Raw genomic sequence first — 71,190 nt, 5'->3', positions numbered from 1 at the left:
GCTTAATCGCACTGCCCATGGACCTACACTGATCAGTCATAACTGATTGAGGTTGTCTGCCACCCATAGCTGTTAGAAACTGTCTGAACAACCATTCAAATGTATTTGCTTGTTCATTTATAATGAATGCACAAGCAAACAAATAAGTTTTTCCATGTGGTGATATGCCAACAAATGGAGCAAAGGGCAAGTTGTATTTGTTTGTCAAGAATGTGGTGTCAAAACATATGCAATCTCCATATAGATCATAGTACTGCCTCGCCCTTGCATCCGACCAGAAAATGTTTCTAACCTTATTCTCTCCATCTAGGTCGAGAGAGTAGTAAAAACCAGGTTCTTCAGCTTGTTTTTTGTTGAACCATGTCAGTACCTCCTGGAGATCATTGTGTTTTAGTTCCCTGGTCACACTTGATGCATAGTTACAGACTTTGCGCTTGTTGTATGGAAGCTGCTCCATTCCGCCTCTCATGTGTGCTAAGACTGAAACAATATTCCTTGTTGGAATGTTACATTGCTTCATATGTCTTATTCTTGATTTCTCCTCTTTTGTCATGTAGACATGTGACCGGAAGAACCTACCACCTGGTTCAAGAGGATGATTGTGATCAAGCTTGAGGTTAGTTATTATCCAAACCCCCTTTTTTCTCATTGATGACCATCTCCGCCTTGCAATCAGTCCTTATAAACACCGTTGTTTGTCTCTGTGCCACCACCTGTTCATTTTCAGCATCTGTGTTGTGTCCATGTTTACTGCACTTTACTGTGACCCTTGTTATCTCATTATTTCTCTTCTTGCTTGTTGTGCGATACACCGAGACCACAGCTATAGAAAATCCAGCAGCATAAGAATACATGTTCAAGAAATTGTGTGCCTCCTCCCTTGATTTGAATTCCAGCCCCTTCACTGGCATTAGGTCTTCTATTATTGTTGAACAACCTCTTTCAGTTTCTTTTTCATTATTTTGATCTGTTCCTTGCTCATCATTCTCTAGGAATCTCTCCACATCTTCCTCAGTGATGTTTTTGTTTTGTTCTTCTCCATTTTGACTTGATCTCTCTGAATCATGTATTTTTGCATCGTCACCTTCGCCATTGGTAGCCTTCTTTCCTTCGAGATTGCATGAATTGTCAAAGTCTTGTTTATTTGTCCCATCTTGTTCATTGACTTCATCGAAAACCTAGAAACGAAAGTATGTCCACAATGTTTATTTTTTGTTGTACCTATTTTAACTGATACTATATACTATTTTAAAGATATATTTGTACCTCATCGAGTTGCATGTCGTGAAAGAAGCTTGATTCCCATGGTTTGTCTTCAGTTTCGTCATGCTCATTGTTGTTTTGCATGCCTGGATTTGTTGCTCTCTCAGATGTTCCTTCATCATCCAAGAATGTGTGTCCCTGTAATAACATATTTAGTTAAGCAAGCAATTTTTTTGTCATTTTGGAACATGATTTATATACATAATAATGTTTTTTTTCCTTGTAGCACCTTTATTTTTGCCGTTTTTGATGAGTAGTTCACTTCAATATCGCCATTTAATAAAGACAAGTATGAGAATCCTTGCTGCAAGAATTTTGAAGGTTTAGTTTTTATGCATACATAATTCTCATGAAATAATATAATTTTTTTCTTTTTTTTTGTTGATTGTTTGTACCTGTAATGACATTGATTCATCAAATTGATAATGAGCGTCTGTCATCCCGCTGGCAGCATTGATTATCTGCAGAAAATTATGTAGAACAGATTATCAGTAAAGCAGACAATAAATTATAGTAAAGCACACAATATATTATATTCAGTTAAAGTTTGTCAGTAAGTCAGTTTAGTTTCAGCCTTTACTTTATAATTTCTTCAGTTAGTCAGTAAGTCAGTTTAATTTCCCAGTACCTCTGTTTAGATTTTCTTCAGTATCTCACTTATTTAGTCTTTCTTCATTCTCAGTTTTAGAATTTCTTCAGTTTTTAATTTAGTGGCTCAGTTACTTTCCTAAGTCTGCAGTTCTTCCTCAGTTTTTCAATTACCTCTGTCTCTTAGTAATTCTGTCTTCAGTTCTTAGTTTAGTTTCAGCCTTTAGTTCTTCAGTCTGTAGATTTCTTCTTTGTCTCTTACTTTCTCAGTTTTTCTTTATTCTGTCTTCATTATTTACATTTCTGTTTTCAGTATTTCAGTTTCTCAGTTTTAATCTCTCAGTTTGTATAATCTCATTGACATTTCTGTTTTCAGTATTTCAGTCTGTCAGTTTTAATCTCTCAGTTTGTATAATCTCTCAGTTAGTCAGTAAGTCAGTCTTTCTTCATTTTCAGTTTTAGAATTTCTTGAGTTTAGTTTCAGCCTTTAGTTTATAATTTCTTCAGTTTTCTCAGTTTTCTCCGTCTCAGTTTGTCATTAGGTGCTCGATTTCTCAGTCTCAGTTTTTCCTTAGTATCTCAGTATATATTCTAACTACTTTCTTCTTCGCAGTGGCAGAATGATTACTCCCAGGAAAATATTTTCTTCAGTTCCTCAGTTTTCGATCGTCTGCGTCAGGGCACCAGTTCAGCTGCTGCAAGCCTCCTCAAGGTAGCTCTTCAGTGCTCTATGTCTTCATTTAACTTTGTTCACTCTCTCATTCCTCATTCTCTTATTTTTCAGTTTCAGTCTTTATTTGTAAGTCTTCAGTTTTCAGATATTATTCCTTTGTTATCTCTGTAAATATTCTAACTACTTTCTTCTTTGCAGTGGCAGAAGGATTACTCCCAGGAAAATAAGAAGAAAGAAGTCAAAATGCCCCGCTCCTAGTCCAGCTAGTAGCCGTTGCTTGCCTTGCGGCGCGACGTGTCAGGTCATTCACTATTTCTCTGTCTAATTTTCTTAGTCATTGTTTCTCAATCTCAGTCTGCATTCCCGCAAACCCAGTTTCCTCACCGGCCTACAGGTGCAGTCGTTAGTCTCTGTCAGCCATTGCAATCCTCCTCAAGGTAGCTCTGTGTGTGTATGTCTCTTTCTATTTTATGTGGCACAATGGGGTGCAGCTGGCATATCGTAAAGTATTTTTACTTCATGCTTGCCTTGTGGTCAGGCAGGAAACCTGTAAGGGAGTACAAATCACTAAATCTTAAGAAGCAACTTGGCCCGTAACAAACTGTAGCAGCTTCCATTTGATTAGTGTTATTTTATTCATCAAGCTTTTAGTTTTCTTTTTTTCTGGAAGGAGTTGTCATGCAGTGTAAACTCCTCAAGAATACACTCTGAATTTCAGTTTGAGGAGTCCTAAAGGGATCAGTGATTCTCCTTTGAGTAGTCCTAATGGATATCCCACTCCAAACCAAATGCAGATATTATTGCTATACATTGTCTTTCATTATATCTAGCACTATGCATACATCCCAGAAGTAACTAGTTCACTTCATCAAGGTAGTGCTCAGTTTTTGGAGTTTGTTCAGAAAATTTATGTAGTATTTCACTATCTCAATATCTAAGTTCACTTCTCTGTTTGTCCGATTTCAATTGCTTTTTGAGCAATGGCATTGTATATTTTCTTTGTAAATTTCCCTAATTGATGCACCCCCGACCTACGCCTGCAGTTGCTTTTTTTTTGTCCGCCCGTGTGACACTCCAGATGTTGCACGAATAGGCGCCATCACGATCCCATTGTAGTCTTACTCAAGGTAGCTATCTCTCCGATTCAGTTAGTGATTCTCTCTTACTTTCTAAGTAAGGTCAGTATGTTCAGTTTCTCAGTTTATGATTCTCTCTTCTGTGCGTTAGTGTTCAGTTGTTGATTCACTCAATCACAGTTGCCATACGCTTAGGCATGCTAGGATTTTAGTTACCACATGTCTTATTAATTTATTTATTGATTTCTCGTTTTTTGGCTCAATGTTCAGTTTTCCCAACAGCATGTCAGTTAGCGGCAAACTGAGTACATGACACTTGGTTGATGAGTACTACACTAAGTTTGTCTAGTTCCTTGTGTTAGCATCTATTTGTTCCTGACCTTTGTTGATTGAGTGCAGGTGAATATGAAGTATGAAGGTGATCGCCGAGTGGTTTGAGAAGGCGTTGGAAGTAATCATCTCTGTCTATGCTATTTCCATTTCTACTACGTTGTCCTGATACAGTGTTTTATTCAGTCTTTACTACATCTTCTTGCTCATGTAACTTTCTTGGTTTTAGAACTGCTGCAAATTGAAGCCCAGGAAATGGGAGTCCTCCTGGAAGCATCATAGGCACATTTTAAGGTTGAGCTGTCCTTTGCAGCTAAAATTCCTATGAGCGCCATTTTTGCAATGGCACTGAAAGGTCAGGAATCAGAGCACACCCAGGAAGCAATTCGGGTTATTGATATCATTTTGAGACAGCACCCTGCCAAGCAGTAAGTTTCTTCAGATGTACTTTTGAAGGCCTATTTTCCAATTTGCATGGCTGCTCCCTATCTAATGCATGTATAACTTGTGTTTGCAGGGGCTGCCTGCTAGTTCGCCAATCATTTTTTCACAACAATCCGTCAAACTTTGTTGACTTGGGTGGTGGTGTGCTGGGGTGTAGAGGATTTCACTCCAGCTTCCGAGCCACACAGAGTGGGCTCCCTCTGAATATTGGTATGCTTGTTAGCTCAGTTACTTTGTTATCACATATGGAAGTAGGCGATTGTTGAGTATTTACAAGTACTGTTTTTGCTTGTGCAGATGTTTTCCACAACAATGATTGTGAAACCTGGCCCTCTTGTTGATTTCCTACTTGCCAACCAGAAGGTTGATCACCCGAACAAAATTGATTGGGGCAAGGTAAAATTATTCTTCAACTTGCTCATGAAACATGTCGATCATGCTTTGTATTGATCTATAGCTGTACCATGCTTGACTTTGTAGGCCAAGCGTGCACTCAAGAATTTAAGGATAAAAACAAGCCCAGCAAACACCGAGTACAAGATTGTTGGCTTCAGTGACCGCAAGTGTCATGAACAGATGTGAGTGAGCATATGGGTATTTTTTTAAGTGATGCTTCTTTATTGATTGCATGGACTGGTTACATGGCATCTTTTGAGCAATTAGATGTTCAGTGTTCTGTGCAGTATTCAAAACGACTTAGGAACAGTTCAAACAGTTGTACATCTACTGCCCAAAACACTTAGGGACAAATCAAAACATGCTGCCCCATTTTTTGTTGACAATAATTTTCATTAAACATACCTCAGACTGAATAAGATCTTGATTTGGAAGTTGAGTTTCTTGCTGAAGTTCTTTTCCTTTGTTCTTCCGCAGTGATTGCTCCTCTTTTTCCTCCATCAGTTGCTGATCCTGCTTTTGGATCTAGATCCACGAAGGAGCATGGACTCCCTGGAAGGGGGGTTTGGTTGAAGTGGTTGGAGCACGTGAAGTCGTTTTCTTGCTGGAGAAGAAGATCGAAAAGGTGGGATTCACGTGCTGGGCTGGGAGTCCTTTACTGTACACTCGGATGAGTCCTTTTCATTGCTTGGGCTTTCTCTCATTTTTACTTGTTGGGCTTTTTGATTCTCACACAGAAAGTTCACTCATTGGCAAACGAACGAAAAGGACATCGTAATCAAGTCAGCCCAGAAACTAAAATGTGTCTGTTTAGTTGGACTGAAACAGACAGTTTTGCAAAAACTGATTCATGCTACTACAGTCCAGCTGTCAATCAATGATTGGTCCTCAAAAAGTGTCTGTTTATGAATTGAAAAACAGCTGCCTGTCGTATAGTCACTCCCAATATCTAAACACTATATTAACATTTACACTAGCCAACAGATAGTTACATCACTAACAAATTATCTAAATAAAATAAAATTGGGGAGAAGGCAACGTCGCGGCACTCACCAAACTTGGTGTTGCGGTCAGAAACCCACCGGCGAGCAACGACGGGCAACACAGTAGAGCCGGGAACAACTTAGGGCTGCGGCTGGCCCTGGTCCCTCCGAGCGACGGCCCGCAAAGCCTCCGGCACGCACGTCCGATGCTGGTGCAAGGGCGTGCCACCTGACCTATACCTGGTCAGGAAGGTGATAGAGATGCCTCGCTTAGTTTCCTGCATGGCATACACGTAAACATTAAATACGAGCCTCGATCGGCTCTCAGGTTATCCTGTGAATCGGCTCAAGGAGCCGATCCACCCATGATTCGTACGAGGTGTACGAATATATGGTGGTCCTGCTTGATCAAGATAAAGCTAAAACGATCTACGACGATTTAGGGTTTTCACCGCATAATCGGATCATCCTACTCACGATTGGGCCTCGCGGTCACGTACGGTGATCGTAAGCCGATCCTAGACAAGGCCTAAAAACCAACACGAGGTTGATCCCCGGAATATCCTGTCTAGGGCTAGCAAACTACACCCTACGCGTCGCTGGATCCTCCAACCCTTTGTAAGGCCTAACTATTGCAGATATTAAACTAATCCTTGAAGAACAAGGAGCAACCGTAACGGATCGGATCTACTAAATAAAGACCAAGCGGGGTGTCGCCCCTACACCTAAGATAGGTGTAAGGGCGGCTAGATGTATAAGGGTTGCACTACGACAGCATATGATACGAAGAACAATGCTAACCCTAACACATCTAAGATAACTACGTTGCTCGCCATCAAAAAGGCTTCAGTACGAGCAACGCATGGTAACGAATAAACTTGTACTGCCTAGATCGCAAGATGCGATCTAGGCAGCATGATGCTTACCCGGAAGAAACCCTCGAGACGAAGGAGTTGGCGATGCGCCTAGATTGATTTGTGTTGAACGATGGTTGTTGTTTATTTCATAAACCCTAGATACATATTTATAGTCCGTAGACTTTCTAACGTGGGAATAATCCCAACCGTGCACGAGGCAAACTCTAACTAACCGACACGTAATCTACTATATTACAGATACAAAGGCAACTAGCCCAAACTTTGCATATAAAGGCCGATTCACGTATTTCTTCCATGTAATATTCTTCAAGCCCATCTCGATCGCGGCCCACCTCTGACTCGGTCAAATTCTGGTGATAACACTTGGCTAGTGAGGCGAACGGTGGCGGCATGAGGCGGACATCAACGATATGGGGAGGACCAAGGCGGTGCACGGTGAGGATGGTGACGACACAGGGAGGATTGCGAAGGTGCGGGGAGGGCGTGGTGGGGCGATGGCGTGATGATGTCACGGGGCTGATCGGAGCACATGCAGCGGGGGCGCGAGGGTCGACTGATACGTGCATTTTGCATCATCATTATTGCTACATATATGTTTACTTTTCATTGTCATTTGTCATCATGCACCTTTATTTATGCATTTTTAGTTGATTTTTGGGACTTTCCTACAAAATCCCCTTCATTGGTATTTAGTACATGGGAGGCAGGAAACCTCCTTTTTTCGTATTTTATTTGTTTCAACAATTTCTGGATCACTAAAAATTGAGGCAAAAATACCTAATTAGTTTTTCACCCGGAGAAGGACCGTGAGCGAAAGAAGCACGTGAGGGAAGCCACGAGGGTTGGACGGCCCTGGTGGCGCGCCCAAACATGTTGGGCGTGCCACCCAGGTCCGTTCGCTTCTCGAGCGTCGCCTCGGGTCCCCCTTTATACCAGAGCTTCAGTTTCGTCCAAAAACCTCTGCCATATTTTCTTGAGATTTTTTGAGGTGGCGGCGGAGGCGAAAGTCCTCTCCAACTCCAGGAGAGGCCACCAAAGTTTGGGCGTGGATCGGGCCACCAGGGCCTAGTTTATCGGCGGCCAAAACAAACTTTGGCATGCCTCCGATACTGAAATACTGATGACATACTATAGTTATGTACGCCGCCAGTATTTTGTCCAAATACCAACGACGTGGAACTTTTGTGGTGCGTCACTCCTGTTTTTACTCCTATGGACTATGTCCTACTAGTGCTAGGAAATGTTGCGTATGAAAGGTTTCGCACCAAAGTGGTATGATCTAATTATGCAATTTGTTGAGGGATGGTCTGTTGGAATTAAGGTCAATAACAATATCGGTCATTATTTTCAAACTAGAAAGGGGTCGAGGCAAGGCGATCGCGAATCCCCGTACTTTTCAAAATCATCGTGAATATGTTTGTTATCTTAATAGTGAGGGCAAGAATAACAAGGGGTTCAGAACCGTGACCGCTCCCGCACCCCTGTAACCCTCCCGCACCCCAGCCCTAACCGCCGTCGCCGGTAGCGCCGCCGGGGCAAAGGCCCACGGGGCGTGGCGGCGGCGGGGGCTCCTCCTCGTCGACGCCTGGTGACGGCGGCCCGATCTCCCTCCTCGATGCATCGCGGGCGCGCGGATGAGTCGGGCGGCGGCGGCCTGCGCTGCGCCCCCTTCTCCCGTCAGCTCCCCTGGCGGACGGCGTGTGGGATGGGCGGCGACGGCCAGTGCTGCAGCCTCCCTCCTCCCGTCGGCTCCGCAGCACTCCGGTAGGGGTTGGTGGTGGGCGGCAGCCAGGCTCATGGCCTGCGCCAAATTCCCCCCCCCCCCCCGCCTCTTGTCGGTGAGTGGAGGCGATCTCGGGTTTCACCCGCGACACGAGGTCATCCGGGGCAGCAGCCTTGGGTACGACGGTGGAGGTGGCCCTCTTCTTCGTCGGAGAGGGTCGGCTTGCGGTTGGTGGTGGTGGATCTATCGATCTGTCACCGCGTTCCGGCTGTGAGATAGAGATGCTTGGAAGCCGGCGACGGATTCGCCGGTGGAGGGTTGGTATGGCCAGCCCGGGACGGTCGCCGATGTGGGGGTCCGACCTGAATAAAGGTGGTGGTCCTAGGGTCTCTCTTGCGTGAAGAGGAAGACCTACTGGAGGCCTGGACTCGTGATCTAGCCGCAGTGTTGAGTTCCGGAAGGCTCCGCCGGCGGATGTAACAGTGCTTTTTGCCTGGAGTTTGCTGGATCGGTGGTATTCGGTCGTGCGCACCCATGCTTTTATTCCGACCGATTGGTTCTGGAGGGAGAGGCGCGAAGCTCTTTTTCTGTGTTGACATCAAGTGACTATGGATCCATGATGAAAGTCGGAAGAAGGGAAGTTCATGAAGGCCGGAGGGGAGGACTAGCTCTTGGTGTTCCGGGCTTCACAGTAGTGGTATGAAAGTGGGGGCGACAACACATGTGAAGTTAAGAGTACTACCTTTCAGGGTGAAAATCCAATGTCTTGCCTTAACTGGTTGTGCCTGGCAATGACCTTGTTGGAGGCATTGTTTTGAGAGCGGGGACTATCTTCAGGGTGAAAACCTAAGATCTTTGATCGGACGACGATGGTGTTAGCGCACTGTTCCCTTCTTGGAGGCGTCGTTTTTGGAGAGTCTGTATTTCAGGTGTTGTTTTGGCGGTGGATGTATTGCTGTTGTTAGGCCCGAGATGCTGTAGCGGGACTTTTGTTTCTTAGTTTTCTTTTCCTTTTTTTGGCTGTGTGCATCCGTAGTGCCATTAGGGTGGTGCGTTGTTGCAGAGGCTGGGTGTAATTTGTATCGTTTTGATATCAATATATTCCCTTTATCGAAAAAAAATAGTGAGGGCAATAGAAGATGGTCAAGTAGGTGGAATCATACCCCATCTAGTTGAGGGTGGAGTGTCCATCCTACAGTATGCCGGTGGCATGATCTTATTTATGGAACATGATTTTCAGAATGATGTTAATATGAAATTAATTGTCTATCTTCTATCAACTTCTGGGGCTTAAGAATTAGTTTTCATAAGAGTGAGATGTTCAATTTCGGAAAGGCCAAAAAGATGGAGAATAAATACAAGCAATTTTTTTTGGATATGTTGTTGTCTCTCTTCATTTTCGATACATAGGTTTCCCTGTCCATCATAGAAGATTATCTTCTATCTCTAAATAGCAATCCCCCACTAGGAGGAATTCTCTGCAATTTCATGAAGCCACGTCACCCCTATTAGTTTGGCAGCCACCGATCGAGCAGTTTCCGTTCTCTGTTAGCAGCCCCATTCATTATCGATTTATCTTCTTCAAGTGCATGCACAAATTATGAGCCATTGTTGTCGTCTCCCATCCCCAATCCACACATTGATTATCATCCGTTTCACCTCCCATCATGCAGCATTTACCGTCCTGCCGTTTCCCCCTCTATCTCCTTCACACCCGTCCTCAATATGAGCGAGCGACCAACCTGCCGCGTTTTATTCGTGTCGTCCCTCGCTTCCTCGCTGCAGCTGATGAGGATGGGGAGACGGCGCAGTTGCATGACATTGTCCATGATCTCACTTCAGAACCACCAAGATGACGGGCGCAAGGCGCGGGCAGCTAGCATGGCGTTCATGCGGCGGGGGTCAGTGCTACGGCGGCCGGCAGAGGTGCTCATGGTATTCGCGGCGGCAAGGCACTGCTACCCCCCGGAGGTGGTCGTGCGGCTACGCAGGAGGAGTTGAAATCGGGCGAGACCGGGCTGGCGTCAAGAAGGCCAAGTTCATGTTTCTCACGTTTTCCATGACTGAATTTCACTCAAGCGTCTCCAGTCTGCAAAACTATTCCTCTCATAACATTCGTGTTGATAGTAAGTTTGAGTGGTGTTGGTCTCGATTTATTTTCTTGAATCGGCTTCGCTTCTTACTGTCTACGTGAGAATCTAACTTTTGTATTGTTACTACCACTGAATTGCTTGCAGGAGGTATCAGGTATAGGTTGCAGACAAGAGAAGCTAACATATGCGTGCGGTAGAAGTTTTCCTACCTTCGAAATCAGTTTTTTCTTTCAACACTGACCCAGAATTCTTTTCACATATTAGGTATGGGTTGCAGACAAGAGAAGCTAACATATGTATGCGGTAAAAGTTTTCCTATCTCTAAATCAGTTTTTTCTTTGAACACTGAACCAGAATTCTCTTCACATACTAGATCTTTCTTTTTTTTCTTTATTGTGAATCGGCTGCCTCACGTGATAACTTTATTTCAAATAATCTCCTAGGTAGTTTTGTAAATTTTATGAGTTGACTTCCATCTTCTTCCTTCTCATGGTCTAACTGGTGTCAACTTCTTTGATTCTTCAGATGTCCAAACTGGCCGCCATCGGAAGCAACCGGTATTCAGTTATATACCCATATCCCCACTCTCTTTTACATAAGCATCACAGACGTAGGATCTGCACATTGCTTACCACAGCCACTTGACAAATTTGGTACAACATGCATCGAGTTGCAGTCAATAGCATATGCGGATTGATGTAGTTCTTTTTTTGTGATCTGAGGTTGGATTTTCAGGTTCTTCAGGTATGTAGGAAGGAAGGCTTCTCTTGCGGGATCTGAGTAGCACCATTTCTGGTTTGCGCTGTTGTTATAGGCTGCATACCACAACCCTTTGTATTATAGTATTATTTTGTTTACCTCCTATTGTTTTATTTTGCTGATATTTTTTTATTTGCATAACTATATAAAAATGAGCATGAATAATGGCTGAGTTTGTCTGTGGGAAAAGAAGCACTTCAGAATTGTTGTACACTCCTATAAAAATATGTTGTACACTTTCGCTTCAAAGCACTCCAGCTATTGTTCAGAAGACAAATTATTGTTGTACCTCAGTTCATCTGTCACGGACGTTGGGCTTTTCAGCACTGACATATATCATGTCACATGTTCAGTTATTCTTCCCATAGCACCTGCGTTTGGCACAAGCACCAGCAAGAAGATCCGAAAATGACTACATAGAGCATTATCCAAAAGTGTAACGCATTTGCATACATATTTTAGTGTGCATCCATGAATTTACATGGTTCCACTGGTGGAAAAAGGGCCTTTGGTCGCGGTTGGCAACTGCCATTAGTCGCGGTTGCGCAACCGCGACCAAAATAGCGCGACTAAAGGCCCCCCCTTTAGTCGCGGTTCCTTACGAACCGCGACTAAAGGCCCGTCTACGTGGGCCGCAGGCGAGAGCCAGGGCGGAGGACCTTTAGTCGCGGTTCTTCTGGCCAACCGCGACTAAAGGCCTCCGCAGGGTTTAGGGTTTAGCCCCCCCTCCCCCTAAATCTGGTTTCTTTTTAATTTGTATTGTTTTATTTCTTTTGGGTTTTAATTTTGAAGGAGTTTCACATATTCTACGGTACTACATACATGCATATGAATGTACAATTTCAAACAAATTTGAAATTAGAACCAAAAAGAATTCAAGAGGAATATACAATATATATTCAATATCGGATGACCATATACAATATATATTCAATATCGGATGACCATATACAATTTTGAACAAGTTTCCATCCATAATTTAGTGCATATGAAGTTCTACGTCATCGTAATGGTGTTCTCCTCTAGGATCGATGACTTCCCTCGCCAACCATCCAGCTAGTTCCTCTTGAAGTGGTCGGAAGCGAGCTTCTGGACTAAGCGTCTTCCGGAGGTTATTCCTCATGATGTTGTTCTCACACTTCTGGTCCCGCTCATTGCAGTATCTCCGGATCCTCTCACAAACATAGTATCCACATAGATTGGTCCCCGGTGGCTGAATATCCCCAGTCGTCCGCACTGCCATTTTAAATTGTAGCTCTTTTTTGAATTCACCGACCTTTTTATCTACGAACCGTCTCCAAACCCTACGAGGCAAAGAAAATTAAATGAACAAGAGAGTTATTAATTAGTTACTTGATATTAGAAAATGATGAACGAAATAGGCCGATCGATATAGAGCGCAAATGAATGAAAATAATTACTTTTGCATCATTTTTCTCATGTCGGCCCAAAGCGCCGGATCCATATTCAGAGAGTCGTGGACGAGAACTGTGGAGGTGTGAAATTGAATTACCATAAGAATCCAGTGGAACCTGCGGACACGATACATGCACAATCATGCATAACTCATCGATTAGCCACATACCATGCATGGAGTAAACAAAAGAGAATGTGCTCAAGACAGAAACACTCACCCAAAATGGTAAGGAAATAGAATATCACTTTTGAGTTCCTGTTTTCTAAAAAACCGCCACAGGTCATCCTCCACGTCGTCGGGGTGGTGTTCTAACACATATGAATTAACGATTTGTGGGTCAATGAACCCAACATCATGGATGTTCCTTATTCGCATTTCCCGCTTCTTCATTCTGCATAATAGCGTACACAACAAGATAGTTAGGACAATATATATATATATATATATATATATATATATATATATATATATATATATATAGTGCAGGCAATGAACGAGATGGGGTAGAAATTAATAAATCACTTACAGAACGTAGCAACTGATGATAGATTTGTCGAGGTCGCGCAGATTGAACAGCTGGAACAATTCACTCCGATGAATTTGTATATAGTAATGTTTGAAGTGATGCTCATATCTAACTTCCGCATAAATATAGTCTTTGGCGTTTTTAAGTTTTATGTAACCCTTGTACCAATTTAGCAGACCTTTCATTTGTCGAGGTAGATCCTCTTCCTGCGCAGGCTCGACGAGAGGGCCATTCTTCACATATGTAAATACTACGTCCTTCATTGGCGCCTCATCAAGGCCTAACAGTGCACGAAGAGTGATACCTAAGTCGGCCGCTTGTTCTCTGGCACTCGTTACAGTCAATCCATGTGCTGCCGCAGCTGCTATGATATCGGGGGCATCCGGACCGGCGGCTTGCACTATGAGCAGGGCGATCGTTTGTTTACTTTGTTCCCCGAGCTGCGCAACTTCTTTCCCCCTTTCTAATTTTTTCTCGGCCTCCTCCAAGGCTTTCTTCTCCGCCAACTCTTGGTTCCTCTTGAACGCGAGTGCTTGCCTACGAAGTTCACGTAAATAGTCGTCAGACAGATTCTTCGCGGCTTGGGACGGTGTGTTCAAAAATGACTTAGCCCAGCTCTTTTCCTTGTCAGAAAATACTTGCTTGGGCTCGGGCTCTCTTTTCTTCTTGCAGTCCGCCTTCCATTTCTCATAATCAGCAGCCGCGTGTGCGTCGACTTCCTCGGCACTACGTTCCCAAGGCCTTGTGGGGAGAGGCTTCAGTGATGGCTCTGGTATCTTTGTGGTTCTAGGTACATAAGGGTCCGGGTTAATAACCCAGGACTGCTTCTGCTTCTTCGCCGGAGGTGGATTGGGGGGCAGTGTCTGATCACCCGCCGGACGAGGACTGGGGGGCGGCGTCTGCTTACCCGCCGGAGGTGAATTGGGGGGCGGCGTCGGCTGACGTGAAGGAGGTGTAGGTGAAGCACCACCACCACCACCGCCACCGCCACCGTCACCGCCACCGCCACCGCCACCGCCACCGCCACCACCACCACCGTAGGGGGGTGGACTTGTTGGCGCCTCGCCTGGAAACTTGATAAATTTCTTCTGCCATAGAATGAACTGGCGCTTGACATCTCCAAGTCTTTTCACCCCTTCAGGTGTAGTAATGTCAATGTCCAGGTCCTCAAACCCTTGGACTATCTCCTCCACCGTGACACGAGCATAGCCATCTTGAATGGGGTTGTTGTGGTGGAGTGCTCCAGGTGGTAAAGCACTGCCGATGGCTACCTTCATTGACATGTTCCCGATAGGATAATACAGATGACATGCTTTCATCTCCTTTATATCGTCCACGGGGTAGCGAGGAGGCTCCGGTGCAGTAATTTCGACCACCAGAGGCTCCGGTGCAGTAATTTCGATCGTCGGTGCACCCGCCGGTGTGGCGTCCGTGGTAGCCACGCTGCTACGTCTCCTCTGCTGGCTTCAGAGATCCCTTGGATGATCTTCATGCTTTGCGCCCGAGCTGCATCTCTTTCGGCTACTAGTACACTCACGGTTTTCTTCATCACATACATTTCCGTTACCAAGCTGCGCCACAACATCTGCATCCCGATCCATCTTTCTCTTACGGCTTCTCAGCAACCGTACGGGTCATCGTTCTGGGGGAACCCTACTTTCCACGGAATGGGCCCCATGCCTCGTACACGTCCTCCGTGTTCAGGATTCCCGAGGGCTTTTGTCAGGGCGTCGTTCTCTCTGTTGAACTTGATCCTCCCCTCTTGAGCATCCCTCATTGCCTCAATAAGCTTTTGGGTGGGTTTAATTATTTTGCCCTGATAAACACACTCCCCTGTCTCCGGGTTCAGCGATCCCCCATGCCCGTACCACCAGCTTTTGGCCCTTGGGTCCCATCCCTCCGTGCACAGACGGATTCCTCGCGCCCTCAGCTCGTTCTCCATCTTCTCCCACTTAGGCTGCCAAAAGCGATACCCTCCTGGCCCCATAATATGATTGTACTCCTTCTTGGCCGCATTCTCCTTATTTTTTTTCGATATTTCAAGGAACTGCTCCGATTTCTTTTGCTTCACAAATTCTGGCCAATCATGTTGCAGTTTCTCATATTGTCCTTTGAAATCCGGAGTCTTGCCCTGCTTGACAAAGTCATGGGCTAGATTTTGCTTGTATTTCCGGAATGCGTTGGACATCTTAGAAAGAGCGAACTGTTTGACTAGCTTGCACCTCTCCTTGTTTTCCTGAATCTTGTTACCCTTCTCATCGTATTTGCGGTATTCCGGAGGTAGAACGAAATGTTCCATAAGCTTGTTGAAGCAATCTTTTTTTGTTCTCTTATCGACAAAAGTGAAACCAAGACGTGCCTTCTTTGGCTCATTCCACTCCTGGACGGTGATCGAGACGTTGTCTCTAACAACGGCTCCGCATTGGCTGATAAACTTGGTGGCGTTCTTGCTGGGCTCCAGCGGCCTGCCGGTTTCTTCCTCGACAACCTCGATGGTGCATGTTTCGTTTGGTTTCATCGTCTTGGTTGCGCGCGGCGGTACTTCGTTCGGCAGTACTTCGGGCGTTGGTACCTTTGGCGGCGGCGGTACTTCGTTCGGCAGGCGAGGGCGGCGGCGAGGGTCGCCGGCGAGGGTCGACGGTGCGAGAAGAGGACGGCAGGGCGGGGCGGCGGCGTCGTTGGCGGCGGGGCGGGGCGGCGGCGTCGATCGTCTTGCAGAGAATTCGTGCGGAGAAGACGAGAATGGAGGCGACGGTTCGGGCGCGAGTATTTATAGCCCCCCCCCCCTTTAGTCGCGGTTGGGGAGGCGACCCGCGACTAAAGGGTACCCTTTAGTCGCGGTTGGCCAGACCAACCGCGACTAAAGGGTATTTCGGCGGGTTTTTCCGTTCCCGCGCGCAGAGACCTTTAGTCGCGGTTGGCGGTCTTTTTTCAAATTACTTTTCTTTTTCAAAATCATAAAATACAAATAATATATCAAAAAATTCAGAAAAATAAAACTAATTCAATTCAAAATATTAAAAATACAAATTATATATCAAAAAAATCAGAAAAATAAAACTAATTCATTTCAATATGTTAAAAATACAAATAATATATCAAAAAATTCAGAAAATTAAAACTAATTCAATTCAAAATATTAAAAATACAAATTATATATCAAAAAAATCAGAAAAATAAAACTAATTCAATTCAAAATTTTAAAAATACAAATTATATATAAAAAAAATCAGAAAAATAAAACTAATTCAATTCAAAATGTTTAAAATACATATAATATATCAAAAAATTCATAAAAATAAAACTAATTCAATTCAAAATCTTAAAAATACAAATAATATATCAAAAAATTCAGAAAAATAAAACTAATTCAATTCAAAATTTTAAAAATACAAATTATCAAAAATTCATAAAAATAAAACTAATTCAATTCAAAAGTTCGTTGGCCCCCTCTTCCCGCCTCTTTCCGCCGACCCCCTCTTCCCTCCTCGTCTTCCCGCCATTTCTTCCCTGTCTTCCCGCCTCTTTCTTCCCGCCAATTGTTTCCCGCCAATTTCTTCCGGCCTCTTTCTTCCCGCCAATTTTTTCCCGTCAATTTCTTCCCGCCACTTTCTCCCCGCCTCTTTCTTCCCGCTCCCATTTTTCCCGCCAATTGTCACTACATATAGGTAGCCCGGCTTGGCCAGCATTATCACATCTCTACAATCTCTCATCACTCTCTCATGGCTTCCACCGCACCCACTCTAACCTACCAGCAGGTGGAGGAGCTTTGCGCCTCGAACTACCCTTGCCCTCTGGGCTACCGCGTTCCTGTCGGCTGGAGCCTAAGCGCCGGCGGCGTGCCGGTCCCTCCCGTCCCTCAGGGTACTGCGCGCCGGGCGGCCATCACGAACCACTACTACCTCGACCTCACGCCGGAGCAGCGGATGAATCCCCGCTGGCATCCTGATAACCAGCATACTTGGGACGCCTTCTTCATCAATCGGCGTGAGAGGGCGCTCGCCAGGTATGAGGAGGACGGTCTGCCTCCTGGAAACTTCCACGAGGCCGGCCGTCGGCTATGGTGGTACGGCCGGACTCTGCAGAGCGTCATGGACTACATCACGGCCGGCGATATCCCCCGCCTGCGCTACCCTCAGTTCGAGCCACGAGCGCCGCCCGACGATAGCGACGACAGCAGCGACGACGACGCCGGCAACTTAGAAGGCGACGACTACCAGTACAACGGCGGCGGCTATGAAGACTACGAGTATGCATATTATACGCCTAGGCAGGAGTATGACTAAATCACTCCAAATTTCATGTATGCAGGAGTATGACTTAGTCACTCCAAATTTCCTGTATGCAGGAGTATGACTTAGTCACTCCAAATTTCATGTATGCAGGAGTATGACTTAGTCACTCCAAATTTCCTGTATGCAGGAGTATGACTGAATCACTCCAAATTTCATGTATCATCAGTGCTATCTCGAGTCAATTGAATCATTCGAAAATGGACACCAAACACATCACGGGTAATATAATTCACATGATTCATTCAACAAAGTTTGGTACAATAAATTATTACACATCATTTCTTCCCTTGTGTCCCTGCTTGCTTACGATTGTGCCGTATCCATGGAGCATCCTCATCATTTAACTTAATGCTTGGGTCGGTGTTCACTTTGAAGGGCGGAATTTCAGCAAACATATTATAATCTTCTGACATGTCTGTCTTGTCCTCCACTCCCACGATGTTTCTTTTCCCTGAAAGAACAATGTGGCGCTTTGGATCATCGCATGATGTACTGATCGTTTTCTTATCTTTCCGTTTCCTCGGTTTGCTACTCATGTCTTTCACATAGAAAACCTGAGCGACATTTTTCGCTAGGACGAATGGTTCGTCAAGGTAACCAAGATTGTTGAAATCCACCATTGTCATTCCGTATTGCTGGTCCACCTTTACCCCACCTCCTGTTAGCTTGAACCATTTGCACCGGAACAAAGGGACCCTAAAGGAGGGTCCATAGTCAAGTTCCCATATTTCCTCTATGTAACCATAATATGTGAACTTTTGCCCATTCTCGGTTGCTGCATCAAAGCGGACACCACTGTTTTGGTTGGTGCTCTTTTTATCTTGGGCGATCGTGTAAAATGTATTCTCATTTATCTCGTACCCTTGGAAAGTCGTTATAGTCGAAGATGGTGTCTTGGCCAACATGTACAGCTGATCTACAACATGATCGTCACTCATTAAATGTTTTCTCAACCAACTGCCGAAAGTTTCCATGTGGGCCTTCCTAATCCAGGATTCAGGCTTCCCAGGGTTGTCCGAGCGTAAAATATTCTTGTGTTTCTCAAAGTACGGAGCCACCAAGCTGGAATTGGTCAGAACTGTGTGGTGTGCTTCAGTCAGAGAATGGCCATCCATACATATCGTTGATTTCCTTCCGATCGTGCCTTTTCCACTTAGTCTCCCCTCGTGCCGCGATTGAGGAAGACCAATCGGCTTAAGGTCAGGAACAAAGTCAACACAAAACTCAATTACCTCCTCATTTCCATAGCCCTTGGCGATGCTTCCTTCTGGCCTAGCACGGTTACGAACATATTTCTTTAATATTCCCATGAACCTCTCGAAGGGGAACATATTGTGTAGAAATACAGGACCGAGAATGGAAATCTCATCGACTAGGTGAACCAGGAGGTGCGTCATAATATTGAAGAAGGATGGCGGGAACACCAACTCGAAACTGACAAGACATTGGATCACATCGTTCTGTAACCGTGGTAGAACTTCTGGATTGATTACCTTCTGAGAGATTGCATTGAGGAATGCACATAGCTTCACAATGGCTACTCGAACATTTTCCAGCAGGAGCCCCCTCAAAGCAATCGGAAGCAATTGCGTCATAATCACGTGGCAGTCGTGAGACTTCAGGTTTTGGAACTTTTTCTCCGCCATGTTTATTATTCCCTTTATATTGGACGAGAATCCTGACGGGACCTTCATACTGCTCAGGCATTCAAAAAGATGACCTTCTCTTCTTTGGTCGGAGCGTAGGCTGGCACGACCTTGAAACCGTTCCGGATGCCGGTCATCCGGGTCTTTCAAACTTTGCTGGTCCTGCCGTGCTTCCTTTGTATCATTTGACTTCCCATACACGCCCAAGAAGCTTAGGATGTTCACGCAAATATTCTTCGTAACGTGCATCACGTCGATTGCAGAGCGGACTTCTAGGACTTTCCAATATTCTAGCTCCCGGAATATAGATTTCTTCTTCCACATGGCTACGTGCCCGTCAGCTCCCTTCGGAACTGATTGTCCGCCAGGACCCTTTCCAAAGATGACTTTCAAATCCTTGACCATATCAAATACCTCAGCACCAGTGTGTTCCGCAGGCTTCGGCCGGTGATCAGCCTTGCCGTTGTAATGCTTGCCTTTCTTTCTTACTGGATGACCTTTCGGAAGAAATCGACGATGCCCAAGGTACACGTTCTTCTTACAATTTGGCAAATGTACACTTTCAGTCTCATGTAAGAAGTGCGTGCATGCATTGTATCCCTTATTTGACAGTCCCGAAAGGTTACTAAGAGCAGGCCAATCGTTGATGGTTACGAAAAGCAACGCTCGTAGGTCAAATTCCTCTTCTTTGTGCTCATCCCACACACGGACACCAGGTCTGCCCCACAGCTGTAAAAGTTCATCAACTAATGGCCTTAGGTACACATCGATGTCGTTGCCGGGTTGCTTCGGACCTTGGATGAGCACTGGCATCATAATGAACTTCCGCTTCATGCACAACCAAGGAGGAAGGTTGTAGATGCATAGAGTCACGGGCCAGGTACTATGGCTGGAGCTCTGCTCGCCAAAAGGATTCATGCCATCCGTACTTAGACCAAATCTTATGTTCCTTGCGTCAGCTGCAAAATCTTTGAACTCTCTGTCGATCTTTCTCCATTGCGTTCCATCTGCGGGGTGTCTCAACTCCCCGTCCGACTTACGGTCCTCTTTGTGCCATCGCAACAACTTGGCATGCTCTTTGTTCCTGAACAGATGTTTCAACCGTGGTATTATAGGAGCATATCACATCACCTTGGCGGGAACCCTCTTCCTGGGTTTCTGGCCCTCAACATCGTCACCAGGGTCATCGCCTCTAATCTTATAACGCAATGCAGTGCATACCGGGCATTCATTCAAATTCTCGTATTCACCGCGGTAGAGGATGCAGTCGTTGATGCATGCATGTATCTTCAGAACCTCTAAACCTAGAGGGCAGACAACCTTCTTTGCTTAAATGCGTACTGGCGGGCAACTCGTTATTCTTTGGAAACATATTCTTCAACATTTTCAGCAAGTTTTCAAATGCCGAGTCAGCTACACCTGCTTGTGCCTTCCATTTCAGCAAATCCAGTGTGCAGCCCAGCTTTTTCAGACCATCATCGCATCCGGGGTACAGCGCCTTCCTGTGATCCTCTAACATGCGATCCAAATTCTCCCTCTCTTTTTCAGTTTCGCAGCGTCTCCGTGCATCAGCAATGGTCCGACCAAGATCATCAACGGGATCATCACGTGCCTCTTCTTCACCTTCCCCTTCACCTTCCCCTTCACCTTCAGCATCCTCCATGAAAGTATCACCGAAATGAGCAAGATAGCTTTCATCGATGAAATCATCCCCTTCTTCATCTTCTTCCATTATAACCCCTCTTTCTCCATGCTTGGTCCAACAATTATAGCTTGGCATGAAACCGTGCCGAAGCAGGTGCATGTGAACATCTCTTGAGGAAGAGTAACCCTTCTGATTCTTACAGTTAACACATGGACAGATAACAAAACCCCCCTGCTTGTTCGCATTAGCCACTACGAGGAAATCTTTCAAACCCGTACTGAACTCGCCGGAGAGTCGGTTACCGTACATCCATTGTCGATTCATCTGCATTATTATAATATAAAATATATAATTAACCATCATGCATTTGTTAAACTAACTAGCTACAAACAATATAAATTAAACAATGAACTACACACACATGCATATTTTATCAACGACACATCAAAGGTTCAAGTTGCTAACCGCGATCGAGGAGGAAAAAATAAATGAGAAAGCTCAAGTGTGGCTCCAACACTTCATATCATGTTTGTTTCATGCTCTTGGGGCATTTCATCAAACACCTTATGTGCATAAGAGGAACCAAAAGCAAACCTAACACCCACTTGTGAAGTTTGTGAAGAGAATGGCTCCAAATGGCTAAGTGTTGGCTGCTGGATGGGTATATATAGGGGGGGCTTTAGTCCCGGTTGGCCTGGCCAACCGCGACTAAAGGCCTTCGGGCACCTTTAGTCGCGGTTGGCCTAAAGCCCCCCACGTGCACCGGCTGGCCACCGAGCGCTCTGGGCCCAGGCCTTTGGTCGCGGTTCGCCTCCCGAACCGCGACTAAAGGTCCCATTAGTCGCGGTTCCTATAGCTTCGTGACTTATGGGGCTCACCGGAAGCCTGTTTTTCTACCAGTGTTCCTTGAACTAGGCTCGAACTTAACTTTTCTTATGTGCTGTGAGTATCTTCTCTAAACATGTATTCTCGCAGCAACGCGCGGGGTTTCATCTAGTTAGACAAAGAATGGAACCCAGTGGATACCCGCTTTGAAAAGAAGGTGGGTTGCTAGCAAAGAAAGTTACTATTATATATACGGTGGTTTGTTTGTGCTTATTAATTATTTTCTAATAAAAAATTACCGATATTCATGTAATCTTCCTTAGAGATACCTAAAGGGGTTCGGAAAATATTTGATTTCTATTTATTTCTTTCGGTAAAGTGATCAACTGATCAACGTAAACGAACATATATAGTAACAAGATGGTGCATAATTTGCTGACCCAAAGACCAAGGTAGTCTTGGGATGGAGGTTCTCGACATTAAAAATAAATGTTTTCACAGTAAGTGGATTTACAAACTTTTAAATGAGGGAGGTGTGTGGCAAGAGTTGCTACATAATAAATACCTCTAAAACATTATCACAAGTGACTACCAAACCAACGGACGACTCTCAATTTTGGAAAGGGTTAATGGTAGTCAAAGATGAGTTCTTTAGGCTCATTTAGCGTAGGGAAACGACCACAGTTTTGGGAGGATACTTGGTTAGGGGATGCGTCGTTGGCCAACCCTTCTAAGTATTGTATCAAATTTAGACGAGCCTGAAAATAATAATCACTGAAGACAGCTCCTCGCGTCGCCTCCTCCGGGTGACCGGGGAGCCCAAACCCAAATCCCCGCCGCCACCCCGCCCCCTCCCTGGCTCCCTCCCCTCGTCGCTCCCCGAGGTGCCCCTCGACAAAGCCGGGCGGCGCCTGTGAAGGGGGCGGCGGGGTTTTATGCCCTCTCGGCTCTCGCGCTGTGGCTAGGGAGGAGGGCCGCCACGTTGGGGGCCGGAGGCCGGCGAGTTGGCGCAGCAGCGGGTGAGGCTTGGCCGGGTGTGCGGCGTGCGGCGACGGAGGAGCCTTCGACGCGGCGACGGCTGGACCTGTGGCGGCGGCGCGGGCGTCAGGGCCTGCCCCGGGCCCGATCTGGACCTCATGGGCCGCTGCGCGGGCTGCTCGCGGTGGCTCCAGGCCGCTCGGATGGCGCAAGGTGGGCGAACTGCTGCTGCCTGTGCTGTTCGCTCCGCCTCCCGCGGCAGCCGGACGACGACGGTTTGCGGCGGCGGCGGTTGGGGCTGCTCGGAGCTGGTGCTCGCCGGCGCTGGCAAGCCGGGGCGGCGGCCCCGGAGACGCGGTGGTGGAGGGGTTGGGGCGGCCGGCTTTGCCTCGGCACGGAGGTTGCGCGGAGGACGGCGGATCTCGGGGGGTCTCGGCGCGACGGTCGCGTGGAGGCTGCTCCCAACTTCGTCGGTGTCCCGGTGGCCATGGTGGGCCACTGCGTGTGGCAGGTTGCCATTGTTGGCACCTGCAAGCCCATGGCAGAGGTGAGCCATGGCGCATGGACGGCGGCGCGGCGGCGCGGCTTTTTGGTGGACCGGGCGTTGGTTCCGCAACGTCTCGGGGACGGCGGTAAGTTGGCATGAGGAGCTGGCCTACCGTGCGTGGAGGCCGGAGCGGCGGCTCCGGGAACAAGGCGTGTTGACGATATGCCCTGGCTGTGTGGGCGGCAGGGCATGTCTCCGTGGCGTGGGCGGCGCCCCTGTTGCGGTGGTTTGTGCTCGTTCGGGGTTTGGGCTATCTTTGACAGTGACGGTGTTGTAGGTCTCCGGACGAAAGTCTTGCCCGACTCGGTCGGTGCCGGCAACGACGACGCTCGAGGGCGCCGTTCTCCTCCTTGGAGGCGTTGGCCGTGGAGTCCTCACACACCTCCGCCTATCATTCCGGGGTGAAAACCCAAATCCTGCTGCGCTGGATTGAATGACGGCGGCGTCTCTGGACGTCGTGACCTCCTTGGAGGCGTCATTTTTTGGAATGTTTGGGAGCCACCTCCGGCAATGCCTGACTGCTGCTTGGGTTGACGTTTTCGTGTTCCGTCGGTGCGCGAGTGCCACTGGCTTGCATTGCGGCCTGCCTCACCCCTCGAAGCTTGAAAGGCCTAGCCGTCTCTTTCGGCTCTGACTTCCTTTCCAGGGACGTGGACCGGGCAGTCGCGGCGCTCGCTGTTGCCATCGTGCTGGTGCCATTCGGCGGCGCTCCAGACCTGGTTTATCCAGGTCGTGTGGCCAGGTGTGCGGGTTTTCGCCGGTTTTCCCAGAAAAACTGTGCCGTGCGTGGTTTTCTCTTGTCTGGTTTTCCTTATAAACTGGACACGGTGTTGTGTTTGTATCGGTTTTCGGCCAGTTTCCCTTATAAACTGGCCAAATTTCCCTCTTCTTAATGAAAAGGCAGAGCTCCTGCCGGTTGCTCCAAAAAAAAAAAAAAAATTAGACGAGCCTTAACCAAAAACGATATGGTCTTCAGCAAGATTGGAACTGTTCATTCCTTACAAGTTATGCATATGGCTACTTTCAGAATCCGCAAATGGCCCTGACTGCTGCCGAAGGCGCAACGGACGCATATAGATTATGGATGCAATGTGCTATCTGCAATCAGGTGGCTGACGACTTGTGTTAGACATCTTCATGATGCTTAAGAGCACTATTTTGTTATTTTTTCGTTGGTAGACTTTTATGTGGAAAGAAATACCCTCTTCAGGTTTCTCCCTTGCCGCTCACATCGCCATATCACTCGCAACCAGTGAGCACGAGAACTTGCGCTCCGCGTCACCCCATCAATTCAATCACATTTACCATCGAAAAGCAGAAAATCCATGCCTAATTGTAGAATAATAAAATGACATGACATGGAGAGATACAAGACATAAATTTTGTAATTCAAAGTTTGCAGTCACAGAAGACAAAAATCAAATTAAAATTAGAGGAGGAGTAATCAATGTCTCAAACAAATGGATCGAAAAGTCTCCTGAAGATCGACCGAAAAGTTGATCTGAACTTATTTAACGTACAGGGTGTGAGAGATGAAAATAACAAGAAATTATTGTTCACACTGCAAATCAAACCTTCGCTTCTTTGAAGAAAGGGTGAAAAACATCGCCATATCATATATTGGACAGCTTACAGATATCGGCTCACTCTTTAAGCATGACTCGTATATATATCGTGTGTGTGTGTGTATAGCTCAACGTACGTCCTCGAAAAGAACTCACGGCTTCCGACCACCACCTCCGTGGTCGCCGCACACGCCGGCGTCGAGGGTGTGGTAGTTGACATACCGGCTGGGCGCCGACGGGGGCACTCGGAACCTGCGAGGCATGCACCCGTTGGCCGCCCGCGAGCGGAAGATCGGCTGCCGGCGGTGCAGCCGGGCTCTCAACGGCACCGACGTCGGCGGCGGCCTAACCCTCCCCTCACCGCCGGCCGCCGCAGAAACCACCAGCAGAAGCAGAAGAATGATCATGGGGACATGGGTAGGCATGGATAGATGAAATGCAAGATGGATACTGAGGTGAAGCTAGATGGAAGTCGCAATGGTAAGATCTGTAGGGTTCTTAAAGACACCATAGACAGAGAGAGGGAGAGTGAACAGCTCATGGCAAGCTAGCTAGCAAAGAGAGAGGAGAGACGTTTGCATCGACCTATCGATCCAGATCGTCTTTCTCGTACTCTTGGACTGCTAGGCTGTGTATCCGTGAGGATGCTCGTGCAATGGAGTTATGGCAAAGCTTTGCTTGCCTGCGTGGAGAGGTTGACATGCTGGCGATCCAGGATTGGACTTTGGCATAAAGCAAACAATTAGTTGACGTGTCACATGCATTGTTTCGTTACGTGTAAAGGAGGGAGCACAGCCGCACGGGGGCCTTAAATTAGATCTTAGCTGGAAGATGTGGAAATATCAAATTCAGATCCCATTCGTATATTACACAACTTTCATGAAATATAAGGCAGTCACTTTTTATAAAACCATTGATTAGGATATATCATTAGATTTAGGATAGTGGTGTGAAAATGATATCATTAGTTCAATCAAGAAAATTATTGGTATAATATTAAAGTTCATATTTTAGTAAAATTACTTATAAAATTGGGTGTGTCTAATCCTCCGTCTATTGAGAATTAGCTTAGACCGCTCGGTCAACTGATGTCATCCCATGTTTTTATAGTGTGTGAACCATTTTTTCAATTACAACTCACTTGCAGTTTGGAAATTCAATTGCAACCTAATTAGTAATTGGAAAAATCTAAGTTCCAACTTGATTTGTAACTAAAAAATCCCAGTTGCGTCCCGAAAAAAATCTGAGTTGCAACCCTCCACTTGCAACTTATGAACCGCACAAAATCGCGATGCAAACATGTTGATTGTGAACTTGATTGAGCACCAAGTTTTTTTTTCTTTTTTTTTGAAGCAAACCACGTATTTCATTCATGTAAACAGAAGCACATTACAACACACGCGGTCACGCTCTGGAAGATACCAGAGGGACACGTCACCCGGAACAATTACACAAAAGACCCTGAACAAAAATATGCAAAAAAGCCCTTGAAGGATCTTCTGTGTGCACTTCTATACAGATCCGCACGGTCGATCCGGCAGCCCCTCACCCACCGGCGAGCACAAAGCTCGCGGAGGAGAGGAGCCACCAGATCCACCGCCGGCAGACCGGTCGCCTCTGTAGTCTCCCTTTTGAGCAGAGAAAGGGGAAAGAGAAGAGAGCGACTCCCGCTCGCGGTCGTTGGGGCGTCGATTGAGCACCAAGTTGAGGAGTAACAAATCCGCATAAAATTTGGTGGTCAACTAAGAATATTGGAGACTATATATCGAGATCTACAACATTATCTATTTACGAACTAAGGGGTCTGCAATAAAATTCTAGCAATGCTGATAATATTTGTCAGTGTAATTTTTTTCACATTTTCCGAACTATTATAAAAATTTGAATACTACGCCATGAGAAATACCAATAAAAATTTCTAGCAATGCTGATAAATAAACACTAGAAATGCCGTCCAAAAATTCTAGAAATATAGACAGGAATTTCTGAAATATTTTAGGGTGACCTAGAATATTTATAGTCTTGTTGGTATGTATTTTCCAAAGATAGGTAACATGAATTTTTTTGTTTGGCGACCGCAGAAAGTTCAAGCAAATTTTCTGTCACATTAAGAAAGCGTCCCACCTCACCGGCGCCGGATCGGCGCTTCCCTCGCCCTCCGCCGGCCGCTCCGGCGGCGGGAGGACGGGGGAACACCGATTCGCGCTGTGTATATAGCGTAGGGGTGCGTGTGGTGACCAGCCGGCGGCGTCGTGGTGTTGGAGGCGTCGGCGGTGTGGTTTTGTGGGCGGCAGACCTTCATCTCGTTGCAGGTGCTCCTTGGAGGACCGGCGTCGATCTGCAGTCCCCGTCGACCCTGCGGTTTTGCGGAGCTGCGGGGCTCGTCTTCCCCATCGCTGGATCTCGCGAGACGGCGGATCTGGCTGGCGAAGTTCCTGAGGAAGGTGCTGATGTGATTCAGCGTGGCGATGGCGGCTTCTTCTGGCGTAGATTCTTAGGGATCGGCGCTCGGCGACTTCCCGGTGGCTCTGGGGAGCTCCTGTTCCAAGGCGACGAGGGGAGCTTGAGTGGCGGCGCGCCACCGACGGCGCTGGTGGTTGCTTCCGTAGCCGAGTTGCAGATGGGTTGGACTGTAATCTTTTTTTCTTCTGGGGACCTATCTGTAATTTGTCTGGATTAATATCAGTCTTTTCTCCCGCAAAAAAAAAAGAAAGCGAATTACCATTTTGGTTTTTTAAAAGCAAAATGAGCGAATATCAGAAAAAAGAATCTAAAGCAAATTAAAGGGCGTCGCCTGAAGCTGATCACTGATCACCAGCCACGATTGATGGACACTCGAGTCACATGCGTCGCTAACTCGGGCGTACGTGTACGCGCTTGCTATGCTGGACCAAAATCTCCACGGCTCGTGTGAAAAAAGCTGGCAACACGAAAGGGCCGATTCAACCTGCACCCAAAGGACTCGCGTGAAGAATTAGAACCGACTTATCCCAGGTCGTAAAGCCAGCAAGCCAGTACAGTACGGATAAGATCTAGAGGCTCGACTGTCTCCTCAAGCCAAAAAGGAAGCCATCGTCTTCTCTGGAGAGCGCAGTGTTTGAGGGTCGTCGTCCTTTTCGCCGGTCTGTGAGGTTAGCATTTGTTTCTTTACCATTTTTTTCTGGTTTGGTTGTGTTACGGTTTCATCATGTTTGTTGTATCATGTGGTTGCTATATTAATATAACGAAATAAAAACCTATTTCAAGAAAGAGTTTAAAATATAGCAGCTGCTTCTCCAAAGTGGACCACGGACAGGAGGGGCCATAGAGGCAGCAGGAGTAGCCGGCAGGAGTAGAAACGACCAATGTCTAACAAACAAGACAAGACATCTCGAATGAGAGCGGGACTTCTATCAGATTCCACTGAGGAGTTGGAGGCTGAAAATGCTCGTGGCAGTATTGAGCAACAACAAGGCAGCATGGCTTGCTAACAAGCTGAGCAAACACCAAATATTGCGGCACTCGCATGCCTAATGACTCTTCTCAAGGCAACGAAGCACCTGAATGGATCTCGACAAGTCGCCGCACGATGGCTAGGAGCGAGGCACTTATAACATCTCCCCGCAAGCCAAGCAGGGATGAGACATGGAGAATTTAATGAGACAAGAAGCTTGGAGAGAGCTCGTCATTGAAGAAGATAGGAGTGCCCTATGCTGCTCGGATGGGGAGGCCATCAAACGCTCATGAGGAGAAGACCCTAGTGCCTTTGAGCCTTGGTTTGACGGTGAGTGTGCATAGATCATTTAGCTGAAGAGCTCCACTGGCTGCATTTGGGATGTCGACCTGAAGGAGGAAGATGGCAAGATAGTCATGGACACAGTATGATGGTGAAAGTTTGTTAATAGACATGACTTTATAAAAGGATAGTTTCTGGTATTCAAAGACACTTTACACTAGATCCTTGACGGTTCTGGTATTTGATCACAATAACTACGAGAATATGATAGGTGTGTAGGTTATCACCCACATACTAGTGAGAACTAGCTTGTAGATCCTATTATGTTAGTGAAGTTTCTAAATATTGCCACGCCAATAGTATTACATGTGGCGTGGCAAAAAGATCAACACCACCAGGAACACCAGGAACCATAAATGGTTACTGGTGACGTGCTGATAAAAGGACACGCCGCCGGTAAGTGGGACAAAGAGGTCCGTCCTCCCATAAAATAATGGTGGTGTATCTTAACAGGAACACCACATCAGTGTTTAGTTGATGACTGTTGTGGATATGCTAACTAGGTATAACGCAATAGGCCCTAAATTATGTTAAGCCTGGATGGCCCAAAGATGGTGGTGAGGCCTATGGCTCGATCGGGCAGCCCAGTTGCTGGAAATCAAGAAAGGAGGGATCCAGTCCGAAGACAAGTTGTCCGATCCGGCCCATGGTGAAGGTTGTTCGGATGCGTGATGTACACGACAAGGAATACCCTACGTAGTTTAGGCTTAGCCGTATCCGGTAGGATCTCTACCTTGTAACCCTAGATCTGGAACCTTTATAACCCAGATCTTGGAAGCCCTTGGGGCAGATAGAAGAATAATATAACTCATTGTAATCGTGCACTTATTGCATTATAGTGAATTGCAGCAACACATACGATATCACCGATGTTGCGAGGTCTGAAGCTTCACTTCGGTCAGACACTCGGGGCTACTGATGTGGGCATAACCCTTCGGGTACTCGATATTGCCATACCCGGTGCAAACTATAAAGCTGGACCAACACAACGACTCGACAAGCTGGACCCGCACGCGCCTCAACTTGGACTAGAAGGAAAAAAGACTCCAATACGAATCCTACTAGGAATCTTGTAAACCCTAACTTGGCTGATATATAAAGCAAGGCAGAGGCACCCCTTAGGGACACACAATGAGAAACATAGAACATAGAGGCAACACGCCTAGACATCGCAACCCGCAGATTAGAACTAGACTAGATACAACAACTCCGCCTATGGCGGCCTCCTGTACACATATTTTCATATACTGGATTGCTAGCAGGACGTAGCGATCCTCCACCACGGGGACGTGAACCTGGGTACGTCGTATACCGCCTCGCTCCCGGAACTTCCATCGTCGCCTTTCTCTAAACCCAAGCCCCCATGGTGGGCATTGCCGAGGAACCGCCTCGTCAGCCACCATCTGAAAAGACGACGCCATGTCTGGTCGAGGCCGAGGTTGCGGCCGTGGTCGTGGCCGCGGCAGAGGTGCACACACTCCGTCGCCTACGACGCCGTCGTCTTCATCGCCGGAGATGGACGAGGAGGGGCCCGTGCTGTTCGAGTTCGTCCTCGTCCTCAAGGGCGACCCACGCGGCATCTAGAGGCTTCCGGACACCTTCGCCGACTTCATCGCCGGCGACGACCGCTCGGGCACGCTGCATCTGCGGGAGGATTCGTGCGGCTACTACCGGTGGATCGTGGACGTGATCTACGACGCGCGCGGCAAGATGTACCTCCACATCTGCCGGGAGAAGTTCGTGCGCCACCACATTCTCCAAGCCGGCTCCGTGCTCGTGTTCTCCTACTGCGGTGACATGGACATGAGCGTCAAGGTGTTCGACGACACGTGTTGCCGCCGAAACTACCACGTAGACAACGCCGAGGAGGACGACTGACGAGTGTTGTTTCTTCGCAGCGAATATCGGCTCGCATTTTTCGGATGTTCTTCATCGAAAGAACCAACAGGGGCACCCTTGCTAGCTGGATTTTCCAGTTTGGGTGACTAGGTGTGCCCTCGAGTGTTCTTTCTTGGCAGCGAACACACGAAACCTGCGATGACCGGCCTAGTTAGGTTTAGTTTTTTTGCAATGTTTTATATTTATGTCAACCATGGTTCAAACTATGTATTAGTTTGTGGAAAACCATGTTCCAAACTATATGTTCATGTAAACCACGTTCCCAATTATGTATTAGTTTGTGGAATAAAATATTTCTTATTCAATTTTCTATGCATTTATTTATGATTTTAATTCAAAACATCTATCGAGATCGCCGTTTTGGGGGTGCCGATGTGGGAACAGCTCCCCAAATAGAGGGTGCAGTGCCGGCGCACCCCAAACGAAGGTACCGGCGCCTATTTGGGGGCTACCGGTGGAGATGCTCATACACGCCCATACTGTTTTGAGTTTCTCTTTCTTTTTATCTTCTCACAAACTATACAAAGTATGGATTTGAAAGTTTGCTTTTTGCTGAAAACTATAACTAGAATGTAAGAAGAAAGCTCCATTTTTTGAGCAATTTAAAATATAAAATATTCAAATACATAAAACCCGAAAGAAATTCATTAAAAAAATATTTATGTCATAAAAATGCTGAAATATTTTTCCTACATTCTATATTAAAAGTTTCAGTAAATAAACTGTAAAGCTTGAAGTCCAAGGTTGTATGGTGTGAGATTTTTAAAAAGTTGTTCTTATGATATTGGTGAACATCGGATTGTTTATTTAGAAAGAAGTATCTAGACTTGAAGAAACCTATGTTGGATTTCGGCCCAATAAACAAGTAAGGCCCAGGAACCGAGCGCACTACAAAAGCCACGGCGCCGTCGCCACTGTCCACTTCACGCGGGCGGCGATGAGCTGGACAGCCACGGGATGCGCACAGGAAGCTGCTGCCGCCGGCCAGAGCTCCCTCGCCTCGCCGGAGCTCTCACACCGGAGCTGCCTCGCCGGAGTTCCAGCCCAAAATTTTTAGGGACCCGATTGCTTTTTTTAGGGACCCGATTGCTTTATTTAGGGATCCGATTGCTTTTAACTATGTTTACAGGGGTGTGATTGCTTCTTTAATTTGCATACAGGGATCCAGTCGTGTTTCATTTTTGTATGCAGGGATTTTTGTGCAAATTCTAGACCTCCATGGCTATTCTCACCTAATGCAACCTACCAAACAACAGACGCTCTCGGCATATCTCTGTTGGCCTGAGCTACCAAACACATGAAAAAAATCTGTGCTCAACCATGCTAGGGTCAGCTTGTATGAGGGTAGATAGCATTTCTCCCTTGACCCGGGCTACCAAACACACCCTTTGCTCCCCACTCAGAAATCCCCCAAAACCCTCGCCGGCGCTGGACGTCGGCCATGGCCAAGCAGCAGGCACCTTTCAAGAACCTGGACCCCGCGACGGCGGGCGATGCACGGCGCAAGGGATGGAGATCAGGTGACATGCAAACGGCATGTCACCGTGTACCCAGCGGCCTCAAATCCAACGTCCAGCAACCATCCAACGTACAGCAGTACTTTAAGGCAAAAACGACATCCACTTCACAGTTCAGCCCAGATGCTCTGAAACTTCACAGTTTTGCTCCGAAACTTCCCAGTATTGCTCTGAAACTTCACAGTTTTAAACTTTGTATGATACATATATAAATCTTTCAGTCATTCAACAGTACAAACAACAATTTTGAACAAAACAAATACAAACATCAACCTTTTAGTCCGGAAACAGTGCAAGCAACAGTCAAAAATACTGTTTGCACCCAGATTCACAAGAAATTCAGTTTTGAACAATACAAAATATAAACATCAGCCTTTTAGTCCGGAAACAGTACAAACAACAGTCAAATATACTGTTTTCATTCATATTCATAAGAAATTTAGACATGCCATTCATCAGTATTTAGATTCTGAACACCTATCACTATGCGCTCCTCCTCAAACTCTAAATCACCATGCAAACTCGCAATAGCAACGGAAAATCTGTTATTTCCATCCAATACTCTACAACATGCAGCCGTTGATCTTTCATACTCACCTTGGAAAGCTTCAAATATAATCGAAGTGTACACTTTGCTTGCTTCCACCAACATAGGAGTGAACATCTTAATTCTTGGTATATATTTTCTTGCATTGAATTCAGATTGCAATTCCTTTGTTCTTTTTACTTCCACCGTCCTCTCAAAATGCATCAAGAACCGAAGAATATGAAAATCTGATTTCAAATGATTTTTCAACGAATTGTTGAAGCTCTCACTTAATTGTGTACTTCTCACTCCCAAGCTAAAGACATCTCTCATATAACATTCTGCCCATTTTTCTTTCACCTTGTAGATGCTATCTAACCAAGTTTGCTTATGCACTTTGAGCCTCATATTGTCAAACGCTTCTTCAAATGCCGCCTTGTCCTCATATCCATACATACAAGCACCAAAATCTGTGAGAATATGAGGCTCTTTTTCTTCATCCTCCACTTCATCCTCCACTTCATCCTCCACTCCCACTTGAGTTAAATGTTTGATAGCATTTTGCATGATATGAAATGTACACAGTCCATGATATGATTCTGTGAAGACCTTCTCTATGGCTCCTCCCATTGCTGCATCTTGATCGGTATAGATAGTTCTAGGCTGCCTTCCATTGTGTGCGGCTAGAAATGTCTCAAAGAGCCATATAAATGAGTCGCGTGTTTCATCAAACATCAGTGCAGCACCAAAAATGGTTGTTTCTCTAAACTGATTGAGCCCAAGAAAAATACCAAATGGCCTATACTCTTTGTTCGTGCCAAATGTAGTGTCAAAAGTGACAACATCACCAAAGTGTGCATAGTCAAGTAGCATTTTAGCATCAGCCCAGAATATGTTGGCTATATGCTCCTCACAATCCAACTGCAAATGATATTGGAATGATGGATTCTCACCTATCTTGTCACGAAAGAACTTCAACATACTACCGGCCTGTCCATAAGCCATCTCCCGCTGCCGCTTGGTTCGCAGATGATTCTTCTGGTCAGTCAAAGTGTAACCAACATTGAACTTCCCACCAGCTAGACGACATGCAAACTCATGTGAAGCTTTTGGCATAATTCCAGAATCATCGGCTGTTTCTATCTCTAAAGCTTGCACATCTGAAATCTTCCTTTGTGATGCCAACAAGTAACAGGTTTGCGGCAATTGAAGGAGGTGATTGTGTTCCAAATCAACTTCGGTGACTTCAAAAAATTTGGCCACTCGATCAAATGAAACAATCATCCGAACTTTACAATTGGTTCTTGTTTCAGCTCTAATGCGCTTCGGCTCATGATCTAGTTGACTTTTCCTTCGAAAACCTTCATTTGAACAAACAAACCTACATGAAGTGATTGTTCCATCAGTTCTGCTTTTGATGGTATTTCTTTTCCTCACATCAAAGCCTATGTGACCACCATATTGCACCCAGAAATCCCAAGCCTCATCCGAATTTCTGAACCGCATACCAACTTCGGGTATCCTGTTGCCAATCGATCCCATCGCACAACACTCAATTCTGCCAAATTAAAAAACAGTGCATACAACTTAGTGGAACAAGGTAAAAGCAATACTACATATAATTTCTGAAGTTCTAGACAAAATGTAGACATAGCCGATCAAAACTGGGTAAACGCCTTCACTGGGATTGTGCTATGGCAGGGATGCTTCAGAGCTTGAACAGCTAGTTCTTATAAACGCTGGAAACTGAAACGAAAAACTAGTCTGCTACTGTGTCGGTGATAGCAGAATACTAATATGCCAGGGAGTGGTTAAGCATCTCATCTAATCAACTGCAGAGAAACACAAGTTGGAAACAGAAGAAATTTACCCGTGAAGCGTCGGGCGCTCTTCCGTCAGGCGCGCTACCGCGGCGGCCGGCGCTCCTCCCTTGGCTACCGCGGCGGCCGGCGCTCGTCCTTGGGTCGTCAGGCGCTCGTCCCTTGGTTCCCGCGGCGGCCGGCGCTCGTCCCTGGTTCCCGCGGCGGCGCTCGACGGGTTGGCGCGGCGGACGACGCTGGTTGCCGGCGGCGCTCCTCAGCGGCGGCGCTCGACGGGTTGGCGCGGCGGAGAGCGGGGGCCGCCAGCGAAGCGCGCGAGAAGAGGAGGCGCCGGCGAATCGTGGCGCCAATCCCTCACTCTTCCCCGCCTTCCCGCGCGAGAAGAGGAGCTGACCGCGCCCTCCACGATTTGGTCCTGCTTTGACTCGGTTGCCTTTTTTGCGTTGAAGTACTGTGCTGCGTGTCCCTCCGTTAGATGCTGGTTGAACGTTGGATTTGAGGCCGCTGGGTACACGGTGACATGCCGTTTGCATGTCACCTGATCTCCATCCCGGCGCAAGGGCTCCGACCCGCACGAGCTGGACCAGTCCATGGAGGTCATGCTATCCTACATCTACGCCAGCCTCCCCGACTTCCCGCTCTACGACGGCCGGCGGCTGCCCCCCGCCCTCGCCACTCCCGACGGCGCCGACCGCCTCACCCGCCTCCCCCGCGAGCTCCGGCGCAAGATCGTCTCCCGCCTCCCCGTCAAGGACGCCGCGCGCACCGCCGTGCTCTCCTGGCGCTGGCGGACGATCTGGCACTCCACGCCGCTCGTCCTCATCGACGCCCACCTCCTCCCCAAAGGCCAGGGCTTTCCCCCGACCTACTCCGCCAGCTCGCCGCCCGTCGCCGCCGCCGTCTCCAGCATCCTCGAGGCCCACCCGGGGCCCTTCAGCTGCGTCCACCTCGTGTGCAGCCGCATGGGCGCGCACCGCCCCCAGCTCGCGCGCTGGCTCCAGCTCCTCGCCGCCAAGGGCGTCCAGGACCTGGTCCTCGTCAACCGCCCCTGGCCGCGCGACGTGCCCCTCCCCGCCACGCTCCTCAGCATCAGCACCCTCACCCGCCTCTACCTCGGCCTCTGGAAGTTGCCCGGCGCGGCCGCCCTGCGTGGCGCCTCCTTGCCCCACCTCCGCGAGCTCGGCCTCTGCTGCGTCGAGATGGAGCACGGCGACATCGACTCCCTCGTCGCCAGGAGCCCCGTCCTGGAGATCCTCAACATCCTCGCATGCTTCAAGGGCTTGCGTCTCCGCGTCGTCAGCCAGAGCCTCCGGTGCGTGCAAATCTGCCTCTCGATTATGGAGAACATCACAGTGGTGAAGGCTCCACGCCTGGAACGGCTCAATCTGTATGCATCTTGCAACACCGCCACCGGGCATGGCTTGTGCACCCGAGTTAGGATTGGTGATGCCCCCAAGCTGCAAGCTTTTGGATACTTGGAGCCGGTTCACGTCCTAGAGATCCGAGACACCATCATCATGGTACATCTCCCGTCCCCAGTCTGTCCATATGGTTAATTAGCAAATATATGTCCAACGGGTGGAGGTCCATGACTCAATGTGTGATCTTCCTTCATTGAATTGGGCGAATTTCAGGCTGGGATAAAGCCGAGCACAAGTACCATGGTCACAAGCGTGAGGTTTCTTAGTTTGATTGTGCGCTTCGGAGTTCGCAATGATGTCAAGATGCTGCCCACCTTCCTCAGATGCTTTCCCAACATGGAGAGCCTTCATATTCTGGTATTTGTCACCAATTCATCTTCTGCTTATATTTGTATAGTTTTCTCGCATGCTGCTGCTGGTAGATAGTTCTTCTGGTTGATTGCATGGGTTACTTCAAGTGAGTTATGTCGATAGTTTTCTAATGGTCTTTTGGTTTCTTTCACTGTAATGTGAATGTTGTGCAAGCTAGTAGCGTAAGCAAATTTTCTATGCATTAATTTGTGGTGATTAGAATATCTGCTGGAGGAAGTGTACCAAATTTCATCAGCTATAGGCTAAATGACAAGCCTTTCCATTTATTCTCAGCAATCTGGTCTTGTCTACAGCCTGCATAAGTAGACAAGAATACGAAGTTATCTAAAAAAAAAGACTAGAATACAAATTATATAATTATGAAAGGTTTCTTGGTTTACAATGATCATTGTTCCAGTATCTTGATTTATAGTGCTTTGCTTCTTTTAGTATGTCCAGATTTCCTTGTTCTATTGTTTCTTGCTGTGTTCATATGAACTACTATATTGATTGTCATGGTTGTAGACATGGATTGCTAATTACAGACTTCTGAAAGTTGCATGGTACATAAACTAGCACATTCATGTTGACAGTTCTGTATTGATATACCATAATAATATATAATGCTAGTACATTAGTTTCGTCATATCAGGAGCTTAGGAACTTATCTGCCTATTTTTTTTTATAGCAATAGGCTGTCTTTGCTCACTTTTGGAAGTTGATATTGAAGAATATTTTTGGGCAGAATATGGTTAAGACTTAAGGCATTCATTATGGACTAATCATTGCAGACTTTACATCTACTTTGTTATGCCTGAATTATGGTCACGAGATCTTGTTTAGCACATATATATTCTTGATTTTTTTTCTCCGCTCTGCTCTGCTCTGCTATGCTATTTGCTAATTAGTACATTCTGCCACTTTCATCTATGGAAGTATAGACTTGTCACTTCTCCTACGCATCTGACTATTTTTTACTTATGGACCAGTATAATATGCAGTACTTAGTGTTGAGCAGTTAGCACTGCTTAATCTTATAGCCTAAAAAATGCTACATTTATTAACGGAAATGGACTTTGATAATGGTATTGCCTTTTCAAATATTTTCTTTCCATGCAGCTAATGGAAACTACGGAGCGATTCATTTCAGCTTACTCATACATTGTTACCAAATTCGTCTACATGTTACATGAAAATTTTGCCCCGTTCTTGCAGCACATTTTATAGCTTGCAGTTTTCTGTTTTGTTTTCATAGATGTGTCAAATAAATTATCATTAGAGCTTTTTATGGTCCTTTTGTTTTCTTGAACTGTGAATGTGAATCATGTATGTAGTTATGCCTGCTGGCTAATGGATTTCCATGAATAACAAAAAAAAGCTATATGACTAGGCATACTTGACCAATTATAGCTAAAAGCCAAGCAATGCAATTGTTCTCAGCCATCAGGGCGTCTCTGCACACACAAACTAGATTACGCAATTGGAATCATCGCTGTTGTGTGTTCATGTGTCTGTGTTTTGACATTTGTTACGAAAATTTTGCTGTGTCCTAGTCTTTTGTTGTGCCTTTATCTTGATTCTATTGATTGTCTTCTTTATTTCTGGTATGTCCAGATTTTGTTCTTCTAGTGTTTCTCATTGTGCACATGTGTATGTACAGGCTAGCAATATTTATGGTGTGAATGATGCAAATGGCATGCAATGCTTATGTCAAACTGATTAAACTTATGCATAATAACTAGCACAATTGCTGCCTACAGTTTGTTAGAGGATGTATGTATGTCACTCATACTGTTGTGGGTATACTTTATGGGTATATCAACGGCGTGGCCAAGATCCGGCAAGCCCGGATGGCCCGTAGTTGGTGGCGAGGCATGTGGCCCATCGGGCGGCCCAGTTGCTGTAGATCATGAAGGATGACGTCCAGCCCAGGAACGAGGAGCCGGATCCTAACCGACCTACGAAGGAGGCCGGATCCGTGAAGGCCCATGAAGTATCCGGATCCAGCGTGACCGAGAAGGAAGGCGGATCCTTGACGTACACGGCAAGACTTTGTACCGTAGTTAGGCAACTTGTATTCCGGCTAGGACTCTCCGGGTAAACCCTAGATCCGAGCGCCTATATAAGCCGGATCCCGGGAGCCCTAGAGGCACAATCACAACTCATTGTAACAACGCGAAAGCGCCCAGATAATTCCAGACAAGCAGCAGTAGGCCCTGTCATCGTGTAGGTGTTCCGAAGCTGGGTAACTCGCGTACCACCGTCCCGTGTGCACTCCGCCCTATGGCCCCTACTTCTTCTCCCCCTCGTGAGGATCCCTCCTCCGAGGTACCGTCGATTAGGCAATGACAGTTGGCGCCCACCGTGGGGCCTGTGGCGTCTGGAGGCCGGAACCGGGAGGGTTCCGCCATGGGAAGCTACGACGACACCATCGCTGTGGGGCGCGTCCTTTACGTCGGGAATCTGCCGATCGTCCCTCCGGATGAGTGGTGGATTCCGGCTAGGACAAACCCCGTCAAGCTCTCCATCGTCCCAATTGGCGGCATACACATCTTCATCGGGGAAACCGTCGATTCAGACGGAAACCCACTGGTAAGTAACGCAGACGCGACCGCCGCAGAGCTGGACGCTGTCGCGAAGATCCGATCTGAGATGCAGGAGCTTCCCAAGGAAGACTCCTCCTTAGATCTGGAAATTTCAAAGCCCACCCAATCCGCCCCTGAGCAGGAAACAACGGTGGAAGACCAATGCAGATCCGCCTGGGTCTCCCAGGTGTTAGAGAAGCAGAGGTGCCACTTCGTACACTTCTTGGCCCATACCGCCGGAACCGCCCCTCAAGAAGACGGAGCTGGTCCTGAGCAGGTAGAAGCACCGGAACACAACGCGGATCCGGATCAAGCTGAGCTTGTCGGAGAAAGCGGAACTCCGGTTGAAGAGTCGATTTTGGGCAATCTGAGCCCAATTTCCGGAGATGCCCCCTCCATGGACACTGACGAGTTTTACCGCAAGCTAGGGGAGTACGGCCCCGGTGATCAGCCTGAAGTCGACTCTGCCCAGCCTAAGCAGGTTCCCGCAACGATAGCAGCGCAGGGACAAACTGGATCTGAAGAACCAACCAGCCAATCTGACCCTCAACCATCCCACCAAGGATCTCCAATGTCTCGGGTGCGACCCCACAGGGATTCTTCCTCGGAGGAAATCCTGTCAGCTGAGGAGATGGTGGCGCGAGCAGTTCTTAACAAACCTATAACCCCGGGCGACGCCGCAGATCTGGAGGCTCTAGAGGCCACCAGACAGGAAATGCTGGCCACAGCCAAGAAGCTCGCCGATACCGAAGCCGCATTAAGGGAAGAAAAGGAGCAAGCTGCGGGTCTAGCGGAAACTTTCGACAGACAGGATCGCGAAATTGCTGCTACACTCGAGCAGGTCAAGAGCATGGCAAAAGAGTGGGAAGTAAAGATGACCTATGCGCAGGCGGAGGCCGATCGAATTGTTAGAGAAGCAATCCCGCCTCGCAGGATCAACTTCGCCACGCCCGCCGAGCACTGACCGCTGGAAACCCCAAAGGACAACATGCTAAAAGCTGCGGAACTACTGCAGAAGAAGGACGAAGAGGTTGATATCAACTATCTTCGCACACTCGTCGCTTCAGCAATGCAGTAGCAAAGCAAGGCGGATACTTCGCGCAGGTTGGAATCCAATCCGGATAACTGTATATCTACCGCGCAAAAGGACGCCCGCGCTGATCGGCGACCGGATGACGAATCACACACCGGATCCTCGGAGTGCAGAAGGAAAGCCAGGGAATACCCAAATCCGATCCCCGTACCATCAAAGACGCCATCGTCAGATCCAAGAAAGGGAAAGGATGCAATGTACTCTGGACGGGACAAGTACCGCAACCCCTCTCCTCCGCCCAATGGTTACCCGCGACCCCCTCGCCGCCGTAGTCCAGCCGGAAACACCAGGCCCCCAGGGCATGGTGGGATTGTTATCCGCGACAACGTGCTGCCAAGAAACAGAAGCAGGGAGCGCTCGCCGGAACCTCGCCGGAACCAGAACAATGTTCGTGAGACCGAGCCCAGGAGGAGTCGGAACGAGGAGCGGGATCCAGAGCCTCGCCGGAGCCGCGACCCGGAGCCACGCCGGAATGACCAGGGCAGCCAGCGCCACGGCGAAGGCAGCTACAGAAGCCGGAGTCAACACCGCGAAGGGCGCGGAGAATCAGAGGGCGGAAGCAAAAAGTCAAACCGACCCCCTCGCAGGTCTCCCTCCCCACCACCTAGCGGTGGAGGCGGAGGTGGAGGCGGAGGCGGCGGTCGAAAATCTCGCTCTCGCTCAAAGTCTCCCCGCAACGGCCCGCGTGACGCCCGGGAACGCCTCAACGAATACAGATCTGATTACATTGGCCCAAAGTGCTTCGGCAGGATGATTCGAGAGGAACCAATGCCAAGGATGAACCTCAAGCTACCCGGAAACCTGAAGACATATGATGGCACTAAAAGGCCGGATACCTGGATTGAGGATTACTACAATGCTGTAACCTTCGCCGGAGGAACCCCTAATATTGCATGCCGCATGCTTCAGTTGTACCTTGTAGGACCAGCCCGGATCTGGCTCAGCGACCTCGACAAGAACTCTATCTTTTGCTGGTTTGACCTGAAAAACGCCTTTGAAAAGCACTTCAGGGGCACCTACAAAAGGCCCGCCACGATAAGCGACTTACAGGCATGTATCCAGAAGAAGGGAGAAACATCAAGAAACTTCCTCACCCGATGGCTGGCATGCAGGAACGAGTGTGAGAACGTCGACCACACCACGGCTATGCACGCTTTCATAGGAGGACTGCAGCGAGGAGGATTGCTGCGGCATAAGCTCACATGCTTGGCTAATGCAAATAAACTGACCTTGGATGACATGATATCCATTGCCAGTGATCATACTGCCGCTGATGACGACGCTGGCGGAGATCTAGCAGCCACAGCAGTTCCCCTGCACCAGCAGAAGAAGAACCGTGACAACGGTAACAACGGCGGCAACAAGCGGAAAAATCCCCCTGATGACCAGAAGAGTGGTGGATCCGAGATGATCGCCATGGCGTTTCAACGCGGAGGTCAGGGAGGCGGAAGAGGACGCGGCCGCGGAGGCGGAGCCGGCAGGGGCCAGCAGCGTGACGAGGTCACTGCTGCCGGAACCCGCGCCCCCCAAACCTATGAGGAGTACAGAGACATGCCCTGCCTGGCCCATTTGGATCCGGCTACAGGGAAGTCCACTCACACCAATCGCAACTGCAAGTGGGTCAACGATCTCAAATCTGACCCGGAAGCAGGCTACAAACGAGCCCGGAAGCACCGCCCACGCGGCAAAGGAGGCAAGGGCAAGAACAAGGACAAGGAGGAAGACAGCTCCGAGGCAATGGACGAAGATGAAGGCTCGCCGGATCCCAAGGAAGGAACCGCAGCTAAATCTAATCCATTTAGCAAAAAGAGTGTGGGCGCGTACCACACCTTCCTCGGAACCCCAACAGTCCGTCACAGCAAATCAGCTCTCCGGATCCTGAACGCCACAGTCCCGGCTGTGCCGCAGTATGTCAGGTGGTCGGAGACTCCGTGTACGTTCGACAGAACGGACCATCCTACTGTCGTTCCGAAGGAGTGCTATGCATTGGTTGTAAGTCCCCGCATAGACGGCTACGACTTCTCCAAGTGCCTCATGGATGGCGGAGCCAGCTTGAACATCATGTACCTGGAGACTCTGGAGCGGATGAACCTTACCAAGGAACAGCTTAAGCATAGCACCACTGAGTTCCATGGTGTGGTTCCGGGTAAAAAGGCAAATTCCCTCGGCAGTATCAGACTTCCCGTGGCCTTCGGCGATGTTAAAAATTTCCGCGAAGAAATGATCACGTTTGAGGTCGTGCCCTTCAAGAGCTCCTACCACGTCATCTTCGGCAGGCCCACCTACCACAAGTTCCACGCAAGAGCGTGCTACATCTACAACAAGCTCAAGATTCCGGGTCCCAATGGTATGATCACCATATCCGGAGACTACAAGAAAGCTCACGAGTGCGAGCTGGGCGAAGCCGCCTTCGCGGAGTCTGTGATTTCCGGAGAAGAGCTGAAAGGCTACAGAGCCGCGGTGGATCCGACTGAGATGCAGACCACGAAGAGGCAAATCTCCGAGCAGAAAAACTCGTTCAAGGCCGCGATCGAGACCAAAAACATCGACCTCAAGCAGGGAGATGCATCTAAGCAGGTCTCAATCGGAGCCGACATGGACCCCAAATAGGAAGGCGCGCTCGTCGAGTTCCTCCGCGCTAACATGGATATCTTCGCATGGCAGCCTTCTGACATGTCCGGAGTACCTAGGGAACTCGCCGAGCACTACCTCAACATAAACCCGGGAGCTAAACCGGTGAAGCAAGCTATGCGACGCTTTGGAGATAAGAAGCGCCGCGCCATAGGGATGGAACTAGCAAAGCTACTAGAGGCAGGTTTTGTAATAGAAGTTATCCATACAGATTGGGTCGCAAACCCCGTCCTTGTACCCAAAAAGAACACTGAAATACTAAGAATGTGCATCGATTACTCTGGCTTGAACAAACATTGCCCGAAGGATCCGTTTCCCCTGCCGCGCATTGACCAAGTCATTGATTCGATGGCAGGGGCGGAACTTCTGTGTTTTCTTGACGCATATTCCGGGTATCATCAGATCCGGATGAAGGAGTCCGATCAAAAGGCGACTTCCTTCATCACCCCGTTTGGCACTTACTGCTATATTACTATGCCTTTTGGCTTGAAAAACGCAGGTGCCACCTACCAACGTACGATGCAGCGGTGCTTAAAGGACCAAATTGGCCGGAATGTACACGCCTACGTCGACGACATCGCGGTCATGACCAGGAAAGGATCCGACTTGATCAGCGACCTCACAGAAACCTTTGAAAACCTCCGTCGGTACAAGATGATGTTGAATCCGCTCAAGTGCGTCTTTGGCGTACCAGCTGGAAAACTCCTTGGCTTTATTGTCTCAAATAGAGACATTGAGGTGAACCCGGAGAAAATCAAGGCAATCCTGTGCATCAAAAGGCCAACTTGCCTCGAAGACGTGCAGCGACTAACTGGTTGTGTTGCAGCAATCAGCAGGTTTGTCAGCCGTCTTGGCGAGAAGGCGCTACCCCTGTACAAGCTATTGAAGAAAGCAGACAAATTTGTCTGGGATGAGGCAGCAGACGCAGCGCTTCAAGGGTTGAAGGAAATACTTACCTCCCCACCCATCCTAGCAGCTCCAGGAGAGTCAGAGCCTATGCTCCTCTACCTGACAGCTACCAACAGAGTCGTCAGCCTCGTCATCGTTGTGGAGCGACAGGAAGAAGGACACGAGTATGGAGTCCAAAGGCCAGTCTACTACATCAGCGAAGTGCTTACGGAATCCAAACAGAGATATCCTCATTTTCAGAAGCTAGCCTATGGAGTATTCCTAGGTAGCAGGAAGCTGAGACACTACTTCCAGGAGCACCCAATAACAGTCGTGAGCAAAGCTCCACTGGCAACAATTCTCAATAACGCTGACGCAACAGGACGCACAGCAAAATGGGGCATCGAACTATCAGCCTTCGACATCAACTACAAGGCCAGGACTGCGATCAAGTCTCAGGTCCTGGCGGATTTTGTCGCAGATTGGACAGAAGCTCCGGATATGAGCTTGGAGCCGGAACCAGAGACATGGGTTATGCACTTTGACGGATCCAAGCAGCATCAAGGCTCAGGAGCCGGAGTCACCCTGAAATCCCCAACCGGAGAAGAACTGCAGTACGTTCTGCAGATCCACTTCCAAGCTACAAACAACATGGCGGAATACGAGGCTCTACTACACGGACTGCGCATCGCTAAGGAGATAGGAATCAAGCACATCATTTGCTGCGGCGATTCCGACTTGGTGGCACAGCAAGTAGTCGGAACCTGGAACGCCAGAAACTCCGTCATGGCGGCCTACAGAGACGAAGTTGATGAGATCGCCAAGTGCTTCCTCGGATACGAAGTCAAGTACGTCAGAAGAGACGATAACACAGCGGCAGACATGCTATCCAAGCTCGGATCCGGCAGGAAGCAAATTCCGCCCGGCATTTTCCTGGAGCATCTCCGGATACCCTCAGTTAAGGGCGCTAACCCGGAAAATCCAGAGGTGGCAGTATCTCCGGCTAGGGAGGTGATGGCTATCATCCCGGCCTGGACACAACCTTTCCTGGACTACCTCATCGATAAGAAGTTGCCAGAGGACGAGGTCCTCGCGCGACAGATCGTCAGACGAGCGAGAACCTACACAATTGTTGATGGACAGCTCTACAAACGAAGTGCAGCAGGGGTGTTTCTCAAATGCGTCTCCAATCAAGATGGCATTGAAATCCTCAGAGAGATCCACGCAGGGGATTGCGGGCATCACGCCGCTCCCAGATCCCTCGTTGCCAAAGCTTTCCGGCTAGGATTCTACTGGCTCACAGCTAAAGAAGATGCTGACAAGCTGGTAAAAACTTGCCGGGGTTGTCAGTACTACGCTACTCAACCAAACGCTCCAGCCCAAGAGCTGAAGACCATACCTATCACCTGGCCATTTGCGGTCTGGGGGCTCGATATGGTTGGTAAGTTAAAAAGATCATCTCCTGGCGGTTTTGAATACCTTCTGGTCGCTGTTGACAAATTCAGCAAGTGGATCGAGGCAAAGCCAGTGAGAAAAGCCGATGGTGCTACGGCACTAAAATTCGTCTGCAGCCTCGTGATGAGATTCGGCATCCCACACAGCATAATCACAGATAATGGCACAAACTTCGCCCAAGGAGAGTTGAGGGATTATTGTGACACAATGGGGATTCGACTGGACCTAGCATCTGTGGCTCATCCACAATCTAACGGTCAGGTTGAAAGGGCTAACGGCCTAATATTATCAGGAATTAAGCCGCGCCTTGAAGAACCACTGCGGCGAGCAGCTGGAGCTTGGGCTGACGAGTTGGAAGCTGTTTTGTGGAGTTTACGAACTACCCCTAACAGATCAACAGGGTTTACCCCTTTTTTCCTGGTATACGGATCCGAAGCCGTGCTTCCCTCCGACATCATCCACGATTCACCGCGAGTTTCCGCCTACAATGAAGAAACAGCTGATGAGGCCAGACAGCTATCTGTGGACCTGATCGAGGAAGCTCGGAACTTAGCTGACCAGCGCTCCGCCATCTACCAGCAGAAGCTCCGACGTTATCACAGTCGTCGAGTTCGGAATCGCTCCTTCATGGCAGGAGACCTGGTCCTCCGCCTTCGACAGGTGAAAGACCATAAGCTGCAAACTCCATGGGAAGGATCCTTCGTCGTTAGCAAAGTGCTCCATAACGGGTCGTACTACCTTGTTGATTTCCGCGAGCTGAGGGATAGACCTGCTAATTGGCACCGGAAACGCAAGCGTGAGGATCCGGATGACATCTACGATGAGACAGATCGCCCTTGGAACATTGCACAGCTACGTCCTTTCTACACTTAGCATATTTTTTCCGAGTTACACAACTCTGTAATAGTTATACATGATCAATGAAATAAAGCTTATGGTTCACTCTTTGAGTCTTTTACCTCCTTTACTTGTTCATTTTAGATCGTGTATGTTTTTCCGACTAAAACCGCAGAGCTGGATGTTTCCGCCTAGGCGTGTATGAAAGTTGTGATTTTTCAAAATCGTCCTTTAGGACGTAAGCTTAAGTTTTCTGGTGGAAAAATCTTTCGTTGCGAACTCGTGGATTCCTGGTAGCGATTTCCGGCACCTAGGCTGGGGGCTTGTTTCCGCGGTTATGGACGGACGCCATTGGGCTTCGTCGCCGCAGGCGAGCGTTTCCGGTCTAAGGTTTTCCGGCTCGTGGAAGGTCAAATGAGTAAGCCGGAAAATTAACAAACCAGCACTTGCTTTTAACAAACGAGACATGCAAATAATTCAAACGGATAGCAGGATAAGTTTTCCGCCCGCGCATAGTTGTTTCGTCCCTAGATACTTAAGAATTTAAAGTTATATTACAAACCCTCGCTGGGGCCAAAATGATGCATTGTTTCTCCCGCAGGAATAAAAGTTTTCACTCCCCCTTGGCCGGAGAAGTCTTGCCCTCTGGATCTTTTTTCTCGGCATCTTCGGCCGGAGATGACACGTCTTCATCACTTTCTTCTTCTTCTGCAGCTGCAGCGCTGGTCTTGGGTTCCTCTTGGGGAGCGTCTTTGGAGCTGGTCCAGGTAAATTGGGTTCGGACTCCATGAGTCGCGCCTTCGCGTCGAGCTCCTTTTGAAGTTCAGCTTCCAAGGGCTCGTCTGCAGGAAGAACGACCTTGTCGTAGAATTCCTCATGCCGGATCCTGCGCGCGATACGGGTGTCGTAGCCGCTCACTGCATCCAGGAGAGCGTTAACATCCGCATCCGGAGGAACGCCCGTGGTTACCTGATCAAGATCAAGATCCGGATTATGTGCTAAGCACATAGTCAAGGCCATTGCAGCTGCGCCTCGGGCTGATGATGCTTGTAGATCCGTCACCAGCTCCGGAAGAATGTCCATTTTTCCAACAAGTTTGCGGACGTTGCAAGTGTGACTCCTCTTGATGGACAAGTTATAGCATATCTTGCGGGAGGCGGAAATGAGATCTTTGCAATCATCGCCTGCGAGTTGAAGAAGGTCATCCCGCGGGAACAAATTCCGGCACTGCTCCGGATACCCCAGCGGCTCTGCACAAAGATAATCAGGATATAAGCATGCAATTTGAGCACAAAGTAAAAGGTCGGAGCAAACATCTGGACAAGGTTTCAGTATAAGCACCCAAGATGTTCTCATTGAGCAAGTCCCAGTGATGCTCCGCGGTCTCCATATATTTTCGAAGACCATTGAGCTCTCTCTGTTGCCTCTTGATGGTTTCGCTATCAGCATTTTTCTTCAGCAACAGCTCGCCCTTTTCCCTGATGTGTTCGGAGTTCTTCTCCGCCAGCTGCTTCTCGGCCTGTTCCCTCTTTAGTTCCGCCTCCTTTAGTTTTGTTTCCAAATCTTGGTACGAGGAGCGCAGGTTCTCAAGTTCAGACGAGGCTGTAGCAAGGGAAGAGGATGCGCCTATAATAACATAAGTCAAAAGCGAGTTCAAAGTCGGAATATGAACTAATGACCAAAGAGACGGAAACCAACCTTGGGCGTCCGCCAGTTGTTTGGTCAGCTCCGCATTCTCATCCTTCAGAGACCGGATATTTTCCGCCTGGCTCAGAGTAACGCGGCGCTGCAGGGCAATGTTCTTGTGCAGCTCGTAGTGCAGTGCCTGCTGTTCCTGTAAAATTTAAACAGAGCAGGAGTAAAAATTCCGCCTGTAACAGTGGTTTCTTTCAAAGCATCATTGCCGGAACCTTTCCGCCATAATGCTTGGGGGCTACTGACATAGGCATCCCAAATGGGCTTGCCGAAGATAGTACCCGGGGTTTACTGAAGGCCCATTACCCGAAGAATAAGAGGATTCGAGAGCCCAAGATGTATTTAAGGAAAGATAGAGTTGTAATAGGAAGTGTTATTTTGTAATCTGGCGGGATGAGTTAGAAACCGTCCCGGACTCTGTAATTTGTACTACACGAATCCCTCGGCTCCACCTCCTATATAAAGGGGGAGTCGAGGGACGAGGAGATCATCGAATCATTATCTGCAAACCCTAATTTTCATAATCGTCGAGTACTTTTCGGCTGAAACCTTCGAGATCTACTTGCCCTCTACTTCTAACTAAACCCTAGCCTACAATCCATAGGCATTGACAAGTTGATACCTTGTCAATTGGCGCCGTCTGTGGGAATTAGAGGCGTAAGGATCTGATCTCGATGGCACGTTCAAGATCTTCGACATCATCAACTGCAAGCAACACAATGGATCGAGGTAAACAGATCGCTGCTGGTCTTGTCGATTTTGTTCCTCACCCACCCTCCCGTTTGGATGCATATGCGTATCTGGCGGAGCCCATGGAGATGACGTTCGGAAGGTTTCACTTTCGCGTCGAGAAGGAAGGATCGTATCGTGTCGAGGTTCCGATTTCATCGGGATCGTCGAAGGTCGATTCCGATTTTTCAAGCTATGCGTCGTCAACCGAGTCAGGAGAAGATTCGGCGACACGCTACATCAGCACCAGAACAAGAGAGAAACTCGCCAAGATCTTCAACGACATGTCGTTTGAGTCATCTGCGAACTCATATATAAGCGATGGCTCAAGCGATGTCGACAGTTACGACTTCATCGACAAATCTCTCACAGCGGGCAAGGTCTTCATCAATCTCAACGATGATGTCACCAAACCTAACATAGATCTGAGTACAAAGTATCATCAGATTTATGCCATTGAAGATCAAGAGGAAACATCTGAGGCTTTCGACAGTTTGGGAAATCCATACGTCGATCCCTCCAATCTGCGCCAAGGCCTGGGCAACAAATACGTCGGGCCAGAGCCGCGAGACAGAGTTCAACTTCCGCAAGCAGCGTGGGACAGAGCCGCGAGAGCTATGAACGGTACAGAACCAATGGCTACCACAGCCACACCAGAGGAATTACAAGCATATCAATATAGGCTCGCACGAGCTGCCAGGGAATTGGAAAAACAGACAGCTGAGTTGAACAGGAGGAAGGAGGCAGCTTCTGCATCCAGCAGGAGAAGGGCAGATCTGAGTCGACAATCTAGAACTTCGGGTGATAGCCACAGGGAGGCTCGGAACAGAGGAAGATCAAGGTTACAACACATACCCGGCGTAAAGAGAGCACTTGGTTCAAAACCTCGACATGTCCTTTATGTCGATAGACACAAGAGGAAACATTATCCCTAAGACACCAGAAGCTGGGTATATGGCGACACAAGCTTTTATCCTCGCGTCTAAACCACCTCCAGGTGATCCAAGGGAAACACTATACAATATGGCGATAGCAGGAGTTGGAGCTATGGGGACAGCGTTCGTTTCAACGCCTCCCGAAGGAACAGCAAGGCAAAATAGTCCACGACCTGCAGCAGCAACGGCGGCAGCCCCTGAAGGACCAAGTGGAGCAAGAGATACGGCAGCACAAGCAAGAGTCGACGAGCACGACAAAGCGGAAGGGATCATCGGCAATCTCCGGAGCTTAACGACGAAGATATGTGCGGCTTGCCATGCTTCACGAGGAGAGTCCGAAAAACTCGAGTCCCTTCAGGATTCAAGCTACCCGACAATTTCAAAAAGTTCGACGGCCTTCAAGATCCAGAGGATTGGCTAGTCGACTATTTGGAGACGGTGAAGCTGACAGGAGGAACCAGGGCAACAGCTATGCAAAGCATCCAGGTACATTTGAGTGGAGCCGCACGATATTGGATAAAGAAACTCGCTCCAGGATCCATCGACAGCTGGGAAAGTTTCGAGGATGTGTTCGTCAAGAACTTCAGATCCACGTGCAAAAAACCCGCGTCGTTAGAGGAGTTGAGAGCATGTCGACAAAAGCCAGATGAGCCAATGAGAAAGTACATCCAAAGGTGGAATATCATCAAAAACTCGGCAGAAAATATATCTGACGAGAGAGCAATAGATGCGTTTGTCGCAGGAGTCAGGCGTGGAGATTTTGTCGAGGATTTGGGAAGGACCAATCCAAAGACAGTATCCGCGTTAATGGAGATAGCAAATAAATGGGCAGATGGAGAAGACGCTGTCCATAACAAACGGCACAGGTCGCCAGAGGAGGACCGTGGTCGAAACTATCAACCGAGGCGAAGATTTCCTCGGCAGCATTTAACTATGACGCTCCAGGACAAATTTCGGCAGGTTTTTGGACAAATACAGGAGGAAGCAACAGAGATGATTACCAGAGAAGCAATGAACAGCGAGGTGATAATAGGGATGATTCACGCAACAGGCAAAGTAGCGGGCCTAGGTTTCCAAGACCTTTCGTGTCCCCTGAAGAGATGATGAATGGACCGTGCCAGATGCACTTTTTCCTCGACAGCAACGGTAAAAGACAGTCAGGGCACTTGCAGAAAGACTGTCGAAATTTTCAGGCAATGTTGCGGTATGCGAAACGCTAACGAGCGGGCAGCACAGAGAAATCCTCGAGAACCCGTGGCGAGATTCACTTGCCGCCTCCTCCCGCGATTACATGCACGACAATCGGCATCGGCTCAGAATAGCGGCAGCACCGCACCACCACCTTATGTTGATCCTAACTCCAATGGAGCGGTGTCGATGATTCGAAGGGAAGGCCGTCCAATAGAGCTCGTAAAGTAATCTCACGACAGTGTTTATGGCAGAGAAAATGCCTCCACCAACAGCTTGAGTACCTTAATTGGTCGGGACAAGATATCGGCTTCACAATAGCAGATCATCCGCAGCAAGTTCCTCGACCAGGGCAGCCAAGACTTATTCTCGCCAAAGAAGTTATCGCGGGATTTGATGTCTCTCGAGTGTTCATAGACGGCGGCAGCAGCTTGAACCTTATGTATGCAGATACATTGAGGAAGATGAACATATCCTTAGCAAACTTGAAACCAACAGACACAAGGTTCCACGGCATCACACCGGAGAAACCAAGTTATCCATTGGGAAAGATCAATCTTGACGTTCAGTTTGGGACCCGAGAAAAATATAGAATCGAGAGGCTCGAATTTGAAGTCGTGGATTTTCCGTCGCAGTACCACGCTCTGTTGGGACGACCAGCATATGCTAGATTTATGGCGGTGCCACACTATACATACATTGTGGAGGATGCCTGGACCAAAGGGACCAATCACAGTAAAGGAAGCTTTGCCTTAGCCGATAAGTGCGACAAGGATTTCCACCGGTTGTCGAAACTTTCGGGATGCAAGCTGAGTACTTGGCGTCAAAAAGCGTGGACTGATTACGACGCATCGCCAGACGTTGGAAGGCCAAACAAAGAATCAACTTTCGCATCGAGAAAAATTCAAAAGAGGTGCAGATTCACCCGACAGACCCGAAAAAGACGACATCTATCGCAAACGACATGGATATCGCATAGGAAAGTGCGCTCGTCGAGTTCCTCCGTGAGCACTGGAAAATCTTCGCATGGTGTCCAGCTGACATGCCAGGAGTATCCAGGGAACTTGCCGAGCACCACCTAAACTTGGATCCACTAGCGAGACCAATCAAACAACCTTTGCGGCGTTTTTCGGAACCAAACCGCAAAGCCATGCTGTCAGAAATCAATCGACTACAAGAAGCTGGTTTTATCAAAGAGATATTCACGAAGCCACATGGGTAGCAAATCCTCGTCTTTGGTGCCGAAGAAAAACACTAAGGTCCTTCGCATGTGCGTCGACTTTACGTGTCTCAATAAACATTGTCCAAAGGATCACTTTCCCCTCCCGAGGATCGATCAAATTATCGACTCCACGGCTGGATGTGAACGTCTTTCCTTCCTGGATGCATATTCTGGTTATAACCAGATCAGATTGAAAGAAGAAGATGAAGTAAAGACCGCGTTTATTACACCTTACGGCGTGTTTTGCTACGTAACAATGCCCTTTGGTTAAAAATGCGGGAGCAACATATCGAGGATGATGCGAAGTGTTTGGCGACACAGATCGGGAAGAACGTGCAAGTATACATTGATGATGTCGTCATAACATCAAAAAGGGGGCAACGCTGATCGAGGATCTCAAGGAAACCTTCGACAACCTTGATAAGTTCTGCCTCAAACCGAACCCGACGAAGTGTTCTTTCAAGGCGTCAGCAGGAGAACTCCTGGGGTTTCTAGTTTCAGCAAGAGGGATCGAAGCAAATCCCGATAAAATACAAGCTATCGTAACAATGAGGAAGCCAACAAAGTTGAAAGAAATACAACAGCTAATCAAGCGAGTCGCAGCTTTGAGCAGATTCGTCGCTAGGCTGGGTGAAAAAGCGTTACCATTTTACGCTTTGATAAAGCAAGGAGATAAATTCCAGTGGAACGAAGAAGCCGACAGAGCTTTCGAGGATTTGAAGCGCACAATCTCGACACCACCAATTTTGGTGGCGCCAAAAGAAAGGGAACCTCTCCTGCTGTATATCGCAGCCACGCCTCAAGTGGTGAGCACGGTGCTAGTTGTTGAAAGGGAAGAAGAAGGAAAACTCCACGGCGTGCAGAGGCCGATATACTTCGTTAGCGAAGTTTTATCGCCTCAAAACAAAGGTATCCTCAGTACCAAAAGATAGCATATGGAGTGTTCACGACAGCACGAAAATTGCGCCACTATTTTTCGGCACATCCGATCATAGTGGTCAATGAAGCTCCCTTGTCAAATATACCGAACAACCCGAAGCTACGGGTCGTGTCTCCCTTTGGGGAATAGAACTTTCCCTCGGGACATCACGTATGAAAAAGAAAAGCAATAAAGTCGCAAATCTGCCGGACTTCATCGCAGAGTGGATGGAGTTGCAAAATACAGACCTCCAGATTTGTCGAGAACCTGGACCATGAACTTTGACGGTCCAAAAGACTAGAAGGAGTGGCGCAGGAGTAGTACTCATATCACCTGAAGGCGACAAGTTGAAGTACATCCTTCGGATGACATTCCCTAACGCATCTAACAATGAAGCAGAATATGAGGCTCTCATACACGGGATGAAGATGGCGAAAGCCTGCGGCGCAACTCGATTAAAAATTTTTGGCGACTCACGCTGGTGGCTCATGCAAGTTATGAACCAATGTGACGCAGTCAATGATAGCATGATGGCATACAAGGAGGTGTACAACGAGCTCGAGAAGTTGTTCGAAGGATGCGAAGTAAATCATATTAGTAGATTGAGCAACGACGAAGCCGACGTTCTTGCAAACATCGGGTCGCAATGCCTTGCAGTCCCGCCAGGTGTATTCTGGGAAGAGATAACAGAGAGATCCACCAAGTCGACAAAATCAAAAAAGAAGGAGAAGAAACCCTCGGGGGCTACCAAGGAAAAGCAAGAGGAAGAAGAAGAAGATCAGGACCTGGTCATGGTGATACAGATACCGTGGATGCAGCCGTACATATCATACATCCTCAGGAAAGAAATACCCGATGATCCAGTTGAGGCAAGACGAGTAATTCGACGCTCCAAAGCTTTCACGGTGGTCAAAGGAGAATTGTATAAGCGAAGTATTTCAGGCGTCTTGCAAAGGTGTGTTACACCCGAAGAAGGAAGAATTATTCTGAAGGACGTACACGAAGGAATATGTGGCCACCACGCGAGTAGTCGAGCTATTGCAGCCAAGGTCTTTCGGGCAGGATTCTACTGGTTGACAGCAATCGAGGACGCCAAGGACATAGTAAGAACTTGCGACGCGTGTCAAAGGTTTGCCGCAAAACCTCACTCTCCAGCAGCAGAGCTAGCACCAATACCATTGTCATGGCCTTTTGCTCAATGGGGACTTGATATGGTGGGCAAGTTACACAAATCCTGGCCAGGAGGAAAGGAGTACATGCTAGTAGCTGTCGACAAATTTACAAAGTGAATAGAAGCGAAGCCGATAAATTCACCAGACGGAGCATCCGCAGTAAAATTTATAAAAGGCCTCGTCTTCAGATTTGGAGTGCCCCACAAAGCATCGTCACGTACAACGGCGAACTTCACATCCCACGAATTCAAAGATTATTGCGAAGAGGTGGGTATCAAGTTGCACTTTGCGTCAGTTGCACATCCTCAAACCAATGGGCAAGTCGAGAAAGCCAATGGTATAATCTGCAATGGCGTCAAGAAGCGCTTGTTAGGACCACTGGAAAAAGCTCGACATACCTGGCCAGAAGAACTACCAAGCGTGTTGTGGAGCATCCGAACAACACCAAACACAGCAACACAGGAAACTCCGTTTTTCCTGGTTCATGGAGCACAAAGATACCAATCGAGATAGAGCACAACTCTCCACGTGTCGTGGAATATGACGAAGAAGTGTCGAGAAAAGCGCTAGAAGATGACGTCGACGCACTTGATGAAGCTCGAGATGAAGTACTATCTCGGGTAACCAAATATCAACAGACTCGAAGAATTACCACGATCGACGTTTGCGGCAAAGATCTTTTCAGGTGGGAGACCTAGTTCTTCGGCTCACGCAAAAAAGTCATGAAAAACTCGAGTCACCATGGCTTGGCCCTTACATTGTCACGGAAGTAATCAGAGGAGGAGCATACAGGATAAAGAACAATAAGACAGGGGTGGAGGAGCCAAACCCCTGGAACGTGGCGCAACTTAGGCGGTTCTACGCCTAGAGTCGAAATATAGTCCTTGTAAAACTTCAAAGTACTGAAACGCCCGCGAGTTTTCAGACGCACTCTTTTCCTTTTTCGGGGCACCGAGTGGGGCCGGAGAAGGTTTTTAATGAGGCGGGCTCGCGGTGCTGCAATATAATAAAGATAGTATCAATATAACCTTTCTTCCTTATCGACATGATCAAAGTCTCTGCTCCGACGAATTTCAATATAGTTCATCGACAAAAGAAAAGCCTTGCCTTGGTATTAAAATACCTCGTGAGTCAATAAAAATACAAAATAGTACTCAATAAAAAAGCTCGGGGGCTCATATTCGTCATAAATATATAAATGCCTTGGTTCAAAACCTCGCAAATATACAAATATAGTAAAGAGTCACCGAGACACTCGGGGGCTAGACAAACATAGAAATATAGTGGTTGCTTCACAATATAATCATAGTCATGGGTTACAAAAAAGAAATATCTACAAGAGGAAAATAACTAGTCTTGATTCAATATGTCATCAAGAGTAACTCTGTTTTCTTCAGGAGCAGCGCCAAGAAAATCGGCATAATGGCCATCGGCAAAAAAGTCGGCGTCCATCCGAAGAAGGTCCTCAATCATTTCTTCGGCTACAAAGCGTAACCTTCGTGTTAATCCTATCAACACCAACTCTTCGACGTTTTACCTTTTGATGAACTTTCGCGACAACTTGGGTAAGGTCAAGATTTGAGTGGCAGATCCGGAGCATGATAAGAGCAAATCCGCGCCAGCTACCAGTTGATCTTTGACAAAATCATGGATACTGCCAGCATCCTTGAATCTTTCCACCAATTCAGGGAGAGTTTTTGGTTGGACGTTCCGAGGAAACATGGAGTTGTAAACCATGGACAAGGTCTTGGTACAGAAGTCAAGGAAATCGCGAGTTTGAGAGGTGCGATCTTGGAATCTGACAATTTGTCGGGTCCTCTCTGGGGTAGCCCAAAACAAAGAACCATGGTCCAGGGAAAGGTTAACAAGGAGGTTCGTCCTAGCATTTACCCTCTCTTCCTCGGCAAAGATCGCAAAGGAACCTATCAAAACAACGAAGGGGAAACCTTTAAGAGACATAGCATGAAGATGAAAGATATCGGAGGATAAAGCAAGCATACCCGACATATCTGCACTGGCTTCATTCATTAATTCGAGCATGAAATTTTCTCGAGTGGTCGCCTTTTCAGCCTCGGAAGCAGCAATTTCCTTAGCAGCCACGGCCTCGCGAGCTTGCTGAAGAGCAACTTTTTCGGCTTCAGATGACTTACGAGATTGCTCCATCATCACAAGTGTTTGCTTCTTCGCATACTGAAGTTGCTGTCGAAGTTCGTCCAGTTCTTGCGACAAGGTATCTTCGATGTGCAAGATTACAAGAAAAGCTCCCCTCGAGCGAGAAGAAGAGGGCGAAATATTGGAAGGAGCGGCAGACGGAGTATAGTTATCAAATATCAACTGAAATTTAGACAAGACAACATCAAACAACAAACAAAGATAGAGTTTTCATTGATCTCTCGGAATAATTACAAAGGCATTACAGTGGAGCTAAGGAAGTACGTGTCGCCAAATGACTACTTTGGCGACAAGAGCAAAAGAAACATAGAAAGAAAAATAAAGAGGCATGCAACTAGACCTCCGGCCTTGATGAGCTAGGAGTCGACGCTGGTTTGATCCCGAGATAGGCCAAGATCTTCTTCGTGTTGGGCTTGGCTGCCTTAATCAACGACCTCCATCTTGATTGCTCTATCTGCCCGGTGTCGCCAACTTTCGTCCAATCAACAGCCTGTTGACTGTTAACAACCAAAGCGACAGTGCTTTCGACAGCAATTTTCATATTTTCTTGGCGCATCTTCAGTCCAAGGTCTTCTGATGAATTGAACATCTTGGCGAGATTAAGGAAAGTCGAGGGCTCCTCTTTCTTCGGGAAGAAGTAGGGGAACAACGCCGACAATCCTGCATTAGCATTGGCCACGCCTTCACGAATTTCGGACCCATGCAGCTCCAGATAGGAAAGTGCATCAATGAGAGGGTCGTCGACAGGATTCGACAGATCAAATTCCTGGTTTGTTTGGTCTGCCAAGGAAATAAAATGTGGGTCAAACAACGAAAAATAGTGACTCTCGTAAAAATAGAAGTGATCAAAAAACTTACTGAAAGTGCGTCGACTTTGGGATTTCAGACGTTTGAGGATTCCTTGTTCACGAGAAGCTTGTGCAGCTTTGTGCTCGTCTAAGGCGATTCTGACATCCTCAAGTTTTTTCTGCAATCCCTCGACACTAGCAGCCTTTGCTCTAGCGTCATCAGCCTCGGCTTTGGCTTCACTAGCAACAAGCTCGGCTTTCTTACGAGCCGCCTCACTTTGCTCAAGTTTTTGAGCAAGCGCGTCGGCACGTTTGGTGGCCTCTGCAAGTTTCTCTGTCGAGATATAAAAAAGAGAGAGAGGAAAGATCAAAAATCGCGACAAGCAACAGGAGCAAAAAGTCAAGGAAAAACGGCAAGTATAAAAGTTGTTACCTTCGGCTCTGCTAGCATACTCACGGTACCCAATAAATTGGGACCCAATGCGGAGAAGCTCTTTGATCATGGGCTATTAAAGAAGAACGCAGGAAAAGAAGCACCGACATGAAAAAGAGAGTGAAGACGTAAAAAAAAGCAACATAGGGGAAACACAGATATCAACAAACTTACATCATCCAAGAGCAGAGTCGACGAACTGCCCAATTGAGGGGCAGGCTCAACAATCTTTTCAACCCTTGTCCTTTTTGGTGAAGGAGCAAGGGGGCTTCCTGGCGGAGTTGTGGTGACGACGTTTTGTTGAGGAGGCGAGGATTCTTCTCCTTCAACTAGCGTGTCTGAGGCAAGTACAGTATGTGACGTGCTTGTTCGAGGAGCCACGTCAACACTTGGTACTTCTTCCTCGTCATCACTGTTGGTTAAAAATCGACAGCTTAAAATCAAGACAAGATAAACATTTCGAGTACAGAAATAAGAAGAAAAGTAAAAAGGACTTACGAGCTGATGAAGGATCCAAGATAAGGATCATAAGCTGCCTTCTGACGTGAAGGATCAATTTCTTCGGCTTTGGAAGTGCCGGAATCTTCGACATCGTTCCTTTTCCTTTTGCCTCTTGGAGAGACAGCGGGGGGAGGAGATTGTGCCGATAAAGTATCTTCAGAATGACCCGCAGATTTTCGAGAATCCACGGGTTCGTTCACAAAAGATGGAGCTTCCTGATTATCATCCGTGACAATGGTCCTTTCTTCGACTTCTCCATCCTCAGGAAGAGGAGGAAGGGAAGCCATAGTAGGATGGTTCTGCAAGAAAATAGCGACAAAAGAAAATTAGCGAGATACCAATACAATGAGATGCAAGGAAAAGTTTAGAACAAGACAAAAACTCGAGAAGACAAAATACCTCGGGAAGAGGATTGGAAGCACTGTATGGTTCTACTCGACAAGAGGAGGGAATAGGATCCTTCTTGGCTAGTCGAGAAACTCTTCGAACCAATTTCTCCAAGTCCTTTACAGAAAGATCGTTGGAGATTCTGTTGGCGTCGTTTTCACCAGAATACGTCCAAAGGGGATTTTTGCGAGCCTGAAGAGGCTGCACTCTAATCCTAAGATAGTAGGCAGTGATTTGAACACCAGATAGTTCTTTGCCTCGAGTATTTTGGAGCTGATGAATATGAGACATAAGAGCTTCTGTCGCCTTTTTCTCTTCTTCGGAAGCTTCAGCGTCCCAGGAACGGCGGCGCTGGATCTTGGCACTTCCGTCGAAGGGACTTATGGGGTGCTCCACGTCGGTGGCATTTTCTGCGGGAAGGTAGAGCCATCGGTTGCGCCATCCTTGGACAGAATCAGGAAACTGGCCGTCGTAGTAATGGACAGCGGTGCGGACACAGATAACAACGCCGCCTATGTTATAGGTGGCGTTGTGAGAGCCATTACGGCGGAGGCAGAAAATGCGTTTCCACAGAATCCAATTAGTTGGAATTCCGAGGAAGCATTCGCAAAGTGTGATAAAAATGGAAATGTGAAGGATGGAATTGGGGGTCAACTGGTGCAGTTGAATCCCATAAACGAAAAGAAGGCCGCGGAGGAAATCATGAATTGGGGCCGACAGGCCGCGGATAAGGTGATCAACGAAACTAACCCGATACTCCATTGGAGGGTTGGGGTAGCTCTCCTCGCTAGGAAAGCGGATGGCGTCTTCTTTCTTCATGAGGCCAAGCCTCTTCAGCGTATTAATATCCTGGTTGGAGATCTTGGATCTCTCCCACTCAAGATCTTTGGCGGCCATCTTGGATTACGGCGTGTCGTGGCGAGTAAGTCGTGTGCGCGGTGGCATCAACGGCAATGGGCAAAGCAAAGGATCGTGAGTGTGGAAGAACAGAGAGTTGGGCGCAGGGAAGCTTTGCGAAGAGAAACAGACAGCGGCGCAAGCGAGGGAGTGCACGGAGGTTGAAGAAAGGTTTATATAAGAATCGGGTGAAGCGATGAACCGTTGGATGAAGAAATCGTGTGGTGACAAGAAATCTTCTAGATAAAAGGGTAAAAAGGTATTTTTTGAGATAAGCGTTACCGTACGTGCGCCAGAAAAGCGGAGGACGTGTGTCCCCCACTTGCACGACGTGTCAACGTGGAAGAAGCAAATGGACCCACAGGCAGAAAAATCACGATCGTTAAATAGAGATGAAGTAAATTTGAAGCATGCCGACAAGAATTCGAAAAGATTGGCGACGAGAGGAGTTATTTGAATACTTCGGGAGCCTTTGACCAAATACAAGTTTTTGCCCAAATGCTCGGGGGCTACTTCGACAAAAAGTAAAATTTCGAGTATGGCAATATAGAAAATGTTGAGCCTACAACCTAGCACAAGTCCTTGGCTGTAGCCTCGGGCTACTCCCATCGGGAGCTGTTCGCGCACCCGAGAGATAAAGAGAAGATCATATTGGGACATAATAACAATATAGTGACAAGGTGGACTAAAATGTTGAGCCTACAACCAAGCACAAGTTCTTGGCTGTAGCCTCGGAGCTACTCCCATCGGGAACGCTGTTCGCGTACCCGATGAAGTTCAAAAATCAAAGATAGAAAAGCAAGAGAGTATATTTCGAGTTATAATTAACTCTACATATACTCCCATCGGGAGAACAATATAAGTCAAAATTGACTCGATAAAATGTGCCATTCCAACAGCCGGAAAAGCACTCGACAATATATTCTCAGAACGCTAAAGTTGCGATCAATTTCTGAATGCCGCAAATTTGTGAAGGTAAGACCCCAGATCCGTTCTCGGGCGTGGCATCGCTAAAGATCGCTCTGCGCTTTTATCCGTATCAACAGATACGAAGAAAAAATCTAACGGACGCGTTAGGTACCCGATAAATTTGACTGGACTCGTAATGGTAAGACCTTAAGCGGCACTGTCGACGTTTACACCAGTATCCCGAGATCATGTCCAGGGACGTGATCTTGAAGTAGGTTTTTGCGGATTGCCACCGGAGCGATTAACTAGTACGATCCGTCGATGAACTAGCCCCAACTACCATTATCCCTGTACAATATAGAATTTTATATGAAGAAGTATAAAAAGGTTAAAGCTTTTGAATAAAAATAAACAGTGGAGATTTTCCCTGACTCTACGATTCAAGCAAAATCTCGGGGGCTACTGACATAGGCATCCCAAATGGGCTTGCCGAAGATAGTACCCGGGGTTTACTGAAGGCCCATTACCCGAAGAATAAGAGGATTCGAGAGCCCAAGATGTATTTAAGGAAAGATAGAGTTGTAATAGGAAGTGTTATTTTGTAATCTGGCGGGATGAGTTAGAAACCGTCCCGGACTCTGTAATTTGTACTACACGAATCCCTCGGCTCCACCTCCTATATAAAGGGGGAGTCGAGGGACGAGGAGATCATCGAATCATTATCTGCAAACCCTAATTTTCATAATCGTCGAGTACTTTTCGGCTGAAACCTTCGAGATCTACTTGCCCTCTACTTCTAACTAAACCCTAGCCTACAATCCATAGGCATTGACAAGTTGATACCTTGTCAGCTACTGATCCAATTTAAAAATCTTCCCGGAAGTAATCTTTCTCTAAGCATCTAAGCGCTAACTATTTTTTGAGTTTCCGCCTACATGCTTGGGGGCTACTGGGGAGTACCTTTTGCTTGCAGATGAGCTTGTCGAAGAACTGGCCGACGTTCTTCTTGAAATCCTGGATTTCCGATGTCGCGGAATCAGGTTTCCCCCAGGCGTTGTTCAGCATGGCGTTGAGTAGATCTTGTTCAAGCTCCCATTTCTCTGCCTCGGACAGCTTGTTGAAAAACTTGGTAGCATATGCCTTGGGGGTGGAAGTGGTGTCAGCCGGATCTCCAAAGTTCTTCGGAAAAACGACGATGTCACCAGCGTCGTCTCCAGCCTTCTCAGAAGAAGTGACTTCAGCCTCTCCTTGGCCTTGTACTTCCGCGTCTTCTTGGGCAGGGCCTTTGGCCTTAGGATTTTCTCCGCCCACATTCTCGCTGCTAACCGGAATTATTTCTGGTGGAGTGTTTGCGGCAGGAGGGGGAGATGGATCAGCCTGAGGGGGAGACGGTTGAGGAGTAGGGTGGGAGGTACTTGGCGGAACTGGAGTAGAAGGACCAACGGCCGGAGACTTTTTCATATATTTGGTGATAGGCTCTTGGCTGATGGTCCGTGTGGCGGCGGTACTCGGATTCCTGCAAACAAGTGAAAGGGATCGAATAAGGAATAATTTCGTCAAGATAAAATCGCACCATACTCGGAAACTTACGGGGCGCCGGGGATGATGGGGCGCGTGCGTTGGCCAGCTGTTGAAAGCATCCTCAGGCGCGCACGCTCCGCTTTCCTCGAGTCTAGCGGAGGTGGCTTTGTGGTCTTGGGCTTCTTGGCGGAGGCCTCGCCGCTAGCTCCGGCTTCAGAGCCGGAAGCCTTGGCGCGGGGACGCTTCGTAGGTCGAGGGGCCGCCTTGCGGGGTGCCTGTTCCTCTTCCTCCTCATCGTCTTCCGGAGCCTCCTCCGCCGCGTCGCCGCTAACGGGATTACGAAGAATGGTGCGGAAGCTTTCCTCCGCCAAAGTGTTGAGCTGGAAGAAATAAACAAAAATTAGAGATAACATCAAAAAACTTGCGAAGTTTGAATCAACGAGAAGAACAAAGCTTACCGGAGGACATTGGTCGTTCGTGTATATATCCTTCATCAGTTCTGGGACCTGTTGGCCCCTCGGAATCTTTACCAGCGTCTTGAGTCTCCTCTTCAGAGAGTCGGCCGGAAGATCGTGGCGGGTAACCCGGAGAAGATCATCCGCCCCGGTATAAGCGCACATCAGGCGCGCGTTGTAGCGTAGAGGCTGGATTCTCCGGGAAAACCAGCTAAGTGTGAGCTGGGCTCCGGTCAGCCCGTCGTGGACTAACCAGGAGATTCTCCGCGCAGCCTTTTCCAAGTTCGGGGTCTGGGCGAGCGAAGGGACGAAGCTCCAGCTTGCAAGCTCTTCCGGAGGTTCGTTGATAAACTGGGGCAGGCCTTTGTGGACATCCGGAACTGAGGCGTTCTTCTCATAGAACCATCCGGCGTTCCAGTACCGGACGGATTCGTGCGAGTCGTGGGGAGGATACATGCGACTAGGGCGGAGCATAAACGCCATGCTTCCGCAGTTCACCATTGCTTTGTCCTTGGTTTCTTTCTTCACCCGGAAAAAGAACTGCCATAATTTGACGTCTGGCCGGATCCCAAGGTGTCCTTCGCAGAGAGTCACGAAGTTGGACAGGAGGAGATATGAATTTGGGCAGATGTTGTGGGGCTGGAGCCCGTATGTGTTGAGGACGGAGAGAAAAAACTCCGAACAGGGAAGTGAAAGTCCGCGTTCCACCCAAGCCTTGGTCATAACAATTTCTCCGGCTTCTGGCTTGGGGACGTCGGAATCACGAGTGAAACTCCAATGTGTGGAGATCATGCCCTCATTCTGGAGCTCTCTAAGTTCCACATTGGTAGTTGCGCAAGGCCACCACTGACCCCGCTCTCCTTCGCGGATCCGGGCTTTGGACGCCCTCTTGTTTTCCGCCTCCTGCACTTTTGCTGCCATCCGAGCTTGTCCCTCGAGTTCTTCTTGGAGCTCTTGAAGGGAAGGGATCCGGCTTGGAGCGGTGCTGGAAGATGCGGAAAAAGGTTGAGCTAGTCTAATGTCGGAAACATATGGTGGCAGGAATGATATGGGATCCGGGCATATGGGTTCTATTTGATTGGGATCCGGGCTACTCGGAGAGCTACCAGTACAGTGCGAGGAATCGAGTGGCATGCTTCCGGCTGCGCCCATACAAATTGTTTGAGTACCCGGATCACTTAATCTTTCTTCTACACTAAGTCTATCTTCTACGAGGCCGGCGCACTTACCGCTAATGGCGCGGTGGCTCGACGGAGCTCCGATGAAGACGAGGTCGCCGGACTTGAAGTAAACCGCCCCGCGTGACCACGAATCGGCGGCGGAGAGAAAATCCCGTTCAACCGCAGGAATCTTGGCGCGAGGGGAGTCCTGGTTCGGCGGCGCGCGAAGTTCACCGTGGCGAAGCTCGCCGGAATCGAGATCCGTCGGGCGGCGCGGCGCGAGGAGGAAGACAAAGTGGTGAGGAGAGGTGAAAGAATGAGGATTTACCGAGCTGCGGGGTATTTATAGGCCGCGCGTGGAGATTCGGGATCCGGATCCGACGGTGGAAACGGAACGGTTGCACCGTTGGATGGATGACACGTGTTTTAGGTCAAGTGCGGTAAAATGACGTGGAGGTAACTTAACCATGCACTCCCGAAGATTCCGGCTAAAGATTTGCATCTGCGAAAATTTAGCGCGGGAAACGAGGAAGTTGTGCGCGGGAAAAGTGGACTTTCTGTTGTTGCGCATGATCTGAAGATGAAGGATTTCCGGAGGAGCGAACCCGGAATCAAGTAATAAGTTTTGAAGCTCTTCAAGATTCTCTTCGTTTCCGAGCTGAATGAAGTCGGAGGAATGATGAATCTCGGAGAACTTCGGGGGCTACTGTTGTGGGTATACTTTATGGGTATATCAACGGCGTGGCCAAGATCCGGCAAGCCCGGGTGGCCCGTAGTTGGTGGCGAGGCATGTGGCCCATCGGGCGGCCCAGTTGCTGTAGATCATGAAGGATGACGTCCAGCCCAGGAACGAGGAGCCGGATCCTAACCGACCTACGAAGGAGGCCGGATCCGTGAAGGCCCATGAAGTATCCGGATCCAGCGTGACCGAGAAGGAAGGCGGATCCTTGACGTACACGGCAAGACTTTGTACCGTAGTTAGGCAACTTGTATTCCGGCTAGGACTCTCCGAGTAAACCCTAGATCCGAGCGCCTATATAAGCCGGATCCCGGGAGCCCTAGAGGCACAATCACAACTCATTGTAACAACGCGAAAACGCCCAGATAATTCTAGACAAGCAGCAGTAGGCCCTGTCATCGTGCAGGTGTTCCGAAGCTGGGTAACTCGCGTACCACCGTCCCGTGTGCACTCCGCCCTATGGCCCCTACTTCTTCTCCCCCTCGTGAGGATCCCTCCTCCGAGGTACCGTCGATTAGGCAACGACACATACCAAATTGATGGTACTAATAAGTAAATCGCACAATATTGGCACTTGTTCGTGTAAGTAGTTGCTATGTTTTCATGGCTGACATCTGGAAATTTTCTCTGAAGAATATTTCTGGCAAACCAATTATGTGTGTAGGACCTCCATGGTAGACCGTACTCTGTTCTCACACTAAGGACTGCATATACACCAGCACAGTTGTTTTTTCTGTTCTAGTAGGCTACTTGATGTTGATGCATGGAAGTATTGATTTGTCATTTCTCCCAACATTATCAGATCTGGCATCTAGGTATGCATTGCTTAGTATGTGTTGTACAACATATTTTGATGTTTCCTGCATTCACCATGTGAGCCAACCTTCCTCAGATGCTTTTTCCCAACTGTTGATTGATTTAATCATTTTTGCAGAGTCAAAAATGTGATAAACCCACTGGTAACCTCACCCTCAAGTTCTGGGAGGAGTCAGGTCCCATTGACAATATCGTCTCGCGTGTCAACATGATGAGTCTCCGTGAGTTCAAAGGGGAGCCAAGTGAGGTTGGCTTCCTCGAGTTCTTCTTTCGGAGTGCACGGGTGCTGAAGACCGCAATTATTGTGATGGCCAATCCAAGTTTCACACCATTTTTGAAAGATGTGGCGTTTTCCAAAGTGAGAAGGAGTTCTAGAAACATGGCAAGTAAATCCTGCCAAGTGCATGTCCTGGGTAGTAACGGACCTGATGGAGGTGAGGTTTGGAGCTTTAAAACTGGGGCGAATTTTTCTTTCCAGGACCCGTTTTCAGTAGCTGAGGTTCTCGGCCGATGTTAGTAATTTCTGTGGAGAGATGGATTGATTTTTGGTGCATACTATGAAAACATGGTGTCTGCCCCTACCAGTGGCCTTTACACTCATGGTATTTTGCTTTGCCCGTGTAACCGGTGTTATCTGTTTCACTATGTATGCTCATTGAAACATTTGGTTTTGGCAATATTTCACTACACTCCAGTTTCTGGCTGTGTATCATTTTGTCGTTGGGGAGTAGGAATACCCTGTGATCCGCAGTTTGGTGATGATAATACTGTTCATCTGCATGACGAGACATCATTGATGAACTGTGTGACTCATAACCTTACCATTTTTTTTTGGCCTTGTAAGCTTTTGCATGTATAGAATCCTAACCTTGTGTGCTTGCCTCTTTCACTAATACGCAGCTTCACTTTCTGGTGGAGTAGTGTACAAAGCCATATATGGTAATCCACGTGTCTTAAGCTGTCTCAACAGACAGGGACGGAGGAAGGGGGGGACGAGGGGGGGCTCAGCCACCCCCAACAAACTTATTTTCTTCATAAACTTCCTAAGAATCATGCTCACCCTTTGTAATTCTAAGCCATTCTCCCCCCTCCAACAAGATTTTGCCCCCTCTAAGGCTAAAGTCTGGCTCCGTCCCTGTCAACAGATGCGGTAAGTCCGTAACCCACGCCCCACGTTGGCCTTTGTTAAATGTATCTTCCTCTCCTCGTAGTATCTTCCAATTAACCTCCTAGCTACATGCACGCAAGCACGAGATCAAGTACCTCTATTCCATTACGATTTTTTTTTACAAATTTCAAACCGTGGAATTATGATATGTTCTCATCATTGGAGCCACGTGGCGTTTTCGACAAAACAAGTGTCCATTTGTTGTTGTAAAAAAAGTGTCCATTTGTTCGACGGCTTGGCTAACATCGAAGGCCTTTGGGTCCTCTATCACGTGCATGCCCTCCTACGGTCCTACCCCAAGCCCGATGTGATGGTCCACCATCTCGTGGTAGAAATTTGCTTTGGAGGTGGTGCTTCTCCGATTCAATGAATAGACTCATTCTTGAGCATGGTTCGTGTTACTGTTACAATCACGACAAACAAAAAGCAGAAGCGTAGATCAAACCATGTTGCAACACAACAATTTTAACGTGGAAAATACCTCCAACAAGGATAGGAAAAATCACGAGCGCTAGCAAAACTGCATTATCGTGATGAAGAGTTTACACAATGCCGCGAATTTCACATATTTAAGTTATCTTGTGCGGCAGCTTACAAAGAGGTATATAGAGTGGTGATAACCTTGGTCTGTGACGATCCATACCGATCTTGGTCCCCTTATTAGAAATTAGGCGGCTTTTATGATTTTTTTTAATGTACCTTTTATGAATTTGGATCGCAATATACCATACTCAATATAGTACGTGCATAGTAGTGTTTGTCAAATTAAATTTTGTAAAGTTTGACAAAGTATATCTACTCCACACAATATCACATGCTTATAAGAAGTTATATTTCATGATGGTTCTAGTAATTGGAGGGTGGATAAAAAAGGGGAAAAGAAAATGGTTTATGAGGGGAAAAGGAGAAAACAAAAAAAAAATTAAGGGGCGTTGCGAGAATCGAACTCGCGACCTCTCGCACCCAAAGCGAGAATCATACCACTAGACCAAACGCCCTTGTTGTTGTAATAATTAATTTAACGTTACTAATCATCTACTGATTGGGCTTTCCACCGAAATGCCTTCCCTAGTTCAACCGCTGCAAGCGACGTCAGCAGAGCGAGCAGATCGATCTTCCAGAACCTTCTCCCCTCCCATTACGATCCCATGCCGGCGACGGCGGCGATATCGCCCTCTCCTCCGGGGGCTTCCACCGCCACCCGAGGCCCCAACACCCTCCTACTCCGCCACCACCTTGCCGGCTCCTTCATCCCCCCGCAGCCGTCGCGGCGGCGGCTGACAGGCGCCGTCGCCGCCTCCGCTGGACGCCGCGCCGTCGCCCCCTGCTGCAAGGCCGCCAAGGACCCCTCCTCCTCCGCTACGGACCACGGTAAATTTCGTTCCAGGATCAGTTGATGCCAAACTGTGAATCGCACAGACAGATTCGTTCGGTCCCAAAACCAATGCATTCTCTGTGTCGACGACTGCCTGCTGCATCAGTTTAATTTTTTTTCTATATGTGATGTGATGCCACCAGCTATAGATACATAGGAAAAATACTACCATGATCCCTGATTTACCAGCTTAGCTCCACAACTCCAGTTTAGTTCTTTTTTGTGTGTGACGCGTTCATCTTGCCTCGTTTCACAACCTGTCATGCCAGCAATGCTGAAATTCCACTCATACAATGCTGAAACTGTGATAGCTAGCTGCACTTTCGTTCATCGACTTACTACTATAGTATTCAGCAATTAGAAATGAAATTCCGCCTGCTGTATTCGTGCAAACACATATAAAACAGAGCAGTTCTGTCTGTGTGATCACCGATAAAAGTTCGCTGCGTTCTGTGTTTCTGCACGCAACAAGGCCTCGGCATTTGAGTTATGTCGGCGTAGTGCATTTCCACTGCATGTTTTTGTCTAAGCAGGGTCTCACTTTGGAGTTATACTGCAGCTGGAGTATCATAGTCATGTGACAAGATTAAAGCTCCTGTTTTTGTCCTCTCACTCTAGTGTCATACTGTATTAGTACTCCCTCTGGTTCAAAATAATTTCCCGAAAATGGGTGATACAATTATTTTGAAACGGAGGGAGTCTAGATACACCCATTTTTGGGCTATTATTTTGAACCGGAGGGAGTAGTAAGTTTTTCCAGAAGATTATAAACTGGCTGATGTTCATTGGCACAACACTAGTTAGTTCTAGCCATAGTAACCGGAAATGGTATACCGTTCCCTGAATCGGAATCGCTGTACTGAATCGGGGTTCGGGGACGAGATAGGATACGGTAAGATTCGGTTGCCGGTACGCGTTTCCAGAAAACCGATACAGCACCCCCATTTAGCGTTCGTGTGTGGTAGTTTCATGCTTCAAAAGCAGCGATAATCGTGGGTAGTGCATTTCCACTGCATGTTTTTGTCTAAGCAGGGTCTCACTTTGGAGTTATACTGCAGCTGGAGTATCATACCCATGTAACAGATTAAAGCTCCTGTTTTTGTCCTCCCACTCTAGTGTCAAACTGTACTAGTACTCCCTCTGGTTCAAAATAATTTCCTGAAAATGGGTGATACAATTATTTTGAACCGGAGGGAGCCTAGATACACCCATTTTTGGGCTATTATTTTGAACCGGAGGGAGTAGTAAGTTTTTCCAGAAGATTATAAACTGGCTGATGTTCATTGGCACAACACTAGTTACTTCTAGCCATATTAACCGGAAACGGTATACCGTTCCCTGAATCGGAATCGCTGTACTGAATCGGGGTTCGGGGACGAGATAGGATACGGTAAGATTCGGTTGCCGGTACGCGTTTCCGGAAAACCTATACAGCACCCCCATTCAGCGTTCGTGTGTGGTAGTTTCATGCTTCAAAAGCAGCGATAATCGTGGGAAGGCCCATGGGAGCCTGATCGTATTAGGCAACTACTACGACATGATCCATGATCCATGATCCATGGAATCAATCAATTGGATTCTTTTTCGGGCCTGCAATCAATCAATCGACATTAGTGTCCTGTGCTTTTACGCCTCCTCCTGCCCGTTTCTGCGCCTGCCATTCTTTTTTGCATGAGGCTGAGGCAAGGATCCAAGGATCATACGCTCCATAGCTTGAGGATCCACCGTCTCGTACCGGGTTCGTCGTACCGAATGCGGTGGGTTCACGTTTCCTCCATTGAATAATCTTTCGAGAGATGTATACCCTCGTCGTACCCTAGTTTTGCCAGCCACTGAATCTCGTCCCCTGTTCCCGTTTCTCGTTCCCGCTGTACCAGGAATATGGCTACTATGGTTCTAGCTAGTGCAACTAAAAACCGCAGGCCTTTGCTACCGCCTCTTGTCTTTGCTGCCAGTCCATGGACTCTGTCTGTCAACCGATATTCTCAGTGCACGCATGGGTGATTAATTCCAACAACACACACAAATCTATGTACTGCCATGATTGCTTGCCCTTTTTGTTGGGTCCATGTATCTCGCCTTATGTGCATGTGTTTGCGCTTGCAGTGGGCGATGTAGGGGAACAAACATGGGACGAGGACGTCCTCAGGTGCGAGACGACGGTTCTGGTCGAGTTCTGGGCGCCGTGGTGCGGACCCTGCCGCCTGATGCACCCGATTATTGCAGACCTGGCCAAGGCCTACGCCGGCAGGCTGAGGTGTCTGAGGGTGAACACGGATGAGAATCAGGATGTGGCGACGAGGTATGGCATCAGGAGCATCCCCACCACCCTCATCTTCAAGAACGGCGAGAGGAAGGAGACGGTCATCGGCGCCATCGCGGACACCGTCTTGGCAGCCACTGTCGACAGGTTCTTGTAAGCGCCTGAGCATGCTGTAACATACATATCGAAACGAGTGAAAGGTTTTGCCAAGGAGGCTATCAGTCTATCATTTGCTTACATGAACTTCCATGAAATCAAACCGAGTTGGGCAGCTTGCATACAATGATTGATATGCTATCGCTGCTTTTGAAGATCGTGAAGTATTGAACCCTACGAGACAATGATCATCTGATATGCTATCGTTGATTTTGATATATAAAGTGAGCAATGATATTCTTCTCTTCAATGCCAAGGCTTTCGTAGGAAATCTGGAATATTTAGAACTTTTTTTTCATGCAAGAATTTGTTTCTAAGGATTCCGTGCACTGCATTTCATATGAAGTTCTCCATTGACTCCAACCTCCTAGAAAGGTTCGTTTGTTTTGCAATCAAACTGGATGTAAATTCGGCCCCATAGGAACCAAACCTGTTCTGAAGCTGCATGGCATGGGTATGCTTCTCAGAAAAGTTCACTCTCAAAGAACTATTGGGGAGGCCAGGAGAAAGGCGGAGATATATGGTACAAATTACAGAGAGGTAATGAAAACGCCTGCAGTTGTAACGCTGAAAAATAAAATCTCATTGACATTACATATGGATTCTCACCCGTTGGTGTTCTTCACCTCTTCTGATAGCAAGATATTGTTCGCACAGAGAAATACAGAAGGGAAGAGGGCGGCAGACAAAGCAGTGCTGCGGCTGCCCTCTACATCACCTTCATCACAACAGTATCCCGTTGGCATGGTCTATGCGCTAAATCTTGAGGAACTTTGTAGCTGGGTTGGCGCCTTCGACAGCCCAAACCGCAAAGGTGCCCAACTACGGATGGCCAAGCCATACAAAGAGCACCACATGATCGAATGGTGCTTCTGCTCCTAAAACTAGAAACACCGTATTTCCCAATGACTCCCAGTTCCACACAACATCGTATGCAAGCGCCATGTTGTCTGCTAAATTTTCCTTCTGTAACCCCATAAATTGCTCAAGCTTAGCGTTTCAAATGAAGGAGCCGCGTTGAATATATAGAGATTGGATATATGGTATGAATCATTCCTCTCTTTCAAGAGGGCAATCATAAGGGCAGTTACTAGCCAACTCTACCCTGCCGTGAATGAAGGAGATATGCCCTAGAGGCAATAATAAAGTGGTTATTATTTATATCTTTATGTTTATGATAAATGTTTATATATCATGCTATAATTGTATTAACCGAAACATTAGTACATGTGTGATATGTAGACAACAAGAAGTCCCTAGTATGCCTCTTAAACTAGCTTGTTGATTAATGGATGATTAGTTTCATAATCATGAACATTGGATGTTATTAATAACAAGGTTATATCATTATATGAATGATGTAATGGACACACCCAATTAAGCGTAGCATAAGATCTCGTCATTAAGTTATTTGCTATAAGCTTTCGATACATAGTTACCTAGTCCTTATGACCATGAGATCATATAAATCACTTATACCGGAAAGGTACTTTGATCACACCAAACGCCACTGCGTAAATGGGTGGTTATAAAGGTGGGATTAAGTATCCGGAAAGTATGAGTTGAGGCATATGGATCAACAAAGGATTTGTCCATCCCGATGACGGATAGATATACTGGGCCCTCTCGGTGGACTGTCGTCTAATGACTTGCAAGCATATGAATGAGTTCATAAGAGACCACATACCACGGTATTTAGTAAAGAGTACTTGTCAGGAAACGAGGTTGAACAAGGTATAGAGTGATACCGAAGATCAAACCTCGGACAAGTAAAATATCGCGAGACAAAGGGAATTGGTATAGTATGTGAATGGTTCATTCGATCACTAAAGTCATCGTTGAATATGTGGGAGTCATTATGGATCTCCAGATCCCGCTATTGGTTATTGGTCAGAGTGAGTACTCAACCATGTCCGCATAGTTCACGAACCGTAGGGTGACACACTTAAAGTTGGATGTTGAAATGGTAGTACTTGAATATGGAATGGAGTTCGAATATTTGTTCGGAGTCCCGGATGAGATCCCGGACATCACGAGGAGTTCCGGAATGGTCCGGAGAATAAGATTCATATATGGGAAGTCATTTTATGTGAATTAAAATGATCCGGAAGGTTCTACGGAAGGTTCTAGAAGGTTCTAGAA

General features: G+C 47.6%; 3 protein-coding genes, 1 long non-coding RNA gene and 1 other non-coding gene across 5 annotated transcripts; 2 read left to right on the top strand and 3 right to left on the bottom strand.

The window, feature by feature from the left end:
* Positions 1 to 12,095: 12,095 nt before the first annotated feature.
* On the bottom strand, positions 12,096 to 13,007 carry LOC139835122 (uncharacterized). The gene is made up of 3 exons (XR_011750831.1): positions 12,841 to 13,007; positions 12,628 to 12,738; positions 12,096 to 12,510 (listed from the first exon to the last, which is right to left on the bottom strand). It is a non-coding gene; the product is annotated as an uncharacterized lncRNA (long non-coding RNA).
* A 19,121-nt stretch (positions 13,008 to 32,128) lies between these two features.
* On the bottom strand, positions 32,129 to 34,621 carry LOC127331145 (protein FAR1-RELATED SEQUENCE 5-like). Its single transcript, XM_051357205.2, has 2 exons — positions 34,238 to 34,621; positions 32,129 to 33,925 (listed from the first exon to the last, which is right to left on the bottom strand). Exon 2 carries the CDS (start codon positions 33,907 to 33,909, stop codon positions 32,281 to 32,283), a length of 1,629 nt encoding a protein of 542 aa, XP_051213165.1. The 5' UTR covers positions 33,910 to 33,925; positions 34,238 to 34,621; the 3' UTR covers positions 32,129 to 32,280.
* An 88-nt stretch (positions 34,622 to 34,709) lies between these two features.
* Positions 34,710 to 64,807, top strand: LOC127331147 (F-box/FBD/LRR-repeat protein At1g51370). The gene is made up of 3 exons (XM_051357206.2): positions 34,710 to 35,707; positions 35,822 to 35,965; positions 64,205 to 64,807. Exons 1-3 carry the CDS (start codon positions 34,778 to 34,780, stop codon positions 64,601 to 64,603), a joined length of 1,473 nt encoding a protein of 490 aa, XP_051213166.1. The 5' UTR covers positions 34,710 to 34,777; the 3' UTR covers positions 64,604 to 64,807.
* Positions 64,808 to 66,180: 1,373 nt separating this feature from the next.
* TRNAP-UGG (transfer RNA proline (anticodon UGG)) lies at positions 66,181 to 66,252 on the bottom strand. The gene has a single exon. It is a non-coding gene; the product is annotated as a tRNA-Pro (tRNA).
* Positions 66,253 to 66,333: 81 nt separating this feature from the next.
* Positions 66,334 to 69,298, top strand: LOC127331144 (uncharacterized). Its single transcript, XM_051357204.1, has 2 exons — positions 66,334 to 66,625; positions 68,736 to 69,298. The coding sequence occupies exons 1-2, from the start codon at positions 66,403 to 66,405 to the stop codon at positions 69,047 to 69,049; spliced, it is 537 nt and encodes a 178-aa protein (XP_051213164.1). The 5' UTR covers positions 66,334 to 66,402; the 3' UTR covers positions 69,050 to 69,298.
* The last annotated feature ends 1,892 nt before the right edge of the window (positions 69,299 to 71,190 follow it).

Source organism: Lolium perenne, chromosome 2, assembly GCF_019359855.2.
Source record: "Lolium perenne isolate Kyuss_39 chromosome 2, Kyuss_2.0, whole genome shotgun sequence".
In the NCBI taxonomy this organism is placed as follows: Eukaryota; Viridiplantae; Streptophyta; class Magnoliopsida; order Poales; family Poaceae; genus Lolium; species Lolium perenne.
This window is presented reverse-complemented; position numbering and strand designations above follow the sequence as displayed.

What these genes read in the sequence shown, in the direction of transcription:
- LOC127331145 (XM_051357205.2), bottom strand. Translation starts at nt 33,909, where the DNA reads ATGGGATCGATTGGCAACAGGATACCCGAAGTTGGTATGCGGTTCAGA.
- LOC127331147 (XM_051357206.2), top strand. Translation starts at nt 34,778, where the DNA reads ATGGAGGTCATGCTATCCTACATCTACGCCAGCCTCCCCGACTTCCCG. An exon ending in TCCGAGACACCATCATCATG is followed by an intron (nt 35,708 to 35,821) that starts GTACATCTCCCG and finishes GGCGAATTTCAG; the next exon opens with GCTGGGATAAAGCCGAGCAC. An exon ending in TGGAGAGCCTTCATATTCTG is followed by an intron (nt 35,966 to 64,204) that starts GTATTTGTCACC and finishes TCATTTTTGCAG; the next exon opens with AGTCAAAAATGTGATAAACC.
- LOC127331144 (XM_051357204.1), top strand. Translation starts at nt 66,403, where the DNA reads ATGCCGGCGACGGCGGCGATATCGCCCTCTCCTCCGGGGGCTTCCACC. An exon ending in CTCCTCCGCTACGGACCACG is followed by an intron (nt 66,626 to 68,735) that starts GTAAATTTCGTT and finishes TTGCGCTTGCAG; the next exon opens with TGGGCGATGTAGGGGAACAA.